The sequence below is a fragment of the Trichechus manatus genome, unplaced genomic scaffold, assembly GCF_000243295.1.
Source record: "Trichechus manatus latirostris isolate Lorelei unplaced genomic scaffold, TriManLat1.0 scaffold00012, whole genome shotgun sequence".
NCBI classification, from domain to species: Eukaryota; Metazoa; Chordata; class Mammalia; order Sirenia; family Trichechidae; genus Trichechus; species Trichechus manatus.
The window spans coordinates 3,528,560-3,600,648 of record NW_004443948.1 but is presented as its reverse complement, the minus strand read 5'-3'; positions in this window follow the sequence as shown (position 1 = coordinate 3,600,648).

Genomic DNA, 72,089 nt, shown 5'->3' with positions numbered 1-72,089 from the left:
AGTAGGATGCAGAACATTTTCTTAATAAACTTTGTTATGCCAGTTGACCTAGATGTCCCCTGAAAGCATGGTCCCCAGACCCCTGCCCCTACTACTCTGTCCCTTGAAGTGTTTGGTTGTATTCAGGAAACTTCTTAGCTTTGATTTAGTCCAGTTGTGCTGACTTCCTCTGTAGTGTGTACTGTTCTTCCCTTTACCTAAGATAATTCTTGTCTACTATCTAGTTAGTAAATAACCCTCTCCCTCCCTCCCGACCCTCATAACCATCAAAGAATGTTTTCTTCTGTGTTTAAACCTTTTCTTGAGTTCCTACTGCCTTATTTCTTGATTTACTATGATCCTCTCCATTTATAAACCAGGGGGAAATTCACACGATGGAACAGGAAGATCACTTGAGTATGAATAAGAAGACCTAGTTCTTAGTCTCATGTCAGTTTCAGATTAATTTTATCAATATGGATGCCTCCTTTAGCCGCTAGGCTTCTTATAGAATGATTTTATGCATTGTTGATATTTATGCCTGCCATGCCCATATTACATTCTCATAAAAATTAAAAAGAGACACTCTGGTTGCTTCCTGCCTAACTATAATATTTACCTATTTTGCTGGAGAAATTAGTGGGTAGATCCTCCTACTGTGAGGTCTACATTTAACAGCTGGATGGAACCAGAAACCTTAGAAAGAAGCATGAATATCCCTCTGTACTCTGTGTGTAGCCTCAGCTCATCCATCTTGGAATGTTTTAATTGTTATTTCCAATCCCTATCAAGCTATATATTCTGACTTCCTTCTGTCAAAGACAAAAATTAATAACAAACATCTTACTTTGAAGTTAAGGTTTTTTTCTTACCCACGAAACCGAATATTAACCATAAAAATTCCTGGCCCAAAATTAATCCGGCCTGCATTTCTCTGGCTTGTTTTTTTTTTTTTTTTCACCCAAAGTTGTTAATTGACTTTTCTTTCCTGTTTGAAGAGCAGTCAATGGCCAAACTATTAGCAGCCAGGCCAGAGATCACCTAGTAATCTGGTATCAGTTGATCTCAGTAAAATAAGGAGGTCAGGGTTCAATCAATCATGTTAAGAGTCACCAGTAGTTGATCTTCTAGTCTCCTCCCCCCCTTTACAATGAGTCATTGTAACTAGGATTGGAGGAAGAAACATTAACAACCTGTGATATGCAGATGACATAACCTTGCTTGCTGTAAGTGAAGAGGACTTGAAGCACTTACTGATGAAGATCAAAGACTGTAGCCTTCAATATGGATTGCACCTCAACATAAAGAAAACAAAAATCCTCACAACTGGTCCAATAAGCAACATCATGCTAAATGGAGAAAATATTGAAGTTGTCAAGGATTTCATTTTACTTGGAACCACAGTCAATGCCTATGGAAATAGCAGTTAAGAAATCAAATGACATATTGCATTGGGCAAATCTGTTGCAAAAGGCCTCTTTAAATTGTTAAAAAGCAAAGATGTCACTTTGAGGACTAAGGTGCACCTAACCCAAGCCATGGTGTTTTCAATTTACTCATATGTATGTGAAAGCTGGAAAATGAATAAGGAAGACTGAAGAAGAATTGATACCTTTGAATTATGGTGTTGGCAAAGAATATTGACTACACTATGAACTGTGAGAAAACAAATCTGTCTTGGACGAAGTACAACCAGAATGCTCCTTAGAAGCAAGGATGGGGAAACTTCATCTCACATACTTTGACATGTTGCTAGGAGGGATCAGTCTCTGGAGGTGGACACTATGCTTGGTAAAGTAGAGGGTCACCAAAAAATGAGGAAGACCCTCAACGAGATGGATTGACACTGTGGCTGTGAGGATGGCACAGGGCTGGGCAGTGTCTGGTTCTGTTGTCCGTAGGGTCACTATGAGTCTGAACTGACTTGACAGCACCTAACAACAACAGAAACAACTAGCCTACTTGGAGCCTTTTGATTTTTTTGAATCAGAATGTTTTCCCTATGTGCATATCAAATAACTGCTCAGAATAAATCTTACATTTCAATTTCTTTGAATTTTGATTATTTTGAACACTTCCAAAGAACTCTAGCATGGTTTTGCTGCTTAATCAGAAAAACTTCCAAATGTATTTTGTAGATAGAAGCCACAGGATAATGGGGAGAAAGTATACGATGGTGATTAAGATCATAAACTCTGGAGTCAGAAAACCCAGTCTAAATTCTGTCTCTCTACTGGGCTTGAGGGATAAAATCAAGGTGCTTCTCATAATTGATCTAATATATCTAAAGCACTTACAACTGTGCATGGCCCATAATAAGTGCTAAGAAATTATTACCTATGGTTTTATTATCTAAAGAGACAATAGTGTAAAAGTTATAAACATGAGCTTTGAAATGGAACTGTCTGGACCAAAATCTTGGCTACATCACTTACTAGCTATATAACCTTGAATATATCAAACTTTCTATGACTTGATTTATCATCTGTACAAAAAAACAAACGAAACCTGTTGCCATCATAGTGACCCTATAGGATAGAGTAGAACTGCCCCATAAGGTTTCCAAGGAGCAGCTGGTGGATTCAAACTGCCAACCGTTTGGTTAGCAGCCAAACGCTTAACCACAGTGCCACCAGGGATCTGTAAAAAGTGGGCTAATATTAGTATCTAGCTCATAAGTTGATTGTGAGGATTAAAGAATTATTGTTTGTAATGAACATATGGTGCATTGTACATCATATGCATTCAACAAATGTTACTGTTGCTAGTGAGTGAGAATTGAAGGCTCTCAAATTGTCTCCTAGAATTCTGTCAAGAGCTACTGGGTTTATATTGATTTTATTTCATGAAGAACATAAGACTGGGAAAATGAAGATTTAATTTGAGTACAGGTTAAGTATAAGATGTCCAAGAGACATTTAAGTGAAGGTTTCAAACAGAGATTGGATATGAATCTAAGAAAAGTAGTCTTAACTAAAGTTAAAATTTTGGGTGCTGTGATCGTTGTGTGTCAACTTGGCTGGGTCATGATTCTCAGTGGTTTGGCAGTTATGATGTAGTTTGGCAATTGTATAATTATGTAATCACTTCCATGATGGGATTTTCTGTGAGTAGCTAGTCAGTTGAAAGGGAATTTCCTTAGGGGTGTGGCCTGCATCAAATATAGGTGGACTTTCTGGCAAGGCCTGTGGGCTTTTGCTCTCTCTGGATCTTGAAGTTGTCTCCTGTTCATCTGACCTCCAGTTCCTGGGACTTGAGCTAGCAGCTTACCAGCCGTCTTGCCTATCGATCTTGGGATTCATCAGTCTCCACAGCCTGTGAACCAGGGCCCTGCTGTCCGACCTGCTGATTTTGGGCTCACCAGCTTCTGCAGCTACGTGAGTCAGGAGAAGCCTCTAGCCTGACCCACGGACTTGGAAATTACCAGCCTCTACAACCCCATGAGCCATTTCCTTGATATAAATCTCTCTATATATATACTTATACACTTTACTGGTATTGCTTCTTTAGAGAACCCAGCCTAAGACAGTTGTCATCACTATAGAGATAATATTTAAAGCCATAAAACCAAAACCAAACTTGTTGCTGTCGAGTCAATTCCAACTCATGGCGACCCTATAGACCCTATAGGACAGAGTAGAACCCCCCCATAGAGTTTCCAAGGAGTGCCTGGTGGATTTGAACTGCCGACTTTTTGGTTAGCGGCCGTATCTCTTAACCACTATGCCACCAAAGCCATAGCGAAGGATTAAATCATTCAGTGAGAGATTGAAGTCATATTTTAAGGAACTTTTTATAAGCTCTTAGGAAATTCTGCACTTTGAATTAGAATTGAGACTATAGAGCCAGAAAATTAGGCAGAGAAATAGAAAACATCAAACAGACAAAAAATTCAAAACAGTGTGGACTCATAGAACCTAAGAGAGGCACAAGCTTCAGGAAGAAAAGATTGGTTATTTGTCAAATGCTACTTCTTCTTTCCTGCTGTCTTACAATCTCCCACCAGTACCCTCACTGGCAAGCTCTGTGGGCAACCGGTTGAGGAGGGAGCCTGGAAAACTCAGGCTTCAGGTGTTATTTTTTTGCCACAGAGATCAGAGTAAAAATTATAGAGAAGAATGTAGCTGAGAGCAAGCAGGGCCAGAGTACTCACAAGTGTAAGGCAATCTCATTGATCTAACCTGAGGAGAAAGAGAGATGAGGAGGGTTGGGGAAGGGTGGTGGTTTAAGAGCAAGGAAAAAGTATAATAAGGTCATCATGTAATAAGGGAGTGAGCTTAATAGAGAAACAAAAATAAGGCTAAATCATATGAAATTTCCATATTTGTAGGTAAAAAAAAATTAGTATTGGCCATGTCATATGGTTAAAACTAATAATAGTTTTCCATTTTGATGTAAGGAAGATAACTGCAAAATTGTTGCATACATTAATAGATAATTGCATAATATACTATTTACATGGTTGTTGTTGTTAGCAACTGTTGAGTCAGCTCAGACTCATGGCAACCCCATGTACAGTAGAACTAAACATTGCTCGGTCTTGTGGCATCTTCATGATCATTGATATGCTGGAATCCATTGTTATGGCCCCCTACTATGCATTTTGAGTGACTTCCAACCTAGGGGGGGTCATCTTCCAGCACATACTGGACAATATTCTTTTGTGACCCATAGGGTTTTCCCTGGCTAATTTTTGGAAATAGATTGCCAGGCCTCTCTTCCTAAATTGAAACCTGTCCACCATGGGTGACCCTGCTGGTACTTCAAATACCAGTGGCATAGCTTCCAGCATCACAGCAATGTGCAAACAACTACAGTACAACAAACTGACAGATAGGTGGTTGCATATTACATTATATATTATTTTTGTCATTAATATTTAACAGAGGGTCGTATAGTTATGCTAGGATGTATTTCTGAGACAAAACAAGTCAGCAGGTCTTAAAGAATGGCGTTATTGTGTTAAATTTACCAAGGCTTGAGGTATGATGCTCATCCTTGTAGGGTGGGAAATGGAACTTTTATCAATATGTCTAGCAATAAATGATTTGTTTAAGGACAAATCAAGAGTAATTATATTCATTAGATACTGGTGTATAATTAATACCTACTTATGTTTTCAGTAATTTATAATGGAGACTGTACCTTTCCAATCATTGGATTGCTCACATCAGATCAGATCAGAAATTTGCTTTATCTTAATAAACATGAAATTAGAACAAAGGTAAATAGATTGTCTTGTGGGACATTTATCAAAGCCAGGATGAAATCTGATGAAATATCCTTGTTCCTCCACAGTGCAGTCCTCTTTTGTAAACTAGTTTACTATGTCCCCACAAGGTCAGCACCACCTCAGCCAGTGCCTCTTCTACACTATCACATTTTACCTTACTGACTCTATTTTTCTCGGTACCCCTCCTTTGAACATATTAGTGACTGATTTAGGGTTATGTAGATATTTTATTTCCATGGTTTGAGTCTCTGCTATTATAAGTTGAAGATTTTTGTTGTTGTTAATTTTTCAAAAGTCAATTATGTTCTCCATATTTCTAAATTCTGGGGGGAGGGGTAGTGGGGCAGAAGGCAGGCTAGTCATTATTACCTTCATATCCCACAAAAAGTTATTGTTTGCTAGAATCATTAAAGAGAGATTATGAACCATGAGCCTAAGTGTGTGTGTGTGCGTGTGTTTTATATATAAATAAATATGTATGTATATAAACCAAAACCAAACCCATTGCCATTGATGTGATTCCAACCTATAGTGACCCTATAGGACAGGGTAGAACTCCTCTGTAGGGTTTCCAAGGAGCAGCTGGTGGATTCAAACTACCGACCTCTTAACCACTGTGCCACAGGGCTCTATGTATGTATACAGGTATCATATATATGTGTGTATGTATGTGTCTGTGTATAAAACATTTAGGAACAATGATAGGTAGATTTGTTGTATGTAAAATGGGTTTGAGATCTCTGTTTTTAAATAATTTGATGAAATGCTCTAACTTATTTAGTAATCATATTTTTACTCTTCAGTGAACAAAAGCCTTTTTTATCTCATTTTAGTTCATTTCCAGAGTTCAAAGATTATGATTCAGCAAAATGTTTAACAATATTGTACAGTGGAGCAGAATATGGTTAAAATTACTAACACATATGGCTGCTAGAAAGAAAATGACATATAGTTTGCCCCAGTAAAAAATGCCACGTAAATTCATACCCCGCTATGCCATAAAGGAAACTATTTTTAGTTCTCTCATCTCTCCAGGTCACCACCTTGCAATCCATTTCATTCCCCAGCAAATTTAAGTAGCAATAAGATACAATGTAGCTTTTCAGTGAATGAACATCAAAAGATCTCCTTGATCAAGCTTTCTCTTTCCATGCTATTGAGCACAGAAATTTAATGGAAAGGGCCCAATGAAGTTGGAATTGAGAAAAAGATCCAATCATAATTTTTGAAACTAGGAGAATGCTAGAATAAAGCATTTGAGCACGGTTTATAGCTTTTGTATTGTGGAAAGTCTTATCATTTAGACCAAGAAAATGGTGGCTAGATAAGAGAATGATTTTATAAGATGGTTAATTTTCAACTTTTAGTGTCTCTCAACAAAATGAGAAGATGGAATTATGTGAAAGTTTTCTATTAGGAGTTAATAATTCAAAGTAAAGAATGAATAAGAAAATAATATTTGACTATCAGTGCCATGTATTTCTATGAAAATTATTGCTTTAAAATCAATCTGACATACATTTTTCCAGGAAACTTATGTAACTTAATAAGTGATTTATTGGCTCAAACATTTAGGAAAGGTTCTTAATAATTTTAAAAGCAATTTACAAAGAGAAGAACTTTTTATATTACATGGGACAAGTAAAATGACTAAGAAGCAATGCAGTAATCCTCATACCAACCATTACCTTCTGGCTAAAATTCAGTGTATACTTAGTATTTTATATTCTCCAAAGTCAAAGATAAAATCAAAAATCAAACCCGTTGCAGTCAAATCCATTCCAGCTTACAGCACTGACAAATAGAAGACGTGTTATTGTCTTATAAACTTGTCGATTATTTGAAGTCTATTTCACAAACTTTAAAACTCAAAGTTTCTATGAAAAGATAACTAAAGTATGTAAAATATTTAAAATAAATAATAAGTTTTATATTTACGTAACTTCTTTCAAAAAATAATGCAAGCATTTTGTAATTAACAAAATAGCTTAGAGTTGTTCAGTACTAGTATTAGTCATATTACACTTGACTTCCATTAAACTCCACAAGGCATGTGTCTAGTTTTGAAAAATTAAAAATAACTGTGAGCCATGTAACTGAATTTACTGGTTACCAGTTGCCGTGGAGTGATTCTAAGTCATAAAACCCTGTGTGTCTGAATAGAACTATGCTCCATATGGTTTTCAGTGGCTGATTTTTCAGAAATAGATAGCCAGGACTTTCTTTTGAGGCACATCTGGGTAAACTCAAACCTCCAACTTTTTTACTAGCAGTGGAGCGAGTGAACTGTTGTACCACCTAGAGACTTCATATGGAATTGAATAGTAAACAGTAAGAAGTATTCCCTGAGAATCAGATTGTTAACTAGTGAAAGTTGCAGTTTTTACATTCATGGAGTATATAATAGAATCTATTCTTGCATGTATTTTTTCAAGAAATATTTATAGTGATTATATGCCAGAGATTGTTAGACATAAAAAATAAACCATACTTGGATCTTGAGCTTACAGTCTAGTCAGAACATAACTTGGTCATAAATAACCATAATAAAAGGCACAGAGACATAAGACAGGCGTCTGCCTAATTCTTGGCACTTTAAAAGCAGTCAGCCTTCCTCAAACTCATTTTATAGTGAGTGCATGAAAGTCAGCAACAGACAGCAATTTCCCAGAATTCACTTGCTTGGTATTTGCTCTGAGCTCTCTTCATTCCTGGCTTCAAACGTAGATTTTTAATATCCTGTTCTGGCTCTATGGTTTGGCACATTATCCTACCTTCACTGGCTTACTGTGTTTGGCTGCCTACTTACTTTCCCCCAGAACTCTGTTAAGAGACACTTCCGTTACTTACCCAGGACATTTAAGCATGATTTGGTCTGAAGAGGAGGCAATTCAGAGAGAGAATTATGGGAAATTAAAACAGAGGAAATTGGAAGGAAGAGAGATCAGAGGAAGCTTCCTAATACGGGTAGTATTTGTTCAGGGTAGTGAAGTTTAGGTAGATTTCAACATGAACAGCTGAGAAGGAAGGACATTCAGCAAGAGACAACAGTATCAGAAACGGCATGGACTTGGGAAAGTATATGACTAGCGTTCTCAGAGCAGAGATAGGGAATAAAAATGCAAAGTCAGGTTGCCACTAGAAACCAGAAGGTGGTAAATTCTTGGGAAGTTTGGATTTAGCTCTTGAGCTCAGAGTTTCAAACCGTGTGAGTGTGTGTGTGTGTGTGTGTGTGTGTGTGTGTATTCAGAATGTTTTCTTCATCCAAAGGCTTTCTTAGGAATCCAGTGTTAAAATATGATAAATATAAACAGGACTGTGGGGATTCTGTACTAGTGAAGATCTGACCAGGAAAATCAAACCTACTGCAAGTATTTATAATACAGTGAATACAGTACAGGGATTTGGCATACAGGCGATAGAAAATCTGAGAATCAAAGCAGCATGGTGTGGAACCTGGAAGCCATCACTACCTCTAGGACAAAGGGCTGGAGGGGAAGGAAAGAAGGTGGTGTTATTGGAGACCATAAGCCAGCACCACCTGAATCTGGAACTGAATGGACCTGATCTATGGGACCTGGAATTAATAAAAGTCGTGGGCTTCGCAGAAGACCTTGTCCATTCTAGGAGATCCTGCTGGTACCTCCCCTAGGCTAAACACTGACAGAAAGCAGCTGACTTCGGAGCCCAGGAAATGCTTCCTATGCTGTGGTGGTGGGGTGGAATGTGGAAGCCAGCAGAACAAGAGAAAGGTGAGGGATGGATCCAGGACCAGTGTAGAACCTAGGACACACATACCCCACTGCTCTTCAATTTGAATATAGTTTGAAAACTTCTACATTAAGAAATGCAGAACCATTGACATATTTTACTACATAGTGTAACAGGTTCTATATGTCTCATGGTAAAGTAATGTGATAAAATATTAAATGAAATAAAGGAAATATATATTTTTTATATTGAGGAGCCCAGAGTCAGAAATTTAAGTCATGGTTTATTCTGTCATAAGTCACCATGGGTCACTTACTCTTAAAGTTAAAAACACACACACACACATACACACAAATATATTCAACCAAAAAAGAGTAGGTCTTTAGATTACAAATTGACTGCATTTTACTGAAGTATTAGAAGCTTGGGTTTCAAAATATTAAGCCAGGTAAAGCTGTGAACATTTTTGTAAAGTTCTTTTCTTAATTATAACTATATTATTTGACTGTCTTTATCATGTCTCTTTTATTAAATAAAGGTTGCTTAGCTTTTGTAATTTGTCATATGTCAAAGCACTTTTCATAATATAGTATTTTTGTTGTGTCTACGTAATATATATGTATTTTCTGCTTATACATCCTCCCCAAGTGGCTTTAAAAATAGAAATAAAAAGATAATTTCACATGTAATTTATATGTATTTTTCCTTGAAGCAGGACTAGAAAGTACCCATTTTAAGTTAGGGCTACAAATATAATTAATTAGGCAGTTTAAAACTTAATTTTTTGATTCTTCTTAAAGTGCATTTTGTATTTTAGAAGTGTTTCTTCAATAAGGATGGAGGATGCCTTCAGTCAGCTTCGATGGAGAGGAGGTTTATCTCTACTTATACATAAAAACCAAATCAGTTGCCATTGAGTAGATTCCAAATCATGGCGACCCCATGTGTGTCAGAGTAGAACTGTGCTCCACAGAGTTTTCATGGCTGTGACGTTTCAAAGCAGATAATCAGGCCTTTCTCCCTAGGTACCTCTGAGTTAGCAGCCAAGCACTTAACCATTTGTACCACCTAGGGACTCCTACCTATACATAGAACTTAACAGTTATCTTCAGGAGAGCCCCTCGATTAACTACTACTTTAAGAATTAAATTTCCAAATCAGGGCAATTGATTTACTGGCCAAATGAAAGAATAAAAACAGTAACGATAATGTTACATGATTTAATATGCCCACTTATTTTCAATTCCTGGGACAGCAGATCAGAGTTGTCTGAATATTAGAGACAATCATAGCTCTGATTTTTTAATCTACTGCCAAACCTCCTTTACTTAGTCAAAAATCTTATAAATTTGAATTGAAACTTTTGAGGAGTTATTTCAGTGTAGGAACTTCATAGACTGAAAGTTACAGTAAGAGGTACCTTGGTAAGCTTCACAGGTGATGGTGGTCTTGCACTTGAATTCATTCTTGCGCATGAATTTTACCTTCTTCAGGACAAAGTAGGTTTATTATGAAACTAGAAAGCAAATTAAGGCTCATTTAGTGGCTGTAGTACTTGTGGCAAAGACAGATTTTATTCCACATTAATATTTTGTTTCTGATCCAAATATATAAGATGTTGAACTATCCAAGAAATAGGTCTAGGTGGATGAAAGAAATTTTCTCTTTTGTTTTCGTCACACTTTATGTAATAAGCAAAGTCTAATGACTACATCCTTTTGTGAGTTATTAGCATACAGAAAACAAACAAACAAAAAGATTTAGGCTATTCATCCATAGGTTGCTTACTCTCAAGTAGCACCTTTTCAATCTCAGAATTACAGCCAGCTTTGCACCAAGGACAATCAAATTGTTTTTCATAGTCAACTTGTTTTCTCCACTCATGTTGTTGATTGGAGATGATTATAAAAGTTTAACGAAGTATTTCATTATTAATAAAACTTGCACCACATGCACATATTTAATTATGTATTCTAATTGTGAAACATAATAAAGTTCTTATTTTAAAATTTCCTATCAAGCAAGTTCCTTTGCTTATTTGATTTATTTGAACTTTATTATCAAATAAGGTAAATTTCAAACTCAGGTTTAAATACTTTTTTTAAAATTGTGGTTTAAGTGAAAGTTTACAGTTCAAGTTAGTTTCTCATACAAAAATTCGTACATACATTGTTATGTGACCCTAGTCACTCACCCTATACTGTGACAGCACACTCTTCCTTTCCACCCCAGATTTCCTGCGTCCATTCAACCAGCTCCTGTCCCTTTCTGCCTTCTCATCTCCCCTTGGGACATGAGCTGCCCATTTAGACTCGTGTATCCACTTGAGCTAAAAAGCACACTCTTCACGAGTATCATTTTATGTCTTATAGTCCCGTCTAATCTTTGTCTGAAGAATTGGCTTCCAGATGGTTTTAATTCTGGGGTAACAGAGAGTCCAAGGGTCTTGTCTTCTGGGGTCCCTCCAGTCTCAGTCAGACCATTAAGTCTGGTCTTTTTACTAGAATTTGAGTTCTGCAACCCACTTTTCTCCTGCTCCATCAGGGACTCTCTGTTGTGTTCCCTGTTAGGGTGGTCACTGGTGGTAGCTGGGTACCATCTAGCTCTTCTGGTCTCAGGCTGTTGGAGTCTCTGGTTTATGTGGCCCTTTCTGTCTCTTGGGCTAATATTTTCCTTGTGTCTTTGGTGTTCTTCATTCTCCTTGGCTCCAGGTGGGTTGGGACCAATTGATGCATCTTAGATGGCTGCTAGCTAGCTTTTAAGACCTCAGATGCCACTCATCAAAATGGGATGCAGAACGTTTTCTTAATAAACTTTGTTATACCAACTGACCTAGATGTCCCCTGAAAACATGGTCCCCAGACCCCCGCCCCTGCTACTCTGTTTCTTGAAGTCCAAAAGCATTCTTTAAAGAGATGGAAAACCTAATCACTATTCTCAGGTACTTTGGACATGTTATCACAAGGGATCAGTCCCTGGAGAAGGACATCATGCTTGGTAAAGTAGAGGGTCAGTGAAAAAGAGAAAGACCCTCAACAAGATGTACTGACACAGTGGCTGCAACAATGGGCTGAAACACAGCATCGCTTGTGAGGATGGCACAAGACTGGGCACCATTTCCTTCTGTCGTGCATAAGTTCACTATGAGTCAGAACTGAATCGATGGTACCTAAAAATAACAACAACATACTTAAATTGGGAAGCAAGACAGTGAAGTACTCAGTAAGTGTCCAGTTACCTTTGTAAAAAATTATTACAAACTTAGTGGTTTAAAACAACACGAATCAGTTCTCTTACAGTTCTGGAGGTAATGAGGCTAAAATCAAGGTGTTGACTGGGCTGGCTCCTTCTAGTGTCTCCTAGAGAGAATTTGTTTTCTTGCATTTTCTGTTTCTAGGGGATTCAAGCATCCTTTGGCTTGTGGCTGCATTACTCCAGTCTCTGCTTCTGTTGTCAGGTTGCCTTCAACCTACCACCAAACCCACTGCCATTGATTTCAACTCATAGCGACCCCATAGAGTTTCCAAGGCTGTAAATCTCTACAGAAACAGACTGCCACATCTTTGTCACGAGGAGCCTCTAGTGGTTTTGAACCATGGCCTTTCAGTTTGCAGTCAATCGCTTTAACCACTGTGACACCAGGGCTCCTTTCAACCTACCACAGGTAATATATATTCTTGGAAGAGTTTGTGGAAAATGTCCCTGCGTCATGTATACATTGATTGATTGATTCCAACATTTAAATGTTTGTTTGAAAAATATCTGTGGAATGCAGAATAATGGTCTCCAAAGCTGTCCACATCCTAATCCTTGGAACCTATAAGGATTCTGCCTTACATGTTAAAAGGAATTTTGCAGATATGATTAAAGTTAAGGACCTTGAGATGGGCGATTATCCTAGTTTATCTGGGTGAGCCCAATCTTACCATATCCATCCTTTAAAATGAAGGACCATTCTGGCTGTGATTAGAGAAAAATGGCAGCATGAGAAGGATTTGGTGCCTTATTGCTGATTCTGAAGTGTAGGAGACTGGAGAGAGGTCTCTAAAATCTGGAAAAGGGAAGGAAATAGAGTCTCCCCTTGAATCATCTGAAAGAAACACAGCTCTGCAGACATCTTGATTTTAGCCCTGTGAGATCCACGTCAGACTACTTATAACCTACAGAAGTGTAAGATAATAAAGCCGTGCTGTTTTAAGTCACTAAATTTGTGGTAATTTGTTATGACAGCCATGGAAAGCTAATACAATGTCTGAGACCTATTGCTAACTTATTTCTTCATGCTTACATGAAGAATGGAAATTGTAAAACATTTAAGATCATATTTTATCATTTTAAAAATGAAAAAAAGAAAAAAGACTGAATGAGATTAAAAGAGAAAACCTCTTCTGGAACACAGATCTCCTGATGTTTAATACTTTATGCCACTCCAATTTTCCTTCCGTATTATCTCAAATATGTCCTTCAATCCTTATATAGTTTGAAAAAATGATCTATTTTCATATAAGAAATTATTATTCTCAAGAGAGGCAGGAAGCTGTAGCTACAGATTTGTTCCTGGTGGCAGGAAGCCAAGACTTTGTAAGCACTAATTATCACATGTCACTGGAGTTGCATATTTGCTTCTATTCTTTCCTACTAGACTAAGTTTCATGAAGGCCAGACTGGCTTTCTCATCTATCATTTAACTGCCCTCTCACTCCTCTACTTCTATATCTAACACAGTGCCTGTAACATGAAAGGCACTCATTACATATTTGTTGAGTGAAAAAAAAAAGTGCCACAAACATCTTTTTTTTTTAAAGGAAGAAAATGACTTCATCTAATATTCCAAAAATAACTTCTATTAGCATTTGGTGATAGCTATCTGTCTACCTATAAACAGAAAAACAAATCTGAATGTATACATGCTATGGTGGGCCAAGGTTAAGCCAGCTCTGCCCTGTCCTAGCTAGGCTCAGTAGATGGATAATAGTGCAAAGATGTCTCATTATTTCACAGTTCCAACCTATTTGTGGTGCCATAAATTGTTACATAACCTATGGATAACCAGTAATATTGTAACCCAATGAGGGTGGGTCCTGTCCGGCGCAACCCCTCGAGTCGATTGAGAGACACCAGGCCTTTGAGAAGGAGAAGGTAGACTTTATTGAGAGGCTATCAAGCAAGGAGCTTGGAGACTAAGTCTCAAATTAAGCTCCCTGAGGTTGAGGATTCTAGGGCAGTTATAGGGTTCAGGATGGGAAACTTATACATAATTCATGAAGTTTCTGGGAATAGGCGGGCAATTTCAGGAACTAAATAACATGTATGGGTGTGCAATGGGGGGTGCAATACGGTGGCCAGGGGTGAGTGCTTATCTAAGGACACCTTTGGGGTTATTGCTCATGTCCGAATGGAGGTGGGGGGCAGCAGTGGGTGGTGCAGTGGCCTTGAGTAGAGGAGCAGTAAGACGACCTTGGGCTGTTACACAAAATGCCTTATCAGGAACCCACAGAGCCTGGGTGGGATGGGAGGAGGGGGAACAGTTTACCCCTGTCAGTTACATTTCAGAAGGAGGAACAGTTTAACCCTATTGGTTACAATATGGTACTTGTTATGATATAAGAAAAAATACTCTGAACCAGGAAGTTAAAGCCAGGTAATATCACTGAACAAAAGCAGTATTTGCAAACATGCAAGATAATTGAACATACTAGAATTTTTGAATGGTATAAGTGGGAGAATAAAGGCTTTCCTTTGAGAGGATTGGGGGAGACTACAGAATTTTATTCGCTGAATGTCTGTTAGCCAATATCATCTCTTATCCTTTGTTGAAAACTGATGCCTTCTAACTTATTGCTTTCATATAGATACAATTTATATAAGTTTTGAGTGAGGGAGTGTTTGTTTTGTCCTATCTTCACACACAGTCATCTGTGAGTCTCATTCACACAGTATCAATTAAGTTATTGGCAGAGGCGGAGCCAACATGGTGCTATAGACAGAAGCACCATGCAGTCCCTTCACAGCAAAGGCCCAAAAAACTAAGTTAAACAGAGACAAACGTCAATCCTGGAATCCTAAACGTCAAATGAAGAGATAAAGAACTCAACCAAGCACTGAATGGAATAAGAAACTGACAGAGAACAGAGAGTGAAGAGAGATATGAGTGGAGGTCCCCTATCAGCTAACGCAGCAAGGATCTGCCATCTTGGACTACTGTCAGAGATCAGTGGACAGGGAGTATTAGAAAGCAGCTTCATGAGCTTCCAGTAGGAGACAGAGCACCCGATAACCAGCAATACATGGCTTTCCCACCCCCTACCCTTCTTTCCCTGCTCAGCCTCTGCCACTTCCCAGCAGGCTGAGGTTGCTCAGCTGGGAGGCACCAGCTCTGTGCCACTTGGATTCACCACACCCACGCCGGTTGGCTCCTTCAGTGCCATTTCTTTGTTGCTGGTGTTGCTTTTTTCAGCTTCTTTTGGTTTCTTCCCTGCCTCTCACCTCCTCCTCCTCCTTTCTTTTGAACACTTGGCTCCATGTGCCATCTTTGCTTCTTCTTGACAGGCTGTGAAGTGCCGCTCAGCTGGGGAACAACTTCTTCTTTCGGTGCCATTACGCTAGTGGGATCCCTGGGGACTTTTTTCTTTGTTTTTGTTTTCTTTTTTCCTTTTTGTTTTTCTTCATTTCTCAGTTTCTCATGTCTCTCTACTTACCTTCGTTTCCTGTCTTCTGAATGCCTGGCACTGTGTGCCATCTCCACCTCTTCTAGCCAGGCTATACTGCATGGCTTAGGAGCAACTTCCCCAGTCTGTGCAACCACGCTGGTGAGATCACTGGGGGCCTTTCTCTTTTTTTTAATTTAATTTTTATTATTATTTTCTTTTTTGTTTTTCTTCATTTCTCAGTTTCTCATATCTCTCTACTTCCCTTCATTTCCTATCTCCTGAATACCTGGTGCTGTTTGCCGTCTCTGCCCCTTCTAGACAGGCTGTGCCCTGAGGCCTGGAAGCCACATCCTCAGTCATCAGTGGGATCCCTGGGGCATTTATTTATTCATTTATTTATATTAAATTTTTATTTATTTTTTTTCTCAGATAAATTCTTGGAAAATACAGACAAAACAATGTAAGAATTCAGGAAAATAATACAGGAACAAAATGTCAAAATAAATTCATAACTAGCAATCATATGAAAACAACAATTAGAAATCCAAAAGATAAACAACAAGATTTCAGAAATGGACAGTGTCACTCACAGAAGGTCTGAGGAGCAAGTTTGAAACAATTAAAGACAGGATCAGCAGAATTGAAGACCAATACTTGGATACCACTTTGTTTGAGGAAAAATCAGAAAAAAGAATGAAGAAAACTGAAGAAACCCTGAGAATTACGTGGTCTACTATCAAAAGCAAAAATTTGTGAGTGATCAGAGCCCCAGAATAGGGGAGAATATGGAATACATAGGATCATTGAAGAATTTCTGATAGAAAATTTCCCTAATATCACGAAAGATGAAAAGCCGACCATTCAAGAAGCTCGATGAACCCCGTATCGGATAGACCCCAAAAGAAAATCACCAAGACATATCTTAATCACACTCACTAAAACCAAAGACAAAGAAAAAATCCTGAGAGCAGCTCAAGAAAAGAAAAAGTCACATACAGAAGGGAAACAATAAGACTAAGCTCTGATTACTCAGCCAAAACCATGCAGGCAAGAAGGCAATGGGATGACATATATAAAACCTTGAAAGAAAAATTTTGCCAACCAAGAATAATATATCCTGCAAAACTCTCGTTCAAATATGATGGTGAAATTAGGACATTTCCAAATAAACAGAAATTAATGGAATGTGTAAAAACTAAACCAAACTTACAAGAATTATTAAAGGGAGTCCTTCAGTTTGAAAGCAAACAACATGAGATGACAGTCTGAATGTAGGACACAAGATCGCACCAGCCAGATACCAACCTAGGAAATGAATTCTCAAGGACGATTCAAAAACAAAAGATTTACAACAGGGAACCAGAGAGGTTAATCTGTAAATGACAACAATGTTAGAACAATAAAAGAGGGAATAAACGGTGTAGGTATAGAACTTTCTAAAGGAGAGGAAGGCAAGGCGATACAAATAGTAGACTGGTTCAAACCTGGGAAGATAAGGGTAAATTCCAAGGTAACCATAAAGACAGTTAACAAACCAACTAAATAAAGAAGAAAAACATAAAGTCTCAGAAAACACAAAATCCACAAAAACAAAAGAAATGAAAAACAAATCCATGAACTAAAGGAATTCAGCACAGGAGAGTAAGAGGAAAAAAGAAAATGTTAGCTCCATGAAAAAAAGCACTACAAAATGACAGCAATAAACTCATGCCTATCAATAATTTCACTGAATGTAAATGGCCTAAATGCACCCATAAAGAGACAGAGAGTGACAGAATGGATAAAAATACAAGATCCATCAATGTGCTACCTACAAGAGACACAACTTAGAAACAAAGGCGTAAATTTATTAAAAATCAAAGAATGGAAAAAAATATCTCAAGCAAACAGCTATAAAAAAAGAACAGGAGTGGCAATATTAACCACAGAATGAAACACTGCCCTGTCCTGCACCATCCTCACAATTGTTGCTATGCCTGATCCCATTGTTGCAGCCACTGTGTCAATTCATCTCATTGAGGGTCTTCTTTTTTGCTGACCCAGTACTTTACCAAGCATGATGTCCATCTCCGGGGACTGATCGCTCCTGACAACATGTTCAAAGTATGTAAGACATAGTCTTGCCATCCTTGCTTCTAAGGACCATTCTGGTTGTACTTCTTCTAAGACAGATTTGTTCATTCTTTTGGCAGTCCATGGTATATTCAATATTGTTCGCCCACACCACAATTCAAAGGTGTCAGTTCTTTGGTCTTCCTTATTCATTGTCCAGCTTTCGCATGCATATGATGTGATTGAAAATACTATGGCTTGCATCAGGCGCACCTTAGTCTTCAAGGTGACATCTTTGGTTTTCAACACTTTAAAGAGGTCTTTTGCAGCAGATATCCCCAGTGCAATGCGTCTTTTGATTTCCTGACTGCTGCTTCCATGGGTGTTGATTGTGGATCCAAGTAAAATAAAATCCTTGACAATTTCAATCTTTTCCCTGTTTATCATGATGTTGCTTATTGGTCCAGTTGTGATGATATTTGTTTTCTTTATGTGAGGTGTAATCCATACTGAAGGCTGTGGTCTTTGATCTTCATCAGTAAGTGCTTCAAGCCCTCTTCACTTTCAGCAAGCCATTGAATAGGTATGGTGAAAGGATGCAACCTTGACACATGCCTTTCCTGACTTTTAACCATGCAGTATGCCCTTGTTCTGGGGAACAATTGCCTCTTGATCTATGTACAGTTTCCTCATGAGCATGGTTAAGTGTTCCAGAATTTCCATTCCACACAATGTTATCCATAATTTGTCATGATCCACACAGTCGAATGCCTTTGCATACACAATAAAACCCAGGTAAACATCTTTCTGGCATTCTCTGCTTTCTCCAAGATCCATCTGAAATCAGCAATGATATCCCTGGTTCCACATCCTCTTCTGAATCTGGCCTGAATTTCTGGTAGTTCCCTGTTGACATACTCTTGCAGCTGCTTTTGAATGATCTTCAGCAATATTTTACTTGCATGTGATATTAATGATATTGTTTGATAATTTCCACATTTGGTTGGATTACCTTTCTTGGGAATAGGCATAAATGTGAATCTCTTCCAGTCGGTTGACCAGGTAACTGTCTTCCAAATTTCTTGGCATAGACGAGTGAGCACTTCCAGCACTGCATCTGTTTGTTGAAACATCTCAATTGATATTCCATCCATTCCTGGAGACTTGTTTGTCGCCAATACCTTCAGTGCAGCTTGGACTTCTGCCTTCAGTACCATCGGTTACAGATCATATGCTACCTCTTGAAATGATTGAATGTTGACCAATTCTTTTTGGTATAGTGACTCTGTGTATTCCTTCCATCTTCTTTTGATGCTTCCTGCATCGTTTAATATTTTCCCCATAGAATCCTTCACTATTGTAACTTGAGGGTTGAATTTTTTCTTCAGTTCTTTTAGCTTGAGAAATACCGAACATGTTCTTCCCTTTTGGTTTTCTATCTCCAGCTTGTTGCACATGTCATTATATTGCTTTATTTGTCTTCTTGAGCCACCCTTTGAAATCTTCTGTTCAGTTCTTTTACTTCATCTTTTCTTCCTTTTGCTTTAGCTACTTGACCTTGCAGAGCAAGCTTCAGAGTCTATTCTGACATCCATTTTGGTCTTTTCTTTCTTTCCTGTCTTTTTAATGAACTCTTGCTTTCTTCATCTCTGATGTCCTTGATGTCATTCCACAACTTGTCTGGTCTTTGGTCATTAGTGTTCAACGTGTCGAATCTATTCTTGAAATGGTCTCTAAACTCAGGTGGGATATACTCAAGGTCGTACTTTAGCTCTCATGGACTTGTTCTAATTTTCTTCAGTTTCAACTTGAACTGGCATATGAGCAATTGAAGTTCTGTTTCTCAGTCGGCTCCTGGCCTTGTCTTGACTGATGATATTGAGCTTTTCCATCGTCTCTTTCCACAGATGTAGTCAATTTGATTCCTGTGTATTCCATCAGGTGAGGTCCATGTGTGTAGTCACCGTTTATGTTGGTCAAAAAATATATTTGCAATGAAGAAGTCGTTGGTCTTGCAAAATTCTATCATGCGATCTCCAGCGTCATTTCTATCACCAAGGCCATAATTTGCAACTATCGAACCTTCTTCTTTGTTCCAACTTCCACATTCCAAACACCGGTAATTATCAATGCATCCTGATTGCGAGTTCGATCACTTTCAGACTGCAGAAGCTGGAAAAATCTTCAATTTCTTCATCTCTGGCCTTAGTGGTTGGTGTGTAAATTTGAATAATAGTCATATTAACTGGTCTTCCTTGTAGGTGTATGGATATTATCCTATCACTGACAGTGTTGTACTTCAGGATAGATCTTGAAATGTTCTTTTTGATGATGAATGCAATGCCATTCCTCTTCAAGTTGTCACTCCCAGCATAGTAGACCATTTGATTGTCTGATACAAAATGGCCAATACCAGTTCATTTCAGCTCACTAATGCCTAGCATATTGATGTTTATGTGTTCTGTTTCATTTTTGATGATTTCCAATTTTCCTAGAGTCATACTTTGTACATTCCATGTTCCAGTTATTAATGGATGTTTGCAGTATTTTTTCTCATTTTCAGTCTTGCCATGTCAGCAAATGAAGTTCCTGAAAACTTGACTCCATCCATGTCATTAAGGTCGATTCTACTTCGAGGAGACAGCTCTCCCCCAGTAGTCTTTTGAGCACCTTCCAACCTGGGGGGGGTCGTCTTCTGGCACTATATCAGACAATGTTCCGCTGCTATTCATAAAGTTTTCACTGACTAATTCTTTTCAGAAGTAGACTACCAGGTCCATCTTCCCAGTCTTTCTTAATCTAGAAGCTAAGCTGAAACATGTCTGCCATGGGTGACCCTGCTGATACCTGAATACCGGTGGCATAGCTTCCAGCATCACAACAACACGCAAAGCCCAAAGTACGACAAACTGACAGACACGTGGGGGCCATGTCTGTACATATATATATTTGGCTTGGAGGGACAGATAACACTGAGATCATGATGAGAAGCTAAGATAACATGGAAATTTTGTGGTCCATACTCAAGAGGCCAGTGTCTGCTAAGGCCTATCTCCATAGCTAGGATTCACAAGTCAAGAACCAAAAGGTAGAAATAGAATTTACTCCTCTCACTATTACCCTTAGTGGTTCCCTAGCAACAATTTTGTTTCCTGTCCCTGCTACTTTAACTTCTGCTAATAAAAAAGTCATAATTTCAAAGGAAGAACAGTTCCAACAATGATACCATGAACTGGAAGTCATGACTGCCACCTGGCCAATTTGGTACTCTTCTCTTCAAGAAACAGAGCTTAATTTCCCTTCTTTTCAGAGTAGGCTGGATTTAATTACCTTCTTCTAGTAAATAGAGTATAAAGAAGTGATGTTATGCCACTTCCAAGATTAGGTTATAAAAAGATTGAAGCTTCTGTCTTCGGTGTTCTCTGTGTGTGCTCAATCTCTTAATTTTTGATCACTTGTTTTGGGGGAAGCCAGATACCATGTCATGAGGACATTTATGGAAGTCAATGAAGAGACTCGTGTGGCAAGAAACTGAAGACTGGACAACAGCTAGCAAAGAACTGAGGCTTCCCACCAAACACATGCATGAACTTGGAGATGGATCCTTCCCCAGTTGGGCCTTCAGATGAGACTGCAGCCATAACTGACAACTTGACTTCAACTCCTTGAAGAAATGTCAAACCAGAATGCCCTAGCTCAGCTGCTTCCATATACCCGTCACACAGAGATTGTGCAATAATAAGTATTTGTCGTTGTCATGGATTGAATTTTGTCACCCAGAAATACGTGTCAACTTGGCTAGAACATGATTCCTAGTATTGTGTGATTGTCCTCCATTTTGTGATCTGAGTATCCTCCATTTTATGATGTGTTGTAAAATCCTGCCTCTATACCTGTGGTTATAGTCCCATTTGGGAGTGAGTTGTCCATTGTGTTAATGAGGCAGGATTGGATCATATTAATGAAGATTAGGGTGGGATACAACACCCTTACTCAGGTCACAGTCCTGATCCAATGTAAGAAGAATTTCTCTGGAAAGTGGCCTGCATCACCTTTTATCTTACAAGAGGTAAAAGGAGAGAGAAGGGAGCAGAGGGGGACCTCCTACTACCAAGAAAGAAGAGTCAGGCGTGGAGAACATCCTTTGGACCTCAAGCCCCTGCACTGAGAAACTCCTAGACCCAGGAGAAGATTGATGCCAAGACACACGGAGATATCCAAGGAATGTCAGGCTCACAGATGTTAAAAGGAGACATAGACTCTCCCCCAGAGATGACAGAGAAAGCCTTCCGCTAGAGCTGGTGCCCTGAATTTGGACTTCTAGCCTCCTAAACTGTGAAAGTAAATTTCTGTTTGTTAAAGCCATCCACCTGTGGTATTTCTGTTACAGCTGCATGAGATAACTAAGACAATTGTTTAAAGCTGCTAAGTTTTGGCATAATTTATTATGTAGCAACAGATAACTAATACAACAATACTACAGTCACCCCTAGCTATATTCACCAGAGATTGGAGCCTTGATAAATTTGATTTCAAGCTGTGTACATCTCACCGGACAGTCAGAGATTGTATAAGATGATCTGCTTTTACTTGGAGAGAAAAAGGGAACTATGCAGGGTTTTGAGCAAAGGAGTGACTATCTGATTTATGTTTAAAAGTACCACTCTGGATGCTGTGCTGAGAATAGGCTGTAGGGAGTTGAAGCAGGGAGCCATCTTAGGAAAACATTGCAATAATCCAGGTGAAGCTGATGGTGTCTTGAACTAGGGTGTTAACAGGAATGTGGTTAGAAATATTTGGATTTTGAATATATTTGAAAGTAGAGCCAACAGGGTTTCCTAATGATTACATGTAGGATATGAGCAATAGAGAGGAGTCAAGGTTTTTCACCTGAGCAACAGAAAATTTGGAGTTACTATCAAGTGAGATACAAGTGAAATGTGTGTAGAAGGGTTCGGGAGCAAAGTTTTAAACATTTTCAGGTTGAGGTATCTGTTAAACCTTCATGCTCATATGTCAAGTAGGAATTTGGATATGTAAGTCTGAAATTTGAGTAAAAATTCTGAGGTTGAGATATACATTTGGAAATCATTGGTAAATAATTGGTATTTAAAGCCTTAAGGTTTGACAAGATCATTAAAAGAGTGAGCATAGATAGAAAAAGGAAAGTCTGATTCGTAGGATCCTCCAAAATTCAGAGGCAGAGAAAAGACAAGGTACCAGTAAACAGAACTGAAAATGAACAACCAGTGGAGTGGCTAGAAACCCAAGAGATTTTGATATCTTGGGGACCAAATGAAGAAAGTGTATCAAGGAAGAAGGAGGGATCAATTGGGTCAGAGGCTGATGATAGGCTAAGTTCTGATAGCTTAAGTGCCTTGCTTAGATTTAAATCAAAACAAGATTAACTTTCAGTACCGTACTATTCTCTCTGATCTCAAGGTACTTTTTTCCATTGGGAAGAATGAAAAGGACTTAAAAGGCGGATCTGAAGTCTTGTTAGAAAAGGTAGATTTTCAAGCCTCTGTCTCTGGTAAGGTATGTCCATTAAGAAAAATGGACAGAGCAAGAAGGGTGGCTGTAAGCTGGGTCCATCTAGCTTATGAACTGCATCAGAGCAAGTAGAATGATAAGAATATTCCTGAATCTACCCTTGGTCTTCTATTATCAAAGTATTTAATGGTATTTAGGATCAGTAAGCTTTAACCACAGAATAAACTAAGCAGAAAGAACACTGACCATGGAATCAGACTATGAGAACTCTAGCTTCTTCAGTCTCAGAGATCCTGATTTAATTGATCTCAGGTGGGATCCAAGCATCCCCAGTTTTAAAAGTTTCCCAGATGATTCAAATATCTAGTATCTATTTAGTAAATGTTGATAACTTAGACGAAATGGTCTTTGTGGAAGTCTAGAGTATATCTAAAAAATAATTGAGAAGTAAGGGAAACATTTGTTAGATGTCATGGTTGTTTTGCACATAAGCATATCACAGGCAGGTATAGTAGTGAAAAATGTGGAAATAATACTTATATGTTCAATGAATGTATCTGTTAAAATTAGACTAAAATCCACGAGTTCAGCGGCCACAATCTATCGATTTTGTGCTGTCAGTGTCTAGATCAAAAGATATTGTCTCTACTAAGGCACAGAGTCCCCGGGTGATGCAAAAGTTTAATGCCCTTGGCTGCTAACCAAAAGGTTGGAGGTTTGAGTCCGTCCAGAGACACTTCAGAAGAAAGGCCTGGAGATCTACTTCTGAGAAATCAGCCTTTGAAAACTGAAAATCCATAGGTCAACTCTGACACACATGGAATTGCCATAAGTCAGGGTTGACTCAACAGTAACTATTTTTTGTTTGTTTTCACTAAAGATCACCAACATTGCCATGCTCCCTTCTTATAGCCTTGCTGCCTGAATGGTTTCCTTTGGCCCTCCTGACTAATAATCCATGGTCCTGATGGTGAATGAGTTGCAAAATTCAGACTTTCTGCTTCATTGTCCTGCATATTGCATGACTCGCTTCAGATTCAGATCTCTATATTTTGAACACGAGTGTTGTAACTGATGGTTTGTTTTAATGTAGCTTAAACAAAAAGAACTGGTTTCTGTTAAGTGACAGACTTCATTTTTTTTTTTGTATGTACCTCCTAGGTGTTGGTCACACTTCTATGAGGATTTATAGGAGATTGCTTCACAATCAGCCCAATAGATTTTTCTAGATGATAGTGTTTAACATTGATTGAATATTTACTGATTGTTTAGTACTGACAAATACAAGCTAATTCTCCAATTCAGGTTGATTAGTAGACTCTTAATGCCTTGAATTTGAATAATGCTTTATAATTTTTAAAGATTTTATAATTAATATTACCTTGAGTAATATTATCATTTAGATAATTAACTTTGTTTTAGATAAAGTCAACATACAAGACATCTACACATGCTTCTTTCTTTCTATAAATTTATGCTTTACTACTCTTCCCATTTTTTAAATATTTTCACGTTTATAATTTGAAAAATGACAGAATAATATTTTATTGATTTCAGATACATAGTTAATAAAAACTCTAAGAAACTTGAGAGGGTACAATTTAACTCTTTAATGTGAGATTCCTTTGTTTGAGCTGCATGCACTCACAGATGGGAACGTGATCAGAAATGTCATTTTGAACAGAAGAAAAATACAATCTTAATGATGGCACCCTTAAACATGATGTAGGACTTAGCAGACAGCAGTCACTTAATGAAAATTGTGAAATGACTGCTCTGTGACATGCTTTAGCAGCTGATGAAAATTTTCTATTTATATTTTGTTTACAGCTCTTTCCTTTTCTTTCAAAAACCTTTATTGTTTGCATATAGATCCCTGCTACTACTGCATTCCCTTATACAGGCATTGCTTTTTGTTTTCCTTCTGAAATTTGATGTATATATTTAAGTAACTCGGGGATGCAGGACAGTTTTATCCTTGCTCTTCAGCAAGTCTGATATCAATGTCACATATTATTTCCATCCTCAGTGTTCTCTCAGGCAATTATTGAAAAACGCATTTTCAATTTGTTTTATGTCTTTTTTATACCTTCATGTGCTGTCATGCATTCTTCACATTTCAGAAGTGCCCTCATTCTAAGAGGACAAACAGCTAGTGTTGCCTAGCTACTTGCTTTACCACTATGTTTTCGAGCACCCTCTTGGAATTTAAGTAGACTAATCTGTCTAAATAAAAAGAAAGTCATATCAGGTTTCATTGTGCCTCTGGTCTCCTTGTAAACAATAGGATACTCGCTTATCTCACATTGAAAAAACTAAAAAAAAAGGGAAAGGAAAGAAAGAAATGGCTCTTTTCTGCGCTCTGATACCTCCAGGTTTATCTCTCACAGTACTGCTTGATGGCCCTATGATAGTTATGGAGCATTAGCTGCTCCATTTAGGAATATCCCATGGTTACAAATTCACTTGGTGACTACATTTAGCTCATTCTGGATTGGTTTAAAAGTAGACTATTTCTCGTAGCAATAAAATGACTTTTTAGGGCACTCTTCTCTTTCAAGGGATATCTTTATGTTTGTGTAGGACTCCTCTCCAGATATCTAATGAGAGAATATAAAAGATTTCACATCAGCGAATATAAAAAAAAGGAAAATCAGAAGTAGAGAAAAAAAATGCTTCTTTGGCTATCTTTCTATTGCCTTACTCCCAACTCTGAAAATGCAAAATTAAATCAGCTACCCTAGAAAACTGGCTACTTTTTATGTGTGTATGAATGTATGTGGATCTATATATGTGCCTATTTGGTTTTTTTGGTCTGTATGTAAGTATGTGTATGATCAGCAATCGATGGTATTGAAAGAAGAAGTTCAGGCTGCACTAAAGATGTTGGCCAAAAGCAAGGTTCTGGGAATTGACAGAATACTGAGATGTTTCAACAAATGGATGCAACACTGGAAATGCTCACTCATTTGTGACAAGAAATTTTGAAGACAGCCACCTGACCAACTGACTGGAAGAGATCCATATGTGTGCCTATTCCAAAGAAAGGGGATTCAACTAAATGTGAAAATTATCAAACAATACCATTAATATCACATGCAAGTATAATTATGCTGAAGATAATTCAAAAACAGTTGTAGCAGTACATTGACAGGAAAATGCCAGAAATTCTAGCCAGATTCAGAAAAGGTCATGGAATGAGGGATATCATTACTGATGTCAGATGAATCTTGGCTGAAAGCAGATAATACCAGAAAGATGTTTATCTGTGTTTTATTGACTATGCAAAGACATTGCACTGTGTGGATCATAACAAATTATGAATAACGTTGCAAACAATGGGAATTTCAGAATACTTAACTGTGCTCATGAGGAACCTGTACATCATAGACAAAGAGGCAGTTGTTTGAACAGGTCAAGGGGCTACTGCGTGGTTTAAAATCAGGAAAGGTGTGCGTCAGGGTTGTATCCTTTCACCATACTTATTCAATCTGCATGCTAAGCAAATAATCTGAGAAGCTGGACTAAATGAAAAATGTGGCATCAGGATTGGAAGAAGACTCATTTGTTAATGACATGCAGATGATACAACCTTGCTTGCTGAAAATGAAGAGGACTTGAAGCACTTACTGATGAAGATCAAAGGCCACAGCCTTCAGTATGGACTACACCTCAACACAAAGAAAACAAATATCCTCACAAATGGACCAATAAGCAACATCCTGATGAACAACGTTGTTAGAAATGTGGGTGTTAAATGTGCTTCTGGTGAAGCTTTAAAAGAAAATGATGGACATAGGATTGAACAATGGAGGAAGGGCAATAATTTTTATGCGGTGGCAAAGAACTTGTCTGAATCACGTTAAAATGTTTTAAGTGATGAACTAGGATATCTGGCTGATGAGATTTCTAAGCAAAATCTTCAAATGGCTGCATGGTTTCTCCTTGCCGCTTATAGTAAAATGTGGAAGAAAAGAGACTTAAAAATGAACTGTGCAAAATGAAAACAGAAGCTAAAGATTTGAAAAATTCTCTTGTACAAACTAAGGACATAAGTCCTAGAATGTTCATCTGGGACATGGCTACACAATCTTTTGTTAAAGAGATTAAGCCTATGACTGATGGAGCTAACCAGCTACCACAGCAGAAAATCCATCAACTTAGACTGAAGGGGACAGAGAAAGAACAAAAGGAAAGAAGGCTGTCTGCCTCTTAGAATTCTACAGGCAGGAAACAGGCCAAAGGAGCTACATCTGTTGTCCACCAAGAAAAGAAAAGGACTATTCCTGGAGCAGCTCAGAGATCAACAGAATGGTTGGAAGGAACGTGGGATGCAATGCCTTCTCAGTTTCAAAGGGTGGAGCCATGGTCTCCTGGATCTTAAAGGGTAGGGCCACAGGTTTCAAAGAGTCGAATCTTCGCCAACTCAGTTCTGGACTGTGGGGCTGCCGTTAAGGTGTGCCGGGGGATGAGGCCACTGCCCGAAGTTGAGGGGGCAAGGCTGCCATGCCCAAAGGGCAGAAGAATGAGGACTTCCAAGGCCGAGGATGTGGGGTTGCCATTCACATGGACTAGGAGAATGAGGCCTGCCAAAGCTGAGAGAGCAGAGTTGCCATTCCAGTGGGCCTGGAAGGTGGGACTGAAGCCCAGGGCTGAGAGGTCTTCACCCAGAATCCAGAGATTCTGGATTCTGGCCAACACTCAGAGTCTGGAGGGCAGGGCTTTGCCCAGTTGGTCTCAGAGAAGAGAGGATTATTTTCAAGCCTCCAGAGCCAATGTAATTTGTTAGCCTGGGTTTTGGACTTATTTGGTGCCTGTTATCCCTACTTTCCCTCCAATTTCCCCCATTTGTTTTGGAAATGTCTACCTTGTGCCTGTTCTACCATTGTACTTTGGAAGCAGATAACTTGTATTCTAGATTTCACAGGTTCACAAATGAAGAGGAATTTTGCCCTAGGGTGAAATATGCCTAAAGACTTGCTGATATTTGATTTAGATGATTCAGAAGATGTGATTTTGGACTTGGAGTTAATTTAAGACTTTTCAGATGATGTGATGGGGTGAATGTTTTTTGCATGTGGGAAGGACATAAATTTTGGAGGGCCCAAAGGGTGGAATGTTATGGATTGAATTGTGTCCCCCCAAAATATGTGTTGTAAATCTTAACCTCTACGCCTGTGGTTATAATCCCATTTGAGAATGGGTTTTCTTTGTTATGTGTAGTGTAGGGTGTGTCTTGAGTCAATCTCTTTTGAGATATAAAAGAGATTAAAACAAGCATGTTAGAGAAGTAGAGATGGGGGAAGAGAGATGCCAAGATACATGAAGATTGCACAGGAGCAGAAGCTCAGAAGAGACAAGGACCTTCTTCCAGAGCCAACAGAGAAAGAAAGCCTTCCCCTAGAACTGGCACCCTTCTAAATTGTGAGAAAATAAATTTCCATTTGTTAAAGCCATCCACTTGTAGTATTTCTGTTATAGCAGTATTAGATAACTAAGACAGTGGTCTTGAAGACATAGTCAATAGATTTCACCAAATTAGAACACCAGAGGAACAATTTTTGAAAAAAATTATATAAAGAGTCTCAGTGACCTATGGGAGAGTATCAAACAATCTAACATACATTTAACTGAAGGCCCAGGAGGAGAGAGAGAATGGAGCAGTAAAAAAAATCTGAAGTATATTCTTTGTATTTTGTCCAAAATTTGATCACAAATGGCAATCTACAAATCTATGAAGCTCAGCCAACCATAGGCAAAATAAATATAAACAAAAAACCATACCTAGGTATATCATAATCAAACTGCTGAAATCCAAATGCAGAGAAGCAAATCTTTAAGATAGCTGGAGAACACAACACATTGAACAGAGGGGAAACAATAATATAAGAATGACAACTGACTTCTCATCAGAAAAAGTGGAGGTCAGAAAACAATAATATGATATCTTTAAAATGCCTAAATTAAAACAAAGCAAAATGAAACAAAAACTTGTCAACCTAGAATTACATATGCATTGAAAACATCTTTGTAAAATGAAGGTGAAATAAAAACATTTTTAGATAAACAAAAGCTGGGAGATTTTGTTGCTGGTAGAGGAAGTTCTTCAGGCTGAAGGGAAATGATACACAGGGAACTCAGATTTATAGGAATGCAGAAAGCGCCCTGGAAATGGGAAATATATGGGTAAATATAAACTAATATTTTTCTTTATTTCCTTAAATTCCTTAAAAGCCTATCGATTGCTTAAGGAAATATAATAGTAATGTTTTATGGGGTTTATAACAGAAGTAGAAGAAAAATAAAGGGTAACCACAACACAAAAAAGATGAGAAGAGGTCTGAATACAATTATATTTTTTAAGATTCCTATGTTATATGTGAAGTATAGTATTAACTTGGAGTAGAATGTGTTATCTCAAAGATTAACATTGGAATCCCTAGAGAACAGACTAAAAATTAATAAAAAGATTTAAAACAGCAATACAGGTGATAAAATGTACTATTGAAAAATTCAATCATGCCAAAAAAAGTTGGGAAAGAAAAAACAAAGAAACAAGAACAGAAGGCACGGGTCAAAAACAGATAGCAAGAAGGTAAATGAATCACACAACAGAACTAAAATCACAGACTGGCTGACTGGATTAAACACAGAAAGATACAAACATATGCTGTTTATAAGAGACATTGTATACATTAAGACAAAGACAAATTGATGAAAGACTGCATATAAGATATCCCAAACAAACACCAAATATAACAAAGCTTGTGTAAGCTATATTCATATCAGACACAGTAGACCACAAACAAGGAAATAGTTGTTTCATAATGATAAAAAGTCAATTAATCAAGAAGATACAAAAAATCTAAATGCATACACACTTAATAATAGACAAATATGCAAACATTGGAGATTTTAACCCCCCGTTTCCAGTAATTCGTAGAGCAACCAATAAGGCTATATCAGTAGGGATATGGAAGATTGATATAACCTGCCAACCAACATAACCTAACTGATATTTATAGAATATGACACCAGATTCATCGATTGTTTAAATCTTATGGTCCCAGATGCATTTTTGGAATACAGAAGTACAGTCATGTGTCCCTTAATGTTCACAATATGTTATGTGAAACAGGGTGTTATGTGATTTGGACATTGTGCGAACTCCGTATTATATACAGGCAGTCCCCAGATTACGAATGAATTTCATTCCTAAATCTATCTTTAAGTTAAAATTATATGTTAGTTGGAACAGTTAGGTACAGTTCATAGCTGATGTAAGTTAGTCAAATGTTTGTCTTAGTATATATAGCGTGTAGCATACATTCCTGTACATAAAAAACATTAAAGAAACTTCCAGATACACTAAAACATCTTTAACATAGTAATACAGTAATAGTAATAATGTTTTGATGTACATTGCAAAGTAGCACCTGTTTGTTATTCCTAGCCATTGCATGTACCTTGATTTTTTAATATAATAGGCTTTATGGGGGTTGGGACCACAGACATAAATGTGGTCAGATGTTGCCCAAACGAATGTTATGCGGTGTATGACTATTTGCATTTTTAGAAAGGCTACTTCTAAAGGCCAATTCTTGTTCATAATTGTGCAAAAGGTATAAAACATTTTTTTTTTGGGTAAGTTTGGAGCCAAAACTATTTCGATGGGAGAACTTTGCCTGACATGGGATAGAGTTGCACCTCAGCTTCCTCTCAGTCAGAGATTAGGCTATTCACTGATTTTTTTTTATTGTTTGTTTTGTGATTTTGTGATTTTGCAATTAACTGCACTATAAAAATTCAAAAGATACCCTGTAGAAACAGAGAGAAAGAGGAGACATCTATCAATATTATAGGGCAGAAAGTGAAGGTATTGCAGAGACTTCAAAGTGAGCATGCAGTTGAAGATGTTGAAAGATTTCCTGATACTAATGAGAAGATTACATTAAAACTTATTAGTTCACCAAATGCATATGAGGGAAAGTGCAATTAAGGTAGACAAATCTAACACTGAGGAAATACTGAACATTAACAATAATGCTTCTGTTGTGAATTCCTTCAAGGGAAAATTATGAGATGGGAAAATTGCTGAAATAGTTTTAAATATAGTGAAGCAGCAGGATAATTGTGAGGATGATGCTGATACAGTGAAAAATAATTTTTCTAGATAATATGCTAAAACTATGTGATCAGTTAATTGCTGGCTTTGAACAATATGCAAGAGATCAGAGTAGTTGAATACATTATGTTTGGCTAGATACTCGTATCCATGGCCCCAGATAACACTGAAAGAAAGTTTTAAAAGGCTATATTATACTTCATCTCTGGAGCATCCCATCTTTGCCATGTTCTTAGAAGTCCAGTTCCAACCAGATGATAATGAGAGTAATGTACATTATTCTCCAAGATCTTCAAACAACCAGATGTAATAATCATTTATTGCATATAAAAATTCCAGCAATTTAGCTTAGCTTGAATAAGTATGTACTTTTATGTTTAACTGTTTTCACTAGAAAAAGGCAATACAAAATTATTTGCAGACTGTTTACTCCACTGTTTAATTTTCTGTTCATTACTATATAAATAAACTGATATATTATTGATAGACTTTATTTATTATACCTAGAGTGAATATTCATACATTTTGTTTCAGAAATTCAGACAATGATTGCAGGGTACTTCTCCAGATAGGGGTTAATAAACTGTATAAGATTCTGAATTCTGAACTATATCTGAACTCAAGATTGTTGTATAAGGGATTGTAGACCTATGCTATGTAACATCTGGAAAGAGGTCTGGGACAGCAGCTATACTCAGTAGCTCTGTAAATAGCTTCACACCACTACAGATCATATTTTACCAATAAATTAGTTTGGAACAGATGTTTAAAAATGGTTTTTCAGAAGTTTTGGAGTTTATAAATGTACAAAAGGAATTGTTGGTTGTTATTTAAAACAGAGTGTCTATATTAGTTCTTCCAATAGAAATACACATTTACAATTTTAAATTTTCTAGTAGCCATCCTAAGAATACTCATGAATGTGGCTGTGATGCAGCTCCTGTCTATTTTCATCTTGCAACCATATACCAAGTCAATCCATCAAGTTTGATGTTTTTCCTCTTCTTTAGCTGTTCTTCTGGAGAACCACCTTTAAGACATGGGCCCACAATTCAAAGGCATCAATTCATCTTCGGTCTTGCTTATTCATTGTCCAGCTTTTGCATGTATATGAGATGACTGAAAATAGCATGACTTGGGTCAGGCGCACCTTAGTCCTCAAAGTGACATCTTTGTTTTTTAACACTTTAAAGAGGTCTTTTGCAGCAGATTTGCCTAATGCACTATGTCCTTTGATTTCTTGACTGCTGCATCCATGGTCATTGATTGTGGGTCTAAGTAAAATGAAATCCTTGACAACTTTAATATTTTCTCCGTTTATCATGATGTTGTTTATTGGTCTAGTTGTGGGATTTTTGTTTTCTTTATGTTGAAGTGTAATCCATATTGAAGGCTGCAGTCTTTGATCTTCATCAGCAAGTGCTTCCAGTCCTCTTCACGTTCAGCAAGCAAGATTGTGTCATCTACATGTCACAGGTTGTTAATGAATCTTCTTCCAGTCCTGATACTGTGTTCTTTACAGTCCAGCTTCTCAGATTATTTGCTCAGCATACAGATGGAATAAGTATGGTGAAAGGATACCACCCTGATGCACACATTTCCTGATTTAAACCACGCAGTATCCCCTTGTTCTGTTCAAACTACTGCCTCTTTGTCTACGTACAGGTTATTCATGAGCACAATTAAGGATTCTAAATTCCCATTCTTTGAAATGTTATTCATAATTTGTTATGATCTCCACAGTCGAGTGCCTTTGCATAGTCAATAAAACAAAGGTAAATATCTTCACACTTAGGACAACTCACTTCCTATTAGTCACTCAAGTGCTCAAGAGCTACATGTGGCTAGTGGCTATCATACTGGATAGCGCAGTTCTATATAAGAAGAGGCACTTCTGATGTAGCCTGATATATGCATTTCTTAAAAATCTCAAGGCCTATAAAACTAAACACTGAAAGTAACAGGACTAATGGGAAAAATAGGGATGGAACATATCACTCAAACCCAATGCAACTTTGTTAAATTGAACCATAATGAGCCAATAATTTGTATCTGGAAAAAATAACATGGAATGCCCACCTGGCAGCTCAGCTTCCAAAGTGAATTTTAAAAGTTCAGAGTGGTTATACTGGCGATGCTTTATATGGAGTGGAGCTGATGTCGCTGAGACACTATGAATGGAACTATGCTGTTAGCTCTAGGCTTTTTTTTTCTTCTGTAGATGCACTTTATCACTTTGCTATTTCTACTTTGCTGAGAAACTCCCCCACCTTTGAAAGTTTATTTGGTTTGTTTTTGTTGTTGAGAATATACACAGAAATACCATACACCAATTCAAGGGTCTACATGTACATTCAGTGACATTGATTACATTCTTCAAATTGTGCAACCATTCTCACCCTCCCTTTCTGAGTTGTTCCTCCTCCATGAACATAAACTCACTGCCCTTTAAGATTCGTATCTAATCTTTTGAGTTGCTGTTGTGAATTTGAACTCATATAGACAAATCTTAAAAGAACATAATGCTCAAGGCAGACATTCTTTACAAGTTAAGCTGAGCTATTCTTTGGTTTTTAGAAGACTTCATGGAATATTTTTGGTTTAAGGTTTAAATATTATCTTAGGGCAATAGTTTTGGGGGTTCTTTCAGCCTCTATGGCTCCAGAAATTCTGCATTCTATGAGAATTTTAAATTCTGTCTACATTTTCCCCCTTTTGATAAGAATTTTTCTATAGAATCTTTGATCAAAACATTTAGCAATGGTAGCTGGGCACCATCCACTTCTGGTCTCATGGTAAAGGAAGCAGTTGTTCATGAAGGCAGTTAAATACAAATTCTATTTCATTCTCCTGTTCCTGACTCTCCCTCTTCCTCTGTTGGCTCCAGGTGAATAGAGACCAATTGTGCCTTGGATCAGCACTTGCAAGCTTTTCAGACCCCAGGCACTACACAACAAACTAGGAGGTAGAACAGAAGCACTAACTACATTATTAGGTCAATTAACTGGGATATCCTATGAAACTATGACCCTAAACCTCCAAACAAGGAACCAAATCCCATGAGGTGTTTGTACATAAACACTTTTTTTTTTTTGTCATTGTCACAAATCTATCAAATAACTTTTGCCAGTTCAATTTTCTACAGGTGTACAACTTATTGACTGCAATTACATTAATCAGTGGTGCAACCTTACCCAATCAATAAGATTTTTCCATCACCATAAAGTGAAATTCAGTACTCCATAAGCAACAACACCCTCTTTCCTCCTCCTTTCCACCCTTAGTAACCACTAAAACTTTAGTCTCTGTACATTTGCCTGTTCTTGTCTTTTTATAGAAGTGAGGTCATGTAATATTTGTCCTTTTGTAATTGACTTATTTCACTCAGCATAATGTATTCAGGTTCCATCCATATTGTAGCAAGTATCAAGAATTTATTTCTCTTACCGACTGAGTAGTATTCCATGCAGGTATGTACCAACTTTTGTTTATCCATTCATCTGTTGATGGGCATTTAGGTTGCTTTTACCTTTTGGCTATTATGAATGGTGCTGCAATTAACATTGGTGTACAAGTATCTATTTGCATCTCTGCTTTTAAGTCTTTGGGTATATACCTAAGAGTGGAATTGCTGGGTCATACGGTAGTTCTAGTTTAAGTTTTTAAGAAACCACCACACTGTTTTCCACAATGGCTGTACCATTTTGCAGTCCCGCCAGCAATGGATAAGGGTTCCAATTTCACCAATATTTGTTATTTTCTGTTTTTTTTTTTTTTAATCTTAACCATCCTGTTGTTGTACGTACCATGGAGTTGGTCCTAACTCATAGAAACCCTGTAGACAACAGAATGAAACACTGCCCAGTCCTGAGCCATCCTCACAATCATTGTTATGTTTGAGTCCATCGTTGCAGCCACTATGTCAATCTGCCTCATTCGAGGTGTTCCTCTTTGTCACTGACCATCTAGTTTACCAAGCATGATGTCCTTCTCCAGGGGACTGGTCCCTCCTAATAATATGTCCAAAGTACTTGAGATGAAGTCTTACCAACCTCACTTCCAAGAAGTATTCTGGCTGTACTTCTTTCAAGACAGATTTGTACATTCTTCTGGCAGTCTATGGTATATTCAGTGTTCTTTGCCAACACCATAATTCAAAGGCAACAATTCTTCTTTGGTCTTCCTTATTCATGGTCCAACTTTCACATGTACATGAGGCAACTGAAAGTACCAGGCTTGGGTCAGGTACACCTTAGTCCTCAAGGTGACATCTTTGCTTTTTAACACTTTAACAGATGGTAGTGGTTAGCCATCCTAAAAAAAAAAAAAAAAAAAAACCCTGTTGCTGTCGAGTCAATTCTGGTTCATAGCAATCCTATAGGACAGGGTAGAGCTGCCCATAGAGTTTCCAAGGAGCACCTGGTAGATTCAAACTACTGATCTTTCGGTTAGTAGCTGTAGCACTTAACTACTAACCACCAGGGTTTCCTTAGCCATTCTAGTGAGAGTGAAGTGATATCTCTCTGTGGTTTTGATTTGCACCTCTCTAATGGCTAATGACATTGAGCATCTTTTCATGTGTTTGGTGGCCATTTGAATGTCCTGTTTGGTGAAATGTCTGTTCAAGTCCTTTGCCCATTTTTTGATTGGGTTAGTCTTTTTGTTGTTGTCGAAGTTTTATATATATTTTGGTTATTAGATTCTTATCAGATATATGGTTTCTAAAAATATTCTTCTAGTCTGTAGCTTGTCTTTTTTTTTTTTTGGTAATGTTTTCGATGGACAAAAGGTTTTAATTTTTACGAGATCCCATGTATTTATTTTGTCTTTTGATGTTTGTGGTTTTGTTATTATATTATATAATCCATTGTTAAAAGCTAGGCCCGGCAGTCTTGGCCCTGAATTTTCTTCTAAGAATTTTTTGGTTTTAGTTTTTACATTTAGGTCCTTAATCCATTCTGAATTTTTTTGTGCGTGGTGTGAGGCATGAATACTGTTTCATTTTTCTGCATGTGAAAATATAATTTTCTCAACACCATTTATTGAAGAGACTCTTCTTTCCCCTTTGAATGCACTTAACACCCTTGTCAAAATCAGTTGGTTATAGATATGTGGGTTTATTTCTGAACTCAATTCTATTCCATTGATCCATGTGCCTATTGTTATAACAGTACTGCACTGTTTTGCTTACTGTAGCTGTATAATACATTTTAAAATCAGGAAATGTGAGTCCTCCTACTATGTTCTTCTCTTTCAACACTGCTTTAGCTATTTGGGGCCTCTTGTCATTCCATAGAAAGTTCAGGATTGGTTTTTACATCTCTGTAAACAAGGCTGTTGGAATTTTCATTGGGATTGCATTGAATCTATAGATAATTTTGGATTGCTGAGAGTTTTTTTCATGAATGGATGTTGAATTTTGTTAATTGCTTTTTCTATATATATACTGAGATAACCATATGGTTTCTCTTCTTTAGTCTGTTGATATAGTTAAATTGATTATTTTTGAATAATGAACTAGCTTCTTGCATTCTTGGAGTAAATCCCACATGATCATAAATAACAAATAAAAAACATTTTCTAATAAATTGCTGAATTTAGTTTACTAACATTTTGTCAATTACTTTTCTTCTATGTTCATAAGGGATATAGGACTCTCGTTTCTCATAATGTATTTGTGTGGTTTTGATATAAGAGTGGTGTGGGCCATGTAAAATGTGTTAGTAAGTCTTCCTCTTCTATTTTCTATAAGATTTTTTATAAAATTGGCATTTCTGCCACACATATTTGGTAAAACTTGCCTTTGAATACATCTAGGGTTAGAGTATTCTTTGAAGAAATAATTATCTATTTTTTCTTACGGGAATTTTGGTAATCTGTATCTTTCTAGATATTATTCTGTTTAATCTAAGTTGTACATCCCAAATTATTTGTTAACTTAAATAGTATTGCCCCTATGTGAATTTATTAAATTTTCTCTTTAAAATTACAAACAGATGAAGAAAATATTTTTTCTAGAATGTCTAGTGTAAATCCATGTATGTAATGATATTTAAAATACATATTTCTATTTAATACATAAGTAATTTTCATAATTAATCTTATTTAGTTAAATACAGTTTATGCCAAATTTTAAAGTTCCCTATTTCTTGTTATTTTATTTAATTTTTTTAAATTTAGACTTCTGGCTTGTATCATTTTCTCACCAAGCATGTACATAAGTTAAAAAAAAGAAATATATCTTGTTCACTTACTATACTAGACAAGGTGTTAAAAAATCTTGGTTAGAAATGATTATGAGTGTATCATCTACATTCTAGTAACATATGCTGATTCAAAAATATCAAGAGGAATGTCAAGAGGCTGGCTTAGAATTTTCACATTTATTCTCTCTTTAAAATCATTTGGAGTCCTTAAATTATATCATTATCATCATTATCAGTGTCAGATTACCCAATAAGCAAGGCAACACAGGCTTACTTGTGCTTACTTACCAATCTGTAGTGAACAGTTTCACATTTTTTTCACCACATCAAAGATTCTGCTTCTAGGTATGGCTGGCATCTGTCTCTCTCCCAACCCCACAGCACCTTCCTACAGAATCAAAGCCTCTTTTGGAATTTACAGTCTCTGACAGGGATGGAATACCCAGTAAGCAAGGTAAGCACAGCTTACTTGTGGTTACTTAATAATCTATAGCGGACAGTTTCAAACCCATGTGAAACTATTCACTAAGATTAGTAAGTAAGCACAAGTAAGCCCATGTTTACCTTGCTTACTGGGTAATTCGCCCCTGATCATCATCATCATCACCACCATAGAATCAAATACATTTTGTTAAAAACTGATGGCTTACATTGAAATTGGTCATTAGCAATGAATTTCAGCAGTTAACTATATGCTTATCCCAACGTCACTGATCTAGATTGTTTGGGAAGGTATTAATGTATTCAGCAAATGTCACTGATCACTGAGTGTATGAGAGGTTGTTGTTGTGTGCCATAGTGTTGATTCCGAATCATAGCAACCTCGTATGACAGAGTAGAACTGCCCTACAGGGTTTTCTAGGCTTTAATCTTTATAGGAGCAGATCACTAGGTTTTTTCTCCCTTGGAGCCACTGGTGGATTCAAACGACTGATCTGTTGATTACAGTGAAGCACTTAACCACTGTACCACCAGCACTGTTTATATGATAGGCTAAACCAAACCAAAACAAACAGAACAAAACCCGTGCCGTCCAGTCGATTCCAACGCAAAGCGACCCGATAGGACAGAGTAGAACTGCCCCATAGGGTTTCCAAGGAGCGCCTGGTGAGTTCAAACTGCTGAACTTGTGGTTAGCAGCTGAACTCTTAACCACTACGCCACCAGGGTTTCCATATGATAGGCTAATTGGTGAAAATTCAGCGGTGAGCCGAAGCAGGTAAGGCTTCCCTGGCCTTGTGGTGTGATTAGCTTATTAGCAAAGCCAGATACTAACCAAATATTCATAGCAAGAAATGCAGAATTGTTATTCTGAAAAATCGTGTGAAGGAGGGGTATATGGTGCCATAAGACTCCATAATGGGAAGATTTCATCTGGTCAGGGAATTTAGAGGAGATTTTTCTAAGAAATAGACTCAGAATGACATATAAGAAATGCAGAGAAATTAATCAGGTGATGTAATTTCCAAGCTGGAAAACCAGCATATGCCAAGGACTTTTGCCTGAAAGAAATATGGCAAATGTGAGGGAGGATGAAGGCAAGCTTAGCTGGAGTACAGTCATAAGAGGATGCAGGGTGAGATGTGAGACTGGAAGGTCGGTAGGTTCCAAACTTTTCTTAGGCTTTTAGGTCATAGCAAGGAGTTTTGCATTTATTCTTAGCACTGTGAGTTTGATGTGCTCCCCTAAATTTAATGGGAAGCCATTAAATCTGAATTTTTGAAAAGTTTCCTCTAGCTGTAGTGTGAGGAATAGATTAAGAACAGAGTAAATGCAGGAAGTCAATGTAGTAGTCTAAAAGAGTGAGAATAATAGTTTGGACTGAATGCGGTTGAGTCAGAAGATAGAGAGACATGGAAAGATTTGAAAGTTATTTTGCAAGGAAAATGGACAGTGGTTTGAGATGGATAGAATATTATTGTTGAGATAGAGGATGAGTTAGAAATGACTGTTAGGTTTCTAGCTTGTGGATTGGATGCAAAAAAATGGTGGCTCAATACAATGAGATAGAGGAAAACAAAGTTGAGGGTGAAGGAGAAATATGGACAAGATTTTGAGTGTGAGGCCTTTGGGGAATTTCAGGAGACATGGCAACTATGCAAATATATATATATATATATATATATATACATATATACACACATATATACACACATATATATACACACTCACATATATATACATATACACACATGTATATAGATATTGACTATCTTGTTATCTGACTTTTCGCTTTTACGACCGTAGTAAGAAATCTACTATCCCACTATTTTAAGCATTAATGTTGTATGTCTGGTAGTAAAGAACACTGAGGTACAAGGTTATAGTAATGCTGGCTGTGATAGTTAAGGTTATGTGTCACTTTGGCTGGGCCATGATTCTCAGTGATTTGGCAGTTATGTAATGATGTAATTTGGTAATTATGTAATGGTGTAATTTGGCAGTTATGTACTGATGTACTCATCTTCCATTTTGTGATCTTATGTGGTCATCCTCCATTTTCACATAACATCAATTTTTGCATAACAACCTGGTCATGTCGATAAGTGAAGAGTGGGTGTACTTAAATCAGTTTAAAGCCAGGTAAGTACTCATGTGTTATGAGCAAGAGAGTGTCTCCCTCTGGAGTCCCAAGTCCTTGATCCCTCCCATCCTACCCCTCTCCCCAGTCTTGGATGCTCATAACATTAAAAAAAGAAAGAAAGAAAAGGGGCCTGGCTTCTAGGCCTAGGGCCATTAACCAGCACGTGAATTCAGCAGCTTGGCTGAATCCTGGACAGGCCTGCAGGCTGATAGTGCATTGCTGTCTGAGAGGAGCTGCAGCTTCAGGCTGCAAGTCTGTGAGTAAGCGGCAGAGAGGCGCAGATAGGACACACGGTGATCACTTCGCCACAGACCCCCGAGATCTAAGCTGTTTGTGAGCTTAGGGGCTCTAGGGCCAGTGGGCGGTGCTCCTGGGTGGATGGGCATTTCCGTGAAGAGTGAGAACTCTGCAGAGGTCAGGGTAGGGCACGTCCCCTCCTGGTTGCAAATCCGCAGGAAGTACGGAAGTCAGGGCAAGGCAATCCGCGGCTGCAGGTGAGGGAGTGTATATATATATATATGGATTTCAGAGGATAAATTTAGTCTGAAAATATTAATTAATAGAAATTATTTAGGTTTTGAACATTTTCAACAATTGTTAAATAAAGGAAAAGGATCAAATATTTATTGAGTGGCATGTGTGGGGAAAAAACAAACTGGGTTTCATGCCTCATTCAATTCTCACAAGTCTGTGAGACAGATATTACTTCTGTTATACAGATAAAGATATTGGATCTCAGAGAAATTTATTTCATTTACCCAAAGGCATACAAAAATGACAGTCGCTTTGGTGAGTGGTATATGGGAGTAGCATTTGGAGAGTAGCATCTGAGATCTTAAAAGCTTGTGAGCAGCCGTCTAGATATAACTATTGGTCTCTTCTCCTCTGGAGCAAAAGAAAAAGAAGGAAACCAAAGCTCAAAGAAGAAACTGCTTTATAGGACGAATAGCCCACATGAACCATGTCCTCATCTATCCTGAGACCAGAAGAACTAGGTGGTCCCCTGCTACCACTACCAACCGTTTTGACCAGGGACACAATAGATGTTTCCAGATAGAATAGGAGAAAAATGTGGAACAAAACTCAAATTCCTAAAAAAAGATTAGACTTACTGGACTGATAGAAACTAGAGGAACCCCTGAAACTATCATCCTAAGATACCCTTTTAACTTGGAACTGAAGCCGCTACCGGAGGTCCCCTTTCAGCCAAATAATAGATTAGATTATAAAATAAACAATACCACCTGTGGGCTCCCTTAAACAATCAACTACATGAGACCAAATGGTCAACATTTACCCAAAAGCAAAGATGAGAAGACAAGGAGGGTCAGGGAAACTAGATACACGGAAACAGAACAAACAGAATGGCAATAATGAGAATGTTGACACACTGCGAAAATTGTAACCAATGTCACAGAACGATTTGTATAAAATTGTTAAACGAGAACCTAATTTGCTGTGTAAACTTTTACCTAAAACACAATAAAACATTTTTAAAAAAAGACCTCCTCAGGTTAATATATTGACTTAAACTTTTCCAATAACTTAAACCTCAGGAGATCTGCTTTAAGAAGTACATGATCATGTTATATAATTAGGATATCAATTATTTTGTATATAAATAGGTGAGTACTTTGAAAATATTTCTGTGTACCTAAATATGTTTGGTTTCTTAAGCATTTCAAATATTCTCTTTTGCAATACTTTAATTACTGGCATACTTTATGAAAAATGATGTGCTAAGAAATGTTGCACTTTAATGCTAATCACATTGAAATATTCACATATTTTAATTAAATAGGCTTTAAAAAAATGTTAATAAGAAAAGGTAGAAGCTTCTAGTATGTTAATCTTTACCTTAGGTTTTTGTAATTATTTGATATTGATGTTTAAGAACGTATTTTATTTACTAGGTAGATACTGACACAGATTCATGTGTCAGAATGGTATACTGTCTTGTATTTGAAAAACTTGTAGCTTACATTTTCCTGATAATACCATTGTCTTTTTAACTTGAAAAGAAAAAAAAAAAAATCCAGGAGACATAAAATTTCTCCAGACTCTAATAGCCTCATTTGTGAGAAGATTGGTTTCATAGGGGAAGTGTTCTATTTTTGTTGATGTTTTATTTTTTCCTTTTTCTACAGCTCCCATATATTGTCCTACCCTATGGAACAGAAAGCAGAAAATTACGTAGCTTTATTGTGGCAAATGTCTGTATATTTTGTCCATCAATTGTTATGATATGCGGTGTTCACCATATCTTTATTGACTCAAAATCTCTATTAATATTTCTCCCTGTCTCCAGGTTTTGGCGTATTTATATCTAGGGAACTTTATATTTTGTATTCAACATCAGGTCTTATTTTATTGTTTCCTAGTATCAATTTCAAACAGAAAAACCACTGAAATAAGAGTTACTAAGACATTTATGTAAGTTTTTAAAAATTTTGTATCAATAATTCCTTACATAATGTTCCTTGATAGCCAACTTTAATGAATGTGTTACTTTGGTTTCTGGACAATTTTTTTTTTTTTTTTAACTCTTTGAAATTGGAAAATTTCATTTTAGAAATATATGACCTGTTTCAATTTTAAAAATAATAACAGTCATTGGTTTGAAGATATCTGCATAGTGTCTTAGAATCTATTATGAAGACCTACAAAGACATTTGAAAACATGGGGCAGAGATCAAGTAGATACATGAGACTAAATGGGCAGCTCCTGTCCCGAGGTGAGATGAGAAGGCAGGGAGTGTCAAGTGCTTGTTGAATGGACACGGGAAATCAGGGGTGGAAAGGAGGAGTGTGCTGTCAGAATATAGGGAGAGTAACTGGGGTCCCGTAACAGTGTATGTATAAATTTTTGTATGACAGAATAACTTGTACTGTAAACTTTCACTTAGAGTGCCACAATTTAAAAAAAAAGAAAATATGGGGCAGAGATACACAGAAATCAGGAATTTGTATTTTGTTTTGAGACGTCAGAGGTCCACAACTGAGTTATTCATTTTTCTCAGTACAGGAAGCCTACCGATGTTGCCTATACAAAACCCCTCTTTTAATTCATATTTTTCCTAACTTATTTTTCACCCTCACATTTTTAATATCTATATGTCCTGCTAGATTTTGTCTAGTCTGTTGTTTCTGACTCCTGCCTACTATTTCTGCTTAAATACAAATATATTTCAATTTACATATTAATTTCTCTAGTGATGGGCATTTAAGGTTTCTTCCCACAAATAGTTTGTAAACAGCATTGCAGTAAATATCCTTGATGACGTTGGTTTGAATACCTGTGTGAATATTTCTTCAGGATATAAATCCAGTATGAGATTATTGGGTTATAGAATATTTGAATATTAATTTCACTAAATACTGAACCTTTGCTCTGCTGAAAAGTTACAACAGCTTTTACTATTACCGGTCGAGGGTGAAGTTCTGTGTTTTGTAAAAATTATATGTTCCAAACCATACTTCATTGTTGTGTATAGTTGCATTTCCCTAAAGTTGAGCATCTCTTGATATATTTATTAGCCATCTGAAGTTTTCCCTTTTGTGATTAGCTTATTAATATTTTCTCATTTTTCTTTTGGATTTCCCATCATTTCCTTGATGAATGGCAGGAATCTCTTAAGTTTCCTTTATGTTATAATCCCTTAGCAGTGATGACATTGTAAATATCTTCCATGTTTCTCATCTGTCAACATTTCTGTGGTGTTTTTCAGTAAAAGCAAGTCATTCATTTTAATCCAGTCAAATGCATCAATACCTTTTATTTTATGTTTGTGCTTAATCTTATTTAAGAAATAGTTTATATTACAAAGTCACAAAAACATTCATATGATTTTTTTTCTTTTATGATTATAAATTTCAAATTTAAATATTTAATCCATTTATTTAAATTTATTTACTTATTTATGTTAGGTGTGAGTTATGGATCCAGCTCTGGTTTTTTTTTCCACATAGTGGGCCAAGTGTCCTAACATCATTTAGTAAATTAATGCATCCTTTCTCCACTGATTGGTGATGAGTGTCCTATCACATTTAAGCACTGGTCTGTTGCTAGACTCTATATTCACTTCCTTTTCTATGAGGTTTTTCTTGTGGCTGTTTTAAAATACTTCAAATATTATGCCTTGTAATATCTTATAGTATATTTTCTCTTCTTTTGAAATATTACTTTGGCATTTGGAAATTACATTCTTTCTTTATCTATTTTAGAATTAGTATATTAAATAGTTTTACTTTTCCCCCCAAAATATGTTGGAATTGTTTATTGAAGTATTTTCTATACTGCATTTTTTTTTTTAAGGCTTAGTTGCTATTTTAAAAGGTAACTATTTTCATTTTCTCGGATGCAGACATTGAAATATCCTTTTTATTTGCATGAGCTGATCTTTTGTCTTGCAAAATTAGTTATCTTTTTTTAGTTATACTTTTTTGTTTTCTCGAGTTTTAATAAAGTCGACTTTATGATGTATAACTGATAATTATTTTTCTCCCTTTTTTGATCTTTAGACCTCTTATTTAGGTCTTATTTTCTTTCGTGTGGGAGTGTACTTTCAGGTTTAGTTTAGGAAGTAACTGCAATACTGATGAAAGCATTAATGATATAATTCTTCCTTTCTCTAAATCTGTTTTTTTTTTTTCCTTATTTTGTCCCAACTTTAAAAAAAATGCCTCTAAGAGCTCTTCATTAAGTATGATGTTTGCATTAGGTTTTGGTAGATGGCTGAAGTTATACTTATTTATCTGTTTATTAGGAGACCTGGTGGTGCAGTGGTCAAGTGCTCATCTGCTAACCAAAAGGTCAGCAGTTCAAATCCACCAGCCTCTCTTCAGGAGAAAGACGTGGCAGTCTGCTTCCGTAAAGATTACAGCCTTGGAAACCCTATGAGTCAATACCACCCTGTCCTATAGGGTTACTATGAGTTGGAATTGACTCAACAGCAATGAGTTTCTGGGCTTTATTTACTTATTACATATTCCCTCCATCTACTACAATGTAAAGTTTCCAAGAGCAGGGATAATTCTACCACTGCTGTATCCCCAGCAATTATAAAAATATATAGCACATAAAACCAAAAACCTAACCTGTTGCTGATGAATCGATTCTGATTCATAGCAACCCTATAGGACAGAGTAGAACTGCCCCATAGGGTTTCCAAGGAGTGTCTGGTGGTCAAACTGCTGACCTGTTGGTTAGCAGCCAAGCTCTTAACCACTGTGCCACCAGAGTTCCTATATGTCACATAGTGGGCACTTAATATTTTATAAATGAGTTAATAAATGAAAATAAAGAAATAATTAAATTAGAATTAACCCATTTAACTCTTTCCAGGTATGTTTTTAAAGGTTGATATCATATAGATAATAAGTTAATTGATTCCTTATTAGTATATCTTATGCTATGGCTTAGGCAAACACATGGGTAATCAAGTATATGAATCTCATTTATAACACAAAATAGCTCTTTTGGAAGTGTCCTAGTTTTCTTATTTGTTTTAACCAAGGATAAAATTTTTTTCCATAACTTTGACTATATGATGTCAAATTAGATTTAATTATCCATTAAAGTATGTAATTCCTAAGTTTTACTGTATATAGCACTGGCGTACAAATATTTTCACAAAGGAACAAAAACAAATAACCTGACATTAAATGAAGAAATAATTTCCAAAAAGAACTATTTTATAAACTCTTTGATAATGTGAACCTCAGAATCTAACATATATACTACTAAGTAACTTTTGAGAGAAACATCTGAGCTGGAGATATAAATTTGGGAGTCTTCAGCTTAAGAAAAAAAGTATTTAAAGCCATGACACTGAATGAGGTCACTGAGGAAATGCTGAGAGAGAGAAGAGATTCAAGGATGATGCCTTTGGGCATTCACCCTTCAGATTCTGGGAGACGAGGTGCAACCCACAAAGGGCATAGGCAAGAGCAGCCATTGGTATAGGAATAAAAGTAAGAGAGTGAGGAATCCAAGAAGCTAAGTGCTGCTATAACAGAAATACCACAAGTGCACAGCTTTAACAAACAGAAATTTTTCTCGCAGTCTAGTAGACTAGAAGTCCAAATTCAGGGCATCAGCTCCAGGGGAAGTCTTTCTCTCTCTGCTGGTTCTGGAGGAAGTTTCGTGTCATCAACCTTCTCCTGGACTAGGAGCTTCTGGACTAGGAGCTTCTCAGCACAGGTGTTCCCGGTGCTGCTTTCTTGGTGGCATGAGGTTCCCCTGTCTCTCTGCTCACTTCTCTCTTTTATATCTCAAAAGAGATTGACTTAAGACACAACCTAATGTTGTAGTTTGAGTCTTGCCTCATTAACATAACTGTCACTAATCCCACCTCATTACCATCATAGAGGTAGGATTTACAACACAGGAAAATCACATCAGATGACAAAATGGTGGACACTCACACAATACTGGGAATCATGGACTAGCCAAGTTGACACATTTTTGGGGGACACAATTCAATCCATAACAGAGGGAATGATCAGCTATGTCAAATAGTGCTAAGAGATCATTGAAGATGAGGACTGAGAATTGATTATTGGAGTTTTCAACACGAAGGTCATAGGTGACAAAAGCAATTTCAGATGAACAGTAGAACAAAAGCCTGATTGTAATGGGTTCAAGAGAGCCCAGGAAGAGAGAAATCAAAGACAGCTTGTGTGAACATTTTCAAGGAACTTTGCTTCAAATTAATTTATTATAACAGGAATGAGAGTGGACTATGGGAAAGAGAATGCTGAATTTAAATCCTGGCTCCACCACCACCTACTAGCTGTCTGACCTTGGACAAATGATTCATTCTATTTGTGCCTTGGTGTTCTCATCAATAAAATAAACTTTTCTCATAAGGTTATAGAGGAACCAAATGAATTAAATGAGTTAAAATATGTAAAGGTTGTAGAGTTGTGTCTACACGTAATTAATGCTATGTAATTTTCAACTATTATCATTCAATAGGAGCAGAGAAAGAGGCAGGAGATGAGGCAGGATGTGGGTAACAAAAAAAAAAGAATATTTAAATACCCGTTTGAATTCTGAGGAGAATGATCAAGTGGCAAGAAAAACTGGTGATGCAAGAGAGGAGGAAGAGTTGCTAGAGCAACGTTCTTGAGTGGGCTAGAGGGGATAGCGTCTAGTACTTAACTGAACAGGATTTGGCTTATCTAGAATACACAGCATTCTTCCATTATAGCAGGAGGGGAGGCAGAGTATGTGGAAACGCAGGATGTCAGTAAGTATTTGAATGGAGGGAGCTTCTGGACATCCTTTTCTGATTGCTTCTACTTTCTCAGTAAAATAGGAAGCAAAGTCATCACCTGTGGATAGGGAAGAAGTGTCCGATGCTTTCCTTCACATTTATGTCACTGTGATTACTGAGCATCAGAAATAATTAAAGCTTAGAAATAGGTCAAAATGTATTTCCTCCTCTAGCCAAACAATGAAATTTTGATTTGTAAAGGAAATAGAAAGTTTATCTTTACTTCCTTGCAGTCTGAGTTGAGATATGAGTCAGAACCAATTAATAAGTGAAAAAGGCAAGGGCAAAATCAAAATCCACAGATTGTGCCAGAGATAGATTTTACCACCTCAGCACATCTTTGACTTCCTTCAGCTGCCCAGTTGCTGATTATTTACATGATGCATCGCCTTCTTCATAAAGCCTCTATTTTATTTTTTTCTTCTGTGTTGCTATATTTTGGTTCATCCTTTTATTCCCGCTAAAATTCAGATTGGATACAAATATTTTAAGCAAATATATAGGACTAAAAGAGAGCAGACAGTCAAGATGAGAAATTCTAGTTATTTGTTTATTGTTTTAGGTTGTAATCCATTTGAGACAATATAAAATTTCATTTCATAAGAAATAAAAAAGAAATAAGTCCTTGTCAGTTGATAGAATTACACTAAGTTGAATTGCTGATAGTTTTGTGGAGTTTTTTGTCAATTAGTTTTGGCTTTTAAAATGTAGTATGTCCTTTTTTCCAAATTTAGAGATGGGTATAAATGCTGTTGAGTAATTTCTATGCAATGATCTACAAATTTTTTTTTTACTGTAAACTCTTATTACAAATTTTGAAATAATAGAAATGTGAATGGAGAAAGTTAATCAGTGGCATATAATACTTTTTGCATTGTTAAAAAATGACAAATTTTAAACATTGAAAATTGAAAGGAGCAGTTGAAGAAATTAAAATGGATGAGAGAGAACAAAAATGGTCTTTTAGACCATTGCTTTTAAGTAATTGTCAGTTTATGTGAAACAACATGTTGGGTTCTATGGAAAATCTAGGTAAGGAAGAACTGTATTTTAATTTTTTCTCTCTTTCTTTTGAATTTAACAATGCTCCCAGTTTCTGAGAAAAACTTCCAGAAGGAGCAGTCATGTCACACTATGACCCTGCCCACGGGCCACAGTATATTGTGTGATGAATAAAATGGACTGGGGCCAGTAAATCTCTTCCTTGGGATTTTTGGCTTGGAGACTAAGTGAGACACTCTGAGTTAAACTTGTCAGCCTGTGATCATAGGGTTTAAAGCTCTGAAGCTCTCCAAAGTCCAATTTCTACCACATCAGTTGGAGAACTGGAGGGAAGCAATCTAAAGGGAGACAAACATTCAGAGGAGATCCAGGAAAAGGTAAATTCATATTTGGAGAGATTGTTGGGGATTTTTTGGCTGATGTTTTTCTTTTCTGTACGTGACAACTGACTGCCACATTTTTCTCCCACAGAGTGGCTGCTGGATTCAAACCACCAATATTTTGGTTAGTAGCCGAGTGCTTAACCACTGCACCACCAGGGCTCCTAGTATCCGTTCCAAACCTTAAAAATGAAACCCATTGCCACTGAGTCGATTCCTACTCATAGTCACCCCACAGGGTTTCCAAGGAGCAGCTGGTGGATTCAAACCACAGACCTTGTGGTTAGCAGCCCAGCTTTTAACCACTGTGCAACCAGGGCCCCTTGTATGCATTAGAAGCTCTAATTCCAGTTATTCCTGAAGTCTATCCTAATCTCTGCCTGTAGGCTATGTGAGATATTTGAGCATACTTATAACACATTTTTTTTCCTTTGAAATCATTTCTAATTGCAACAAGGAAGTGCTTTTGAAAACATCTACCTTCAAGGAGATAAAAATCTAGCCAGAAGACAGATATGCAACTTCAAAGTAACTAAATCATTTCATTCTGCTCAGCATGGGGAAAGTAAGAAAGGTTTCACAGAAGTTCTAGAATTTACTAATTGTTCCCAATTAGATTTTTCAATTAAGCAGCTAACAACCAAGAAGATTATAAGACATGGTCTCTTTTTAAGAACCTAATAATTTGGTTGATAGAAAATAGCAACACCATAAAATAATTAGAACACAGTATAAAAACAAAATATATACTTATGATTAAATATGTGGTGCAGACTAATAATAATACAGAAAAAAGAGGTGGTTCTGAATTTGATAGAGAAGCTTCCGAGAGGCATGAAGCTCACATAACACCTGGAAGATTGTTCAGAACCCAGTTCATTCATTCACAACATTTCCTGGGTGATTGCTAATACAACTGAGGTGGTTATAGATGTTATGAATAAAGATCTTGCCTGGGAATGCTCTTAGTTTATTGGGGAAGATAATTCTGTAAGCAAATTAAATACTTAGAAATGAATATGGTCGCAACTCTTTTATGTCAATCACTTTGTGTATCATAGGCCCTTCACAGGAAATACAATTTCTCTCTTTCTTTAGGCCTTCTTTGCAAGAAAGACACTTATTCCCAAACTCCAGGAAATTCTTTAGTTCAAAGAAGCAAGTTAGTGCAGGTTGACTTCCAAAATCCATGCACAGAAAGAGTGAGAGTGAGAGATAGTGTGTGTGTGTGTGTGTGTGTGCGCGCGTGACAGAGGGAGAGAGAGAGAGAGAGAAAGGCAGAAAGTCTGATCAGTGTACCAGCACCAATGTTTGTGTGAAGCTTCAAGGTTTTCCTTCCGAAGTCTGGTTCTAGGGACACAAATAGATAGTTTCTGTGATATCTGTGTTGTCTTGGAACCCTGTCAATACTAAGTAGTATCCTACACTGGGCTCCAAGATTGTAATTTTTTAAAAATCACAATTAGTACACATCCGTTGCCTCTGAGGCAGGAAATGCCAGTGTGGCTGGGATTAGAAGTATCTTCAGTCTCAGCTGCAGCTTCCAGGCCTTGTGAGTCAATGGCACTCCCTCTTTTTTCCTGGTGAGGGTCCTTTAGGGCCCTCAGTCCCTTTTCTGGTTGGCGACACCATTCAGGTCACCCTAGCCCATCTCGAGAAGCATCCCTACTATGAATCTCAGGGAGAATTGTTCTATACTCCTTATACAAATTGGTCCTCAACTTCTCCCATTTCCAAGAGGTCCCAGGAAATAACAATTTTCATCACGACAGAAAGTGTTGCACATTTTCACAAGGAGATTGTGTATTGACTCACATTATATTTGCCTAAGTAAAATAGTTTTAATCATTTTCTCGCATAATAAAAAGTAAGTGTTCCAAGTAAGCCTGCTAGCATAAGCAAAGAATTTAGAAGCTGGCAAAAATTAAAATTCAACCTCATTACTCAACTGATTGCACAAATAATTGCCTCATAATGCACTTGATGTTATAATACTGATATTTACATTGCCCTAGAATGTAAGAAAGAGTGGCTACTTCTACTATATGTTGGGGAAAAAGGGTTGAGAGAATAGCAGTTCAGGAAAGGCTTCATAGGGGGGATATTTTAGCTAAGTATAAACTAAAAAATTACTGAGTAAAATCCATAATTATGAGTAGGAACATGCAAAAAAGGTGGAACAGAGCCAGGAAGGGATACAATTTATATCTGCCCCATAGATTTTCCTCCAATATTTCTTGAATGTTTTTTCCAGTTTAGTTTTCAAATTCACTACTAAGCAAACCATCTTCGAACATTCCAAATCCAAAACATATTTACGCATAAGTCATTTCTTCAAATTATCATCAGTTTTGTATATATCATCTTCTGTCCCCTCTTAAAGCTTCAGTTTCTCCTTAAATTTCGATCATCGATGCATTTTTCTAATTTCCCTGATCTGCATGTCTTGTAACTTTTACCGTTTTCTTCTTATTAGAACCTTTTTGGATAGGTCAAAGAATGCTGGCTTTCATCAATATGCAAAGTAATCACAAACATGCTTCTTTAAAACAGACTTAAAATTTCCTTCTCTAGTCACAGCTTCCCTCATCTGGTTTCCTGCTATCTTGTGAAACTGAAGATGGCTAAACTAGGATATGTAACATTCTCACTGGCTCTGTCTCTATTGACTTGACATTTTGGTTGTGTTTTCTTCATGGAAAAGCAAGTTGAAACCCTGGTTTCTCTGGCAAATTTCTTCTTTAAAACATGCAGAACCTCCACTTGAGTTTGTAAATAAAATACTAGGTATTTTATTCAGGAGTGTTTTTGTTTGCAAGAAAAAGGTATTTTGGGGGGTTACCACAAGGGATTTTATTATCACAATATTAGTGGAGTGGGCAGCTTCTCAGGCTGGCTAATCAAGTCCTCCCTTTTAGAATTTAGCAGAAGAAAGCATTGATGTCATGGGAATCCAGCACGCTGGAATCGGTTCATTATTCTGGATTCAAGACAATTCTTCATTCTAGTGTTCCATTCTAGTGTACCTGTCATCTTTTGTGTTTATTTCTGCAATGAGTTGCTGGCTTACTCACCTTTTACTAGACATTTTTCTCTACAGCATAGTTTCTTCTTCCTCTTGCTTTTTCACTTAGCCATAAGTTCTTCTAACTTGACATAATTCATGAACTCCCATGAATTGGGCTAACTCATGAACTTGAGCTAATTCGTGAGTTCTCACGAAGTCTATTTCGTGGTCTTTCTGTGCATTGTTTCATCTTCAGCTATTCCTGCCATTTATCCAGATCTCTCCAACTTCCTTCTGCTAAATTCTGAAAGCAAGGATTTGATTGGCCACCCTGGACCAGCTTCCCACTTCTACTTTAATTAATTATGTCTGGCTTCCCAGGGCTTACTCATTAACAAGGGCTTGGTTGGGGCAAGGGCCATGATATCTTATACACTGTGGGACATTATTTAGGGTCGAAAGTTTTGGGCAGTCTTCTGATGATCTATAGTGGCTGAGGGTTGAGTGTAAAATAGGGTAGGGAAGTTGTAAATAATTTTAAAAAGAAAGAACAGGTATTTTCATCTTAAATCTTAAATATATAGAATAGTTTAAACTACATGGAAACTATTTACGATAAACACTAGATACATTTAAAAGTATGTTTGTCAATTTCTCCTGTCTTCTCAGAATTTTCTGTCATCTATTTTGTCTAGTTTTCCTTTCCTACTTTCTGTTAATTAATATGTTCTGTGATTCTTTGTATACTAACATTAAAATCTAGGTTATAAAATCTTTAATTTTTCTGGCATTTTCTCCTTTCTCATCGCCTCTACCAGAAAAATTCAGCTGCATAAAAGTACTGAATAGTTTTATTTTCAATTGCTGAGTTAGTAGGAATTATTTTAAAATATTATATCGAGAAACCATTTGATACGTTCAGAATTGAGATTGAGTTTTCTAATAGCCAAATAGTGCAAGTTATTGAAACCCTAATGAATCACCTTGATATGTGATACCATGGTTACAGGAAATTTGGATGGCTCAGCCTAAGTAATCATAACAGTTATGTTATATTGCCCTCTGAATATTTTACTTTTAGGAATTCTTTGTAAGCAGACAACACACAATAGTTTTGACTTAACTGCTAAAGAAGATCGTATAGGATATCACAACATTGTGCCTGTGTGTAGATAGACTTGGAACTATAGTACCTCAGAGATGTGTGGGCTAGGGATGGCAGCCACTCTCATCATGGTAGAGCCATTCCATGAGAACTGAGACACTGAGATCCTGGGCTGGAGGGATGATGTGGATTCAGATTCTCCTTAGACATGGATTCTACATTTTACTGCTGGAATTCCTCAAGGGCCTATGCTTTTTCAGCACCCCTTCCTGTACATCCCCAAGTATTTCCCTGAAGAACTTTCGTTTATGTTATGGATGGCCCATGGTGAAGTTGAAAATATACTATCATATATTGGGGATGGTCTGGTCACTAATGGAGGGAAGAAGTTTAGCTGGTAAGGTGGTTTCTCCACTTCCATAAATTTATTGGAGAATCTTCAATTGTGAACTTGACGAAGGCTTGACACCAAATAGTCTTTGTTCTTAACATCAATGACCCTGAAATGTAGCTTATATTTTTCTTCTGTCAAATCTTCCAGTTTTAAGATTCCAAATGTTTACAAGAGGCATTTATATCAAATTCTGGTAAAAAATCTGGAAGTTTTATTTTATTTTGCTTAAAGATGAAAATGTGAAGAGACTTCTAGCATATGTTACAGATATTAAAGTATATTATAAAATTACAGTAATTAAAAAAGTGGGATACTGATCTCTGATCAAAGAATAAAAATCCCTGATATAAACCAAAGTTTATACATACATACTAATAGACAATGTGCTGAGGTAAATAATATTGTGGAAACTTATTTAACTATTTGTTGAAGAAAATTGTTAGATCTTTACATCACTCATATAAATACATTTCTGATGAATTTAAGGTTTAAATGTAAGACAGTATAATAAGAGTACAGGAAGAACATATGCACAGTATATTTTGGAGGAAAAAGTCACAGCACAGCACGTGCAGAAATAATAAAGAAAATGTTTAATAGGTTCTTAATGTTTAAACCATAATACTTTAAAATATACATAAAATTTTATGCACATATATGTGCCATTTTGACTTATGGAAACTCTGTATGTGCTGAGCAGAAATGCTCCATAGGGTGTGTAAGGCTGCAATCTTTCGGAAGCAAATCATCAGGCCTGTCTTCTGAGGTGCCTCTGGGTAAGTTCGAACTGCAAACCTTTTGGCTAGGAGTTGAGTGCTTAATTGTTTGCACCACACAGAGACTCCTATCTCTCTCACTCCTTTCTCTCTCTATCTACCTATCTATCTTTCTCTATCTCTATTTCCAGAAAGAAATGCAGCAAAATGTCAATGATTGTTCTCTCTTAATGATGGGCTAACTTTTTTTTCATTCGGCTTATTCCTATTTTCTAATTTTCTACAATTAATGAATCATATTTAATAAAATTGATGTCAGCAGAAAAAGAATACGCTAATAGGACGTATTAGTATTTTGCATATAGAAGCACTGAAAGATTTTCCACACAAAAAAGGATTATTTGTAGCTTTATATTTAAATTGTCTCGTAAGCATACATAGGTTTTCTTTCAACCTTCATCCATCAATTCAGTTCAACAAAGAATCCAGTTTTAATCCACAGAAATCTTCCATTGATGCCACTTTAGTGATGATACATTTTACTACAGAATCTATGATTAAAGTGATATCTAATAATGTCTAACAATATCTAGTGTATTTTCTTTGTAAATTTCATTGCCCACAGAGTAATTTTAAACAATTCTAATAGCAGCTTTGTATCCATCATTCAGCTTAAGTTTACAGAGGGAAGAGGCCTTTAAAGGAAGTGTGATATCACTTTACTCTTGACCCTTTGAAACTATGATTGTAAAAAGGCTTTCCTTGCCTTGTTCTAGCTCAAATGCACAGTAAGTAGTAATAAGATAGACTCAATTACATGATACAAGCAATACATGCAATTTTCTGTCTGAATTCCAGTACCCCTGTACTATTGGGCTGATATTCTTTCTGCCTTTTGTTTCCTTGCCTTAAGAAAAAGTTTCTTAAGATTTTTGATACCACACCAATCAGGAAATCTAGTAATGTTACTATAAAATTAAATGTATGATAAATAGAGGAGCCCTGGTGGCACAATGGTTAAGCGCTAGGCCACTAACTGAAAGGTCGGGGGTTCAAACCCATCAGCCACTCTGGAGGAGAAAGATGTGACAGTCTGTTTCTGTAAAGACTTACAGCCTTGGAAACCCTATGGGGCAGTTCTATTCTGTCCTATAGGATCACTATGAGTCGGAATCGACTCAACGGCAACAGGTCGGGTTTTGGTATCATAAATATGATCTGTATTTGGAGTAGAAGAAATTTTAAGATGTGAGTATTTCTGCTACTCTGCTGATTCCAGGCAGGATTTCAATATTGCTAATATGAATATTCAGGTATCATTAGCATTTTTATATATGGGACAGTTTCCTTTTGGTCAAACTATATCCATCATATGATACTTTAGACCTTCTTTCTAATTTGTTAGAGCAAAAAGTCAGCATCTTTACTAAAATGTGAGTTGGTAGATTTAAAAGAAGATAGTTCAAACACCATTTCCTATGTGCCTACATATTCTAAAGGAGAATTTTAATTATCTTTAATTTGACAAAAAAAAAAAAAAAACAGAATAATGAATTCTTTCAAGACTCTTAAAAGAATTTGAAAACAATATAAACTATATCCTTTTTGATTTTTAAAAAAAATTAATTCCAAACAATATGTTCCAGCATGTGGTATCCAAAAGCATTGCTATGGAATTGACATTTCAAAGAGAACCTTCTCCAAGGAAACAATTTGATCTTGCAAACATTTTTTTTTTTTTTCCTTGAGGAGAATTCTAAGCACTACCCTATATGCTAACCTGATTACATCTAGATTTTTCCCTGCTCCCATTCACGTTTCTAGGCTCTGTGATTGTCTGCAACTTAAGCATAAAATTCCATTTTGCTTTGTGCCCCTACAGGCTTTCATTTAGTTATTAATGCTGAGGATAGTGGTTTCTATTATAATTTTGTACTTCCAGAATCTTAATGCTTTCTTAATACATATTCATTGATGATGTCTAAGGTATTTGGAGTAGAAAATTGGGGAAACTTATTTAACTATTTGTTAAAGAAAATTGTTAGATTTAGATTGTTAGATTTTCTTCTGAAAATACTATTTCCTCCTTGGTGGATCTCTTTCAGCTAAAATCAAGGCAGGCTTGGAATTCTCTGAATGGCAAAATCTTATTTGGTTATTTTTCTTTATTACCAGACTTCTTAAATTTAGTGTGCTCGTCTCTTTTTCTGTGCTATTTTTGTTGTTGTTGTTGTTGCTGTTCCAGCTCTTCGCATTGTCTGTTTCAGGGTATCTGTCAAAGCCTTTCTGGACTAGTTGTACTTTCCACTGCCTTGATAGTCATGCTGGTCTCATCACTGCACACATGCAGATGCCGTAGAACCTAGTATGTAATGTGTGTGTGTGGACTGTACACACACCTTAATTAGGTAATCCTAATCTGTTTCGGCAACCCTAAACTGTTCGCCTCAGCCAAGAGGTTGATCTACACTTCCTGTGTAGTAACTGTTCTTATGTATGACTAACTTGGACGGGTAGGAGGAGACAAGTTACAACTTAAATGGTAGGTGATAGAGTAAAGAGAAAGCTATTTAGGCATAAAACCCGTATCTATCAATGGCTAGAGGAATTTAGGTCAGTAAAAGATACTTAACACAAGCCTTTTTAGCATTCTCATTTTTCAAACATTCTTAATATGTGAGTTGAAGAAGTATGTTTATTAGGCGTAGTATGTAGAGGAAGATGTAGTAATGTCAAGAGTCTATCCCTAGAAGGTAAGTCTTATGCACCAGGTATTTTCCAGGTATTCTATGTAAAGAGGAGGCTGGTAAGATACCATTTAAGTGTCACCTCTACTATGACTTGATTATTCCTGTGTATCTGAACTGTTCAGGAGAAAGCCAAAAGGTTTAGGTCTTGTGCTTATCAATTCCCCATCCTGTCTTCTCTGCCATCTCACTTCACTTCTAGCATCATGTCTATACCACCTTGGTCCATCTCCTCCAAGGTTATTAGAGCAAAAGCTGCATGTTATATATTTCTGCTTTATTTATTCTTAAGCCACATTAATTAGAAGCAGGGTTCTAATTATTATTTTTACCTAATTTATCTTGTTTATGAGACAACATTTACTAACACCAGAAGGTAAACCAGTCTAGTTGTCAAATCAGCAATGCTTTCTCATTATGGCTTTTGCCATTCATAAACAAGCAACCTTGTTTGCCTTTCCTCATTTCTCAAGAAGCTGAAGTCACAAAGGCAATTTTAAGGCACTCCTCATACATTCCTTAGTGTTGAAGAATTCTTTTTTTAGGATTTTGGTTTTGGTGTTATGGGTAAAATTTACTGGTTTATGTTTTAATTGATATTTAGCCTTCTTATTCAGGGATATAAGCCAATCAAAGTTGTGTTTGTTGAGGTTGTACCTATAAAATTTTTGCTTTTGTTTGTGCTTCAGATTTGAAGGATATCTGGCCTACCCTTTAAAAATCCAGCTAATATTAAAGAATGATACTACACCTAATCCTCACTTATCAACTATCTCCTTATCTGATATTTCACATTTATGGCAATAGTGAAAAATCTGCTATCCAACTATTTTGAGCATTAACGATGTACGTCTGGCAGGAATGAACGCTGAGGTACAAGGCAGGAATAACACTGGCTGTGAGGGTTAAGGTTGCATGTCAGCTTGGCTGGGCCATGGTTCTCAGTGGTTTGGCAGTTATGTAATGATGTAATTTGGTTGTTATGTAATGATGTAATTTGGAAGTTATGTAATGATGTAGTCATCCTTCATTTTGTGATCTGGTGTGGTCATCCTTCATTTTTGCATAGTGACAATTTTTGCATAATGACCTGGTCTTTGGAACCTAACCATGTCAATAAATGAGAAGTAGACATAATAATAAAATTATCACCTAGAGCTACCTGAAATAAAGTGCCCTTTGAAATCTAGGTATTGTGGGCCCATGGTGGTAGTGAAGAATTCAAGGAGAATTCAAGGATGATAGGTTGGGAATCAGATACTTCTAATGGGAATGGGTAGTTTAACAGAAGAGATGATGAGCTTAACTTCATAAATTCTCAGCTTTTACTTAGCAATCTTCATGTTATTATCGTTGTTGTTATTGTGTGCTGTCGAGTCAATTCTGATTCATAGTGACCCTATATGACAGAGTAGAACAGCAACATAGGTTTTCCTGGGCTGTAATATTTACGAAAGCAGATCACCAGGTCTTTTCTCCCGTAGAGTGGCTAGTGGGTTCAAACTGTCGACCTTTCAATGATACTAACCATTGTGGCTCCTCCCATGTTATTATTAGGGTTTCATCATTATTATTTTAATATATTTTTAATATTTTATATTGACATGTAATGATTATTAAATTACTATGGAAAAGTTTTTAAAAAGATGTTTCAAAAACTTCTGTCAGTACAGAGTTATATAAAACCTATCTCTTTGAGGCTTTTTTGAATAATCTCTTAAGATGAAAGTCAAAAAGGTGACCTGAAAAATGAGTAGCAAATATCTTGTGATATTTACTTCTTAAGCGCACCTCAATCAGTGCCATGTGGACACTATATAATGCACAACTGTAATAAGATTTTCTATCTGTTCCTTCAGCCCAAAGTAAATTAGCAGCAAACAGAAGGGGAAACAGGTAGCTCTGGGTAGAATTAGCAACAATCACATCAAAAGTGACAAGTAACAACCTCACAAAGACAGAGGTGAGAGAAAATTAAAAATTGGGACAGAATTGCTAATCTACACAGTACAAATTATTGCTCCTTAACTGATCATGTGAAAACATTAAGAAATGTGTTCAGTATCCTCATTTTGAAAATACATCAAAGGTCGTGAAGTGTTTTATAACGATTTTAATTCAACATAGATAAAATACAAAAAAAGTGGGCTCTAAATTATATATGCCCCAATTATTTAGAAAATTTCATTTGTATAGGATATCTTAAAATTCCTTATTGATGAAATAATATTGAATTTTAAAGGTGAACTATGTGATAAAAAAATAAAGATTGAAGAATGGTTAGTTAAAGCATAGTCATTTCAATTCTTAATTCAGTTAACTCAGTTTTTCACCTTCTGCCTCTTCCTCCTTGGATAGTATCTAAGTTCCCAGTGGGGTAGGGCTTCTTACATATAGTAATGGCATCACAGGGAGATGATTGTCCTTCTGTTGTTGTCTCTTCTCATAGGTATTTGAGAGATTTACATTGTCCTACTAATTCTTGAAACTTGTCATCCCTCCACACTGGTGTGTCTGATGAGGTATCTGAATCCCATTTGCTTTATACCAGAATGGCTTATGCTGCTTTCTGCCATACCATGTCCTTACCACAACTATGAAACTCCTTTATGTGCATTTGATTATAATAATCATGGGAAGAGCCTAATGCTCTTCCTCACTGCACCAAAGACACAGAAAAATTGGTGGGTTTCTCAGGCCCTCTCAGTCTAAACTCACCATTTCTATTTCCATAGATGCAACTGAAACTTGCTCAAGGCCACCCTCTCTTAGGACTTCAGAAGTCTACTCTTAGATACTGTCTTAGGCTGGGTTCTCTAGAGAAGTAAAGCCAGTGAAAGTGAAGCGTAAGTATATATATATAGAGAGAGAGGGAGTACTCTAGTGGTGTAGTCATGCTATGGTTGCTAACCAAAAGGTTGGCATTTCAAATCCACCAGCAGTTTCTTGGAAACCCTATGGGGCAGTTCGACTCTGTCCTATAGGGTCACTATGAGTCAGAATCGACTCAACAGCAACAAGTTTGGTTTCTTTGGTTTGGATATACAGATATAGATATTGATATATGTGTGTATATATAGATATAGATCTGTAGAGAGAGAGATTTATCTCAAGGAAATGGCTCATGCAGTTGTAGAGGTTGGCAAGTCCCACGTCCATGGGTCAAGTGTCAGGCTGGAGGCTTCTTCTGACTTATGTAGCTGCAGGGGCTGATGGACCCAAGATCAGCAGGTCAGATGGCAGGCTGCTGGTTCACAGGCTGTGGAGGCTGACAAATCCAAGGTCGGCAGGCTGCTGTCACAAGTCCCATCTGAACCAGAGATCAGATGATGATGAGCTGGATGCAGGATCTGGAGCAAGTAAAAGCCAGTGAGCTTTGCCAAAACGTCCATATATGTTGGATGCAGGCCATATCCCTGAGGAAACTCCCCTTACAATTAATTGGCGGATCACACCAGATCACATCATGGAAGTGATTAGATTATATCACAAAATGGAGGATAAATACATCATTACGTAACTAACAAATCACATCATTACATAACCATCAAACTACTTCATTACATAACTGCCATACCACTGAGAACTGTGGCCCAGCCAAGTTGACAGATAACCTTAACCATCACAGATACTAAATACCAAACCTGAGTTTCTCCTCCTTTGAAGCTAAGCACAGTTAGTTGGATGATTAGTCTCTTGGGTCCTTTCTTAGAAACATTCACAAGCATCTAATGCTCCTTTAAAAAAAAAAAAAAATTATACTCCCTTTCTTCCACTCTAAATAGTCTCTCTCCTTCTCTGTCTATAAAGGGAGGGGGAAAAATCTCTATTTGTCCCAATTTTTTTTTTGTCTTAAATATGGAGGTAAATGTGTCTTAAATGTAATTTTGATATTAAATGCAAAGAATGCAATGATGAATTTACTGGATCCTTTTGTGACAGCTCATCCTTGGGTCAGTGGCAGTTTCATATCTGTTAATGTAAACGGAGATACAGGATTAAACGAAAGAAGAAGGGTGGAAGAATGAGAAAGCAGAGCGTATTTGACATCTGCTAATACTTTATGATAGCCATTCTGTCGCGTGTGTAAACTGATATCACCAAAAGGGAAATGCAAATGTTACGAAGGATTTTATTTTGAAGTGAATATCTTCTCTGGTACATGTTAAAGCATCAAAAAATATTAAAATGAAACCTAAGAAACATTCCGAAACAGAATATTGACTGTTCTTCCATAGTAAAGAGACTCATCAGAGATCTATTTCTTTTTCCCTTGAATGAACATTTTTCTTTTTCTCATTAGTACTCTAAAGACAAAGTTTAAGAGTAAAATTTAATTCTGCTTGCTATAAAATGAAATTAACTCAACAGCTGAGTTCACATATCCCCAGAGAAGAAAACTCCAGACAGGATTTACAAGTATGTTGACTGATTTGCCAATCCACTTTTGATTCACTAAATAAATTGACTGCTCCTCCAGCTATAATTATTTTTCAGAATACAAATTCCATTTCCCTTCTGCATATGTATTATCTCCATTTGCAGTGTTCAAATAGAATGTTACTATTAGACGTACATACATCTCAGAATAAGGAAGTTTTCAGCATTAAACTGGGCAAACCAGTTCCAAGTTTTTAAAGATATAAACTGATCTTTTGAAATATTTAAGGACAAATAAATTTAGTTGGTACCTGGAAAATGAAAACATCAACCCTTTACCTTATGAAAGTCTAACTGCTGTATTGATGATAAAGACTTTTTTCCCCCACAAAGTTACCTGTACTCTGAAGGTCCATAGCTACAGTTGTTCATTAGTCCCCATTCTCTCTCATCTACACAAGGATATCCATCCAGAAATTCTCTCCTCTCTCACCTGTATAATTTTATTTTGTTTTTTTGGAATCATTCCAATCAGAAAACCAACATGGTACAATTTCTCTTAAATATAAAACTCTACAGTTTCCTCCAGCCATCAACCTAACTCCCAGCTTCCCTTTACAAAAAGATCCTTGAACATTCTGTGTTTTCTATCTGCAATTACTCTTCTCCCATTCTCTCTCTAGCCCATTCCATTTAGACATTACCTTCCATCATCCAATTAGACTTCTTTCAAAAAGACCAACGATGACCCCACATGAAGAAGAAATTCAATGATCAGTTCTCAGTCTTCACCTTGCTTGACCTATCAGTATGATTTTTTTTAAATAGATCACTTTATCTTCCTGTTCCACTTTCTTTAGTTGTTTTTCCAGGATCCTACACTTCCTTGGTTTCCCTGTTCCCTCTCTAGCTTATCCTTCTCAGTCTATTTGATTACTCCTCTTCACATTCTCAGCTTTTAAATATTAAGTGCTTCAGGGCTCAGTTTTGGGCCTCTTCTCTTTCTATACCTATTCTTTAGGTCACTGGTCCTCAAACTTTAGCTTCGTTAGTATTACCTGAAGGACTTGCAAAAGCACAGATTGCTGGGCTCCACCCTTGGAGTTTGGGATCAATAGGTCAGGGACGGGATCCTAGAATTTACATTTCTAAGAAGTACCCAAGTGATGTCAATACTACTGGTCCTGGGACTACGCTTTGAGCAACACTGCCTTAGTGATTTCATGTAGGTCATTGTTTTAAATGCCAACTGTATGCTCAAAAACCAAAATCTGTTGTCATCAAGTTGATTCCAACTCATGACTACCTCATTTGTTACAGAGTAGAAATGTTTTCAATAGGGTTTCTCTGCTGTAATGTTTATGGAAGCAGATCATTAGGCCTTTCTTCTGTGGCACAGCTGGGTGGGCTTGAACCACCAACCTTTAGGCTAGCCTCCAATCCCAACCGCTTGCACCATCCAGGGACTTCTAATTATATACTCAAATTTTCTATTTGTATATCTGAAGACAAGAGCTCTCTCCTAAAGTCCAGACTCATATATTCAACTACCTAATTGACTCCTCCACTTGAATGTCTAGTATTCATCTCAAACTTAATGTGCCCTAAACTGAGCTACTGATATTCCCCACAAACCTGCTCCTCTAGAATTCTTTGCTATCTTTGTAAATGACAGTTCCACTCTTCCAATAGTCAAGTGAAAAGCCTTGGAAAAATACTTCAATCCTTTCTTTATTTTACACTGCATATTTAATCCACTTGCAAATTTTATCAGCTATTTCTTGTATCTACAGCTAGAATTTTATTTCTCATCACTTCTTGTATTATCATTCACGTCCAAAGCACCATCATCTTTCACCTTGATTATTATAATTGCTTTCAAACTAGTTTCCTTTCTTCAGCTCTTGCTATTCCTTGTGCTACCCAGTCTATTCTTCACAAATTATGCCAATCCTCTGTCGCAAACCCTTAAATTGCTTCCCTTCTCAGAGTCAAAGTCATTACAATGACCCTAGAGCGCGCACAATCCCACCCCCGACATGTTTTCCTACAGCTTGAATCCTTTTACTCACTCCAGTCTAGCCACACAGCGATTCATTGTTTTTTGAATCTATCACTTTTATGTTCTGCCGTGTACTATTTCCCTATGCCAAGTAATTATCACCATTGAAAACATCAAGTGTTTTACTAATTTGTTTATTTTGTCTCTAGAATGAGAGCCTTGTGAGACAAGGGATATTTTTAATTTATTTTTGCTCATCACGGTATCCTCAGAGTTCAGATTAATAACTTCACGTAGTAGACTCTCAATCAAAAAATATTTGTTATAATAAAAAATGCATAATAGATAACAAAAAGGTCAAGTCGGTGGTGTCAAAAGGAATTGGAATTTCTCTTCCTTCTTTGAAAGATAGTGTTGCAAAATGGTTAAAAGTATGGAATTTGGATCCAGACTGCCTGGGTTAGCACCCTGTTGTATCACTTATTTGACCGGAGGTTATTTAATGACTCTGGGCCTCAATAGACTCATCTGTAAAAAGGGGACAACAACAGTGCCTACCTCACAAAGGCTCAATTACTATTAAACAAATTAATATTTATATGAAACACTTTAATGAGTTCTGGAACAAAGCAAGTTCTATATAAGCTCTTTTTGCCCTTCAGAGGCAGACTTACTGGTACAAAATAATTTAAAAGATTTGCCCTTTCCCACATAGAAAATGGAGTGACTATTAAGGTTGGCATAGCATATTTTTATTTCCATACTAACTCTGACACATCAGAAAACAACAAATGTCCCTTTGCTCGATACCAGGCTCCACTGGCATCGAAACAAGGATGAGAGCCTTGCTAATTGACATAATATCTTTTCTTCTATATGTATTTACACTGTGTTGTCACAGGGTCATTATGAGTAGGAATTGACTCAGCAGCAGTGGGTTTGGTTTTTTGGTTTGGTAATTAGAAAGACTGATTTTTTGGGGGGGTGGCGATATAATAGACTTAATAAAGAAACTGGAAGATCTAGAAATCAGTTTGGCGTTACAGGGGCATGGTGTAGGGAAACCTCAATCTTATGCCCTGCTCCATCAGGGAACCACTGCCCATCAAACTCAGTGTTTCTCAACTCAAGATATACATTAGAATCATAAAGGAAGCTCTTAAAAATGCCCCATAACAATCAAATAGAAGTCTTTGTTGGTCTGAGACATCCACCACCACCACCACCACCAGTTGCCCTCCAGTCAGCTTCAACTCATGGCAACCCCATACATGTCACAAGAGAATTGTGCTCTATAGGGTTTTCAATGGCTGATTTTTCAGAGGTAGATTACTAGGCCTTTCTTCTGAGGCACCTCTGGGTGGACTCTAACCTCCAACCTATCGGTTATCAGCTGAGTGCATTAACTGTTTATACCACCCAGAGTCCCATCTGAGGCATAGGTACTTTCAAAAAGTTCTCTAGGTGATTCGAATGCATATCTAAGTTTGAGAACCACTGAGTGAGAAAAGCCTCATGGCTGCTAACTGCTGCCACTGGCTGCTGGTTTTGCATTGGAATAGGGGAGGGTATGGTAAATAATTTATTAAAGATATCCTTTCCATTAAGTAGAACTGGAATTTTCCATTATTGCAGGAACTAGGCAGGGCTATAGCATTTTAAATGAGGTAACCTGAAGAAATACATAATTGGCTAAGGGTAGAGGACATGATATTTGAACCTGAAGCTTGGAGTGAGGAAAATGCCCATTGGAAGAACTTATCTTAGTGAATAGTCTTTTTAGACTCAAGGGAAAGTCTAAGTAGCTGAATATTTAAGTTTCCTCCTACATGTAGTCACCATTTGAACCTATGCTATTTCTTCAGTCAAAAATTTATATGTGCCTGCAGAGTCTGGGTGATGCAAACAGTTTGTGCTTGACAACTGCATGGTTTAAAATCAGGAAAGGTGTGTATCAGAGTTGTATCTTTTCACCATACTTACTGAATCTGCATGCTAAGCAAATAATCCGAGAAGCTGGACTCTATGAAGAAGAACCCAGCATCAGGATGGAGGAACACTCATTAACAACCTGTGATATGCAGATGACACAACCTTGCTTGCTGAAAGTGAAGAGGACTTGAAGCACTTACTGATTAAGATCAAAGACTACAGCTTTCAGTATGAATTGCACCCCAACATGAAGAAAACAAAAATCCTCACAACTGAACCAATAAGCAACATCATGATGAACGGAGAAAATATTAAAGTTGTCAAGGATTTCATTTTACTTGGATCCACAAACAATGCCTATGGAAACAGCAGTTAAGAAATCAAATGACTTATTTAACTGGGCAAATCTGCTGCAAAAGATCTCTTTAAAGCATTTAAAAGCAAAGATGTCACTTTGGGGACTAAGGCGCGCTTGACCCAAGTCATTGTATTTTCAATCGCCTCATACTCGTGTAAAAGCTGGACAGTGAATATGGAAGGTGGAAGAATTGATGCCGTTGAATTATGGTGCTGGCGAAGAATATTGAATATACCATGGACTGCCAGAAGAACAGATCTGTATTGGAAGAAGTACAGCCAGAATGTTCCTTAGAAGCAAGGATGGTGAGACTTCGTCTCGCATACTTTGGACATGTTATCAGGGGGACTAGTCCCTGGAGAAGGGCATCATGCTTGTTAAAGTAGAGGGTTGGCAAAAAAGAGAAAGGCCCTCAACGAGATGGATTGACACAGTGGCTACAACAATGGACTCAAGCATAACAACGACTGTCAGGATGGCGCAGGATCAGGCAGTGTTTTGTTTTATTGTACATAGGGTCGCTATGAGTCAGAACCCACTAGACAGCAGCTAACCACAACAATGCTAACCTAAAGCTTGGTGGTTCAGACTCACTCCATGATGAAGCAGAAGAAAGGCCTGGAGGTCTACCTCCGTAATGATTATAGCCAAGAAACCCCTATGCAGTAGTTATACTCTGTAACACATGGCGTTGCCATGAGTTGGAATCAGCTCAATGGCAACTGATTTGGTTTTGGTTTTTCAGAATCTCAATCCTGGCAAGGGAAAGGGTGTCTGTGTAATGCTAGCTCATTTCTGGACCCAGGAAAAACAAGAGATAGAGAAGAAGTAATGCCAAACCTGTCTATCACTCTCACCTATGTTACGGAGATATTCTCACTTGGAAGGGGGAAGAAAAGATCACTGCAAATACATGAGTTTCATACATTTAAGATTTGTTCAAAATTATTTTGCCCATAAAATGAAAAAAACAATGGAATGAATCAGATATGACTTTTAAAATTATATTAATAAGTCAAAAAAGACATATATCCAGTATACTTTCTTAGGCTGCTTTAAGTTTACACATTTCCTTATTTTTATTTATTATTTTTTTAAATTGTGCTTTAGGTGAAAGTTTACAGAGCAAATTAGTTTCCCATTCTATAGTTTGTACATAAAGTGTTTCATGACCTTGGTTTCATTCCTCACAATGTGTCAGCACTCTCCCCATTTCCTCCCTTGTTTTCCCATTGTCTTTTGTTCTGAATATCTACCACTTCCTGCCTTCTCATCTTTTATTTGATTGTTCTAAGGAGTACGTTCCCCTCGGGTGTTATTGTTTATCTTCTGTGCTTGTCTATTGTTTGGCTGAAAGCTTGAGTTCCAGATCAGCAGGGCCATAGTCTCGGGAGTTCCTCCAGTCTATGTCAGACCAGCAAGCCTGGTCTTTTTTGTGAATTTGATTTTATTGTTCTACAATTTTCTCCCACTCTGTCCAGGACCCTCTGTTGTGGTTCCAGTCAGAGCAGCTGGTAGTAGTAGATAGGCACCATCTATTCTTCTGGTCTCGGAGTCATATAGGCTGTGGTTCATGTGGTCCATTAGTCCTTTGGACTAATTGCTCCCTTGAGTTTTTGGTCTCCTTCACTTTCCCTCACTCTGGTTGGGAAGAGACCAATAAGTGTATCTTAGATGGCCACTCGCAAGCTTTTAATACCCCAGACACTTCTCACCAAATTATGATGCGGGACATTGACTTTATATATTATGTTGTGCCAATTGATGTAAATGTCCCCCGAGTCTGAGTTCTTTATCTTCTAGCCTAGAAACTTCATGCCTCGAGGTGTCTGGTTATGTCTGAGAGGTTTCCCTGACTTGACCCCTTGTGTGCTCTACATGAGCCACACCTACATTCATGTATGTAGAAATATCCACCACCAAACCTATATTTGCTGGTGGATATGTTCCCTTACATCCTCTCACACCTCTTGGCATATCTGTCTACCTATCTGTGCATTCATAAATTGTTGTTTGTTAATACTATTGCTGCAGGATTGTCTAAGCTATAGTAGTTACCATAGATGCCCTTTATCGTTATGTTCCTCTCACATTTCCTTATTTTTAAGAAAGAATTAACCAGATGCAGTTAGCACTACATCATCATAATGAAACAAGCTGATGCATTGTTTTCAATGGGTTAAAGATTCTTGAAGTACTTGTCATAGGATGGGCAATCAAAGACTATCTCCTGCTCCACTCCCCCTCTTTTCCTCCCATTTTTCTGTAAGAAACCTGGACCTTAGTTAATTCAAACTTGACATTATTTCTATGGGAGGTCTTTAGCGGAGACATAATCTAGTGATTACAATTCACTTAACTTATTCCTATTTTACTCCTACAGATTAGTTTTTTTTTTTTAAATCAAAATCCTCTCAATGAACATATGTAACTGCCTTATCTTTATCGTTCACAAAATTAAGTCCATCTTAAGGCACCTTAAAATCACCTTTTTTCCTTCAACACTGAGAGACACTTTTTCACTCTTTTTTTTTTTTTGTCATTAACTACAACTGTGAGAATGCTTAATACATATTAAAATTTCTCATGATGGGTTTCAATACCATCCATTAAATTACAATATTGGAAGAAGTTATTTTTTCTCCATAATGATCTTACACTGTGCTCAGTTATTTTAATTTATTTAGAGGCAAATTTATAGACTCGTCCTGAAAGAAACCAGGTAGTTTCTTTAGTGACAAATGGTTCCCTGGTGCAAGCATTCGTGGGAGCATTGCTGCAGCAGCCATGAATTTATTAATAGTGTCTTACAAGCCCTGTCCCATAGTCATGGTAACCATCTGATGTTACCTCTCTTGGGCACGGAAGATTATTATGAGATTATAAAGTCCCAGTTGCTTCAATAAAAACAGATCACTCTAGGCATCAGTTTATCACTCACCTGTCAGCTATTATGTGATGTTCATTTCAGTGTTTCGGTTTCTGATAGGCATAAATATCCTCTGGCAATCTTTCTCTCTTCCTTTTATTCTTTGTCAAAAGACTGTTCACAGTTTTCGGTTGGATTAATAAGTCATTGTTCTCACTAATATCTTCATGTGCATTTTATAAAGTTTTCATGAACTTCCATTTTATTTCCAGTGTTACTGGAGATACTCTAGGAGCTATAAAAAAAGAGTTTCATCTAGAGAAAATATAGTTTTAGTCATCTTTCAGTACAATTTATATGGACTTTAAAAGCCAACATTAGCTTATAGAAATTGGTAGTTTTTCACACTCCTCCACCTCAGGAAAGTTAAGATTAACTGATGCATCGCTTGTTTATAGTTCCATACAGGCAAATGTTTCTGAATTTATCTGTGAATCATAGCCAAGGCATTTTAACAGCTCTCCATACATATATAAATCCTCCATTGGTGTTGCCAATTTTACCATTAGTGATTAAGTCCTTGGGTCATTCCCTTTCTAAAGCCTACCTTTTCGAAGACTTCACTTACGATGGGTAGAGATAAAATCAAGCACCTAACTTCTTAGTGAACATACATTTGATCAGATAATATCGCCTGGTATCGTGAGAGATTCTAGGCTCATGAGGCTCTTTGAGGCTATGAAAAAGGAAAATGGGGTTAGAAATAAGAGACTGAGAATTTTGCATTCAAAATTCCCCTACATGAAAATATTGCCAAAAATTGACCTTTTTCTTGGTCACATTTCCTCCCTAATGGGTTGTAAAAATATCTTCTTGGAAACAAGTCTGGTGTCTTTATAGGTTCCCAGGTTCAGTACAAATATAGTCTACTGGGAAAGAATGACCTAGACATCTGTGGAATACAAATGGTGACAAGAAGAATAAGCAGCACATTTCCTGGCCAATGAATAATCAGATATGAGCTGTTTCTCTGCATTAAACTGATAAGATTTAAACAAGGTACATTAGGCCCGGGACTACATTCTCTGAGTTGTACACTGCATAATAATTGGCCTTCTTAAGGCATATTCTGTGGTATACCTTGTTAAGTTGCATCTGTAAAATACAGTATTATATATAAATTATATAATAAATATATAAGTAAATATATTACAAAATATCATAATTAAAGAACACAGCACACACAAACTTGGCAGACTCAAATTCACTTTGATGTGATCAGGCTTCTCTGTTTGACAAGAAATGCTTTATCTTAACCATTACAGAAGGGTTAATCTGTGTTCCATTCAGTATAGAGTATAGAGTATCTGAGTGTATTATTCTGGTACCTTAGATTCATTCACATAAATTATTGCCCTAGACAAGTGAACAGAGGAAAAAAAAAAAAAAAGAACAGCACATAGTACATGTACAGACTGCAGAGATGGTGATTAAGCGTGATATAGTGATGGGCATGCAGAAGAGGTGACCTTGTAACACCAAAATAGACAACTATCAGGAGATAGACTAGAAATAGTCCTACCATCTGGAAGGCAAAGAACTATCTTCACCATGAGGATCTCCAAGGAGATCTTCTTATGAAACAAAATTAATATCAATTTAAGATATTTGAACAGTCTAAGATTGAAGGCACTAAAAGAAAAAGTATTAAAATACTACCAATTTTTATTTCAATAAATGGAAGTAAAATTGCACAATTCATTTAATGCTTCACTGTGATGACAACATGTCAATCAACAACACATCTTGGGAGTCTGGTGAGGAGTCGGGACAGGGCAAACAGGCATTCACTCTAGTGAATCGATAATTTGATCAATAACAAAAAATCCAGATTTTTCAAATTGTATGCTGTAGTTATATGTTGTTATTAGCTGCCATCCAGTCACCCCTAACTCATGGCAATTCCATGCACAATGGAATAAAAATCTTCCTGATCCTGAGCCATTCCTGTGATCGGCTGAGAATCTGATTGCTGTTATCCGTAAGATTTTCATTGGCTGGTTTTCGGCAGTAGATTGACCGGCCTTTCTTCCTAAGCAAAGCTTAGGCAGGTCTAAGAAACTTTAAAATGTTCATGAATTTGGGCTCACTGATGACAATATCCTACTTTTATCAGTGACTCAATCATGTGTTTTATAAACAGAACAAGAATGCGTGATTCTTTCTTAAATATGTTAGTGAGGTAGGCTCACCAAACATCTAAATGTTTGGTAACAATTAAAAAAAAAATTACTGTACTAGAAAATTCACAGATACTACCTATTTATTTGTAAAACTCTGCTCATATATAGATAATTTCTTTCCCTGACCATCTTCTTTCCCAATTTCAGTGAAAGAAATATTTTGAGCTGTTATTCTGAGAAAAAAGCCCAAAACTCAATGCCATCGAGTCAATTCTGACTCATAGCAACCCTATAGGACAGAGTAGAAGTGCTCCATAGGGTTTCCAAGGAGTGGCTCATGGATTCAAACTGCCGACCTTTTGGTTAGCAGCTGAGCTCTTAACCACTGCGCCACTAGGGCTCCATTCTGAAAAGACTTATTTAAGAATAACAGAACTATTATATTGGTCAAATCTTCAGAAATAAGGTTGGGATTTGGAGATAACTTGATCAACTGCTAGTGTTTCAATATTGCATTTTTGATTATGTGAACCATAGTGATAACCAGTACTACGGGTTGGGTTTTCTTGTAATGGACCCTTAGATGGAGATTAGGTAGGCAGAAAAACCTTATTCAGAAGTACTTTTAAGATCAACACTAGTGGAAGTGAAGGGAAAGGAAGGCATCAGGACTGGGCCAAGAACTTAAACTCTAATGGTATCATAGCAAAGGCCTCAGCAGAACCAATAGAGAGTTCTGAAGCTAAGATGACCCTTCACTGAGAACTTGAATTGGGGCAAGGAGGTCAGGCCTTTAGACCGGCACCTCCATCAGTTATCGGATGTAGGCTGTTCTGGGAAGAATGATGTGACTTGAACAAGGTAGATCTTCTCAGTTGAGGAAATCTTCATAGAAGACTAACACCTGAGGCTGTTGCTGGCTGCACTCTCAGCAGCTGGGATGGAGGGTGGGAGTTACGTCCTTCATTCCTGAAGGGAATTATAGGTGATGCATCAAAGCATCTAGCAGACCCAGAGTATGAAATGTTATTAAGAAATAATTTTATAAGTTGTTATTAGCTGCCGTTGAGCTGACTGTGACTCATGGTGACCTTATGTACAATAGAATGAAATGTTACCGAGTCCTGCGTCAATCTGATAATTATCTGCATGTCTGAGTCCATCTTTGTGTCTGTTGTGCCAATCCATCTCATTGAGTGCCTCCCACGCCCTTGTTGGCCTTATGCTTCACCGGACATGATATTGTTCTCTAGCAAATGATTTCTCCTGATGACATGTCCAAAGCAAGTGATTCCGAGAGTGTTTTGTTGTGATTTATAAGGTTTTCATTAGCTAATTTTCTGAAGTAGATTGCCAGGCCTTTCTTCCTAGTCTGTCTTAGTCTGTAAGTTCTGCTAAAACCTGTCCACCCTGGGTGATCCTGCTGCTTTTTGAAATACTGGTGGCAGAGCTTCAGCATCATAGCATTACACAAGCCACCACAGTACAACAAACTAACAGTCAGGTGGTGGAATTTAATAAGAGAGTGAATTTATTACATAAGCTGTCTGTAGGAATTCCAGTATTACTGAAATATATGAAATAGCATATTTAATGATGTTGCAGCTGGAAATGCTGTTAGAAGGAGAGACTATCAGTTACTATGAAACTGCAAGTAACAAAACATCCAATTCAAACTGGCTTAAACATTAAGAAAATATA